The following is a 72089-nucleotide window of genomic DNA, read 5'->3' on the forward strand; positions in this document are numbered from 1 at the left end:
TGACAGAACAAGGGGTAATGGTTTTAAACTAAAGGAGGGGAGATTGAGGCTGGACATGAGGAAGAAATGTTTTACACTGAGGGTGATGAAACACTGGCACAAGTTGCCCAGAGTGGTGGCAGATGCCCATCCCTGGAGACATTCAAGGCCAGGCTGGACAGGGCTCTGAGCAACCTGATCTAATTGAAGATGTCCCTGCTCATAGCAGGGGGCTTGGACTAGATGAGCTTTGAAGGTCCCTTTCAACCCACACTATTTATGATTCTATATGGTTTTTGAGGGTTTGGGTTATAAGTAATGGGAAATACCAGTAGCGTGCATTGCTCTGACTCCATTGAAGTCACTATCACACTTGATAAGTCCCATCCCCCAGGGAACCATATTACCAAACAACCTGCAGATCCCGCTCCAACACCCCATGTGTGCCAACTGGTAAATGCTCCATTCGGTCCTTTTTCTTCGTTGGACACGTTGGTAAGCAGCCCTCTCACAGCAGCTGGCTGCTCCTTCCACTTTAGTTAATTAAAATGAGATATGAAACTGCAGCCAGAGGAAATCCTCGTGGATGACCCATCTCTGTAAGCACGGCCAAGCCCGGCAGCAGTGAGTTCAAGACCAGGTTGCTATTAGCATCCTGCACTGCTCCCAGGTGGTTTGGGATTTAATTTCAGTTATTTCTCTTCTTCCAGGACAGTGGGGCCAGACAGCACCACAGAGCTTAATGTATTTGCTTTGGGATCAAAACCAAATGATGCAACAGTGGAAGGTTCATGTCTCTTGCACAACCCCACTTGTCAAAAGGAGCCCCATAAACTTGTCTGAGGGATAAATTGTTTTGGAAATATAGTAAACCAGCTTCAGCCATGTTTTCCTGCACATGTCAGAGGTGCAGTCCCAGCCCCTCTGCATGGAGCATCTGCATTCGTTACAAGACTAAACTTAAAGCAATGCCAGGAAAGAAATCCTTCTGCTCAATTAAGTAGTTGTCTTGATAGATAAAAGTCCCACTGGGCTTTCTTGAAACGTGAAGGCTGGAGGTTTTGCGAAAGCTTATTCACATGAAGCAAGGGAAACAAACAGCCCATGGGACCCGGGAGGAGCAGGGGAATGGAATGGACTTGCAGAGCACTGATGGTGAAGTTATTAAAAGAAAAGAAAATTCACTACGGGAAGACGCCAGCACTCCAGAGCAGTTCTTGAGGCAGTATAAATCAGCATAACATTAGTGTGCCCAATTTAGGACAGCTACCAGCTGGGACACATGCTCTCAGTGCTGTGTGCTCTGGCGGAGGAGGAATTAGGTACAGCAGTGAGGCTCTGGTATAGACATTCTTATACTAGGCAGGTGTTGGAGGCAAACAGCCACATCACCATCACAACTCCAGTGTGCAGCGAGCTCAGAACTCAGAAAGGAAAAAATCATTTAATTTTTGTTTCCACCTCATAAACCGCTCATAGCACTGATGAAGAAGACAGAACCTGAATGCACATTTTTGGAAAGCACATCTGATTTTGTTCTGGAAAAAAGGGAGTCTCTGAAAGTAAGAGACCGTTTCATGCTAGAGTTAAGTCCATGGAAACCCACATATCTGACACTTCATTGCTCTGTAGCCAATTTTGTTGATTAGAATCATTAGGATATGAGAAGAAAATAGTTAATGTGCTGTAACCAATCTGCAAATGTTAGAAAATCTGCAATGATGTGAAACTAATTTTAAGTGAAATGGGATGGTCTACAAATTACAGGCAAATGATTGCTACAAAAGGCATGGAGAAAGGCAGGAAAGCAACACAGAGACCAACAGTTAGGAGAACACAGGCAGCTCACACACACACAGAAAATTACTTCTGAGAACTGATGCGAAACAACTGCTGACCAAACTTCAGCTTCTGAAGGCTCATTCAATACCAGCTTTGTAGGGTGCCAACATTACTGCCCTTGTAACAGACAGCAGGAGGATGGCCAGTAGCCACAGGGCTACCTGTACGTTGAACGGACATGAGGATGCAAGGTTGGTGCAAAACCCTGCAGTGAGCGGGACCTCATCAGCCAGGGAGGTCCTGGTGGCTTCCCTGAACACCCTGCTCTCATGTCTGTCACCTCTTCATAAAGTTCTTCTCATCTCAGCTCTGACACACGTGACATGTGATGTGCAGCAATATGGAGACTTTGGGGCACAGCTTGGATACCGACTTCAGCAAGCAGCCCATTTTGTCCTAAGAAAACAACTGCAGGAGTATTCATGTGCCACTTTTAAAATATCAAGGCAAAAATTATTAGCTGGCAAGACTATAACAGCAAAGCAAACGCAGACTTTGGGATTGCTGTTCTGCTTTCCCCCCCCCCTTTAAATCATAAACGTGCTTGAAAACAAAGCAAGACATAATGAAAATTAATATATGGAAGTAGCACTTGCCTGAAGGTCCAATGTTGTACAGCGGTGTTTCACTCATTTTTCAACCCTCCTGTTTCTTGTCTGATTTGTACAGCAATGTGTTTCTCCTCCTCTTTCTAGAACTCATATTGTTATCCTGCCTTGAGATGCTCATCTATCAGCCCATCACTCAGAAGGCAAGCCATTTATCCTACTGTTCAAACACCCATCCAGACCTTGAGAGAACAGTGGGCTCTGGGAAGGGAGAGGAGAAAAAAGCACTTTTCCTGTTGCTTTAACATTGGTTATGAACTACGGAGGATATTACCTTCTATAAGTGAAACATCTCATGCTCCTGCCCCTTTTTTTCTTCTCTTCCCCAAACCCCGTGCTTTTGACACAAAGCTGTTTTTCAAAGACAGCACCATTTAGGGCCTCCACCTAAAGGAGAAACATGCAGGATCAGGTCCTGTGTAGTCAGTGTGTTACCCAAGCAAGGAAGCCAGATTCTGATCTCAGGGAAAATGAATATAAATCCAGAATAAACTACTCCCCTGACCTGAGCAGCTCCGTCCAGCCCAACGTGACAGCACCCACCTACCTGCCTCCACTTCCTCCCACCAACACCCAGTAAAACCTGTACCAGAAAAGCTTCCCGCTGCCACCACCTGCCTGGTGCTGAGCAAAGCATGTACCTGTTAGCAGCTCTTACCAACAGATTATTCCGATCAAACACCAAAAAATCATTTTCTTGAGCAGATTTCTGCAAGTGCAATCTCTTCCCCATCAGCTCTTCCAAACCATTCCCTTCCTTTCCCACAGACCTGTACATAACTCACAAAATGAAAACAGATCTTAAAGCACAGTAAATTATTTTATCCACTCCATCCTTTCTATCTCCCATCTGCTACTCCAGCCTTTTGCTCTTGGGGTGCAGTAAAATCTGATTTTAAACATGAAGCTGATACTGTAGTCTCATTCTTGAGCCAAAATATGAAAAAATTAAAAGCTACCCATATACACACTTTATAACAGTAATATATAAATCTATCACAATAACCATTTTGACAGATAATAAAAAACAATAAAAATACTGAGGAGGTTTACAGCAGTTTAATGAAGGCTCTTGTACCAAATCTTGAACTCAAAGTTACAGTCAGAGTTATTGAAAAAAACAACGTACAATGAAAAAGCTGATGAGAACTGCCCACCTAGCCATGGAATTAACCGCGCTTTAACGCTGTGCTTAAATACTCACCACACAATAGAAACGAATTTAAATCACGACTAAGGTACACACAATTCACTTCCATTTTGTTTTCAATTACATGTATTCAGCATGTAATTTAACTTCTGGAAGTTACTCTGAAGAACACAGAGGTTTCTTTTTTTTCTATTTTTTTTAAAATCGCTCACTGGAAATAAATACCATTTGAAGAATACACACAGAGTGCAATAAAATGGACACTTAGGCACTGGTACAGTCTAGTCCTCTTCAGCCCTCTACAAACTACAGGACAAGAAGTTTTAAACCACAGATGGAGTGGAGAGCAGGGCAGAGCTGTACAGGCAGCGCAACAGGTTATGTACTACACAAGAGCACATCTGCAAAAGGTCCTAGGAGATTTTTGTTGAAGATGCAGCGTATCCACACCAGGTATATTGTGAAGGGCTTTATGTTTTCTGAGAAGGTGTGATTCTGATGGGACAAGATATAAGGCATGTAAGTGTTTTCCCCTTGCTCTTGTATCCACACCTCATATTTCACTTCTCTGACCTTGAGATACTTCAGGTTCCAGGGGATCTGCCAAGACACCGCAAGTTTAGCTTCACTCGTGCCCTGGACAGAGGCTTGACACTTGGCATCCCTCACTTTGCCAGGGTAGATGCTACCAGACCACTTCTGTTTCTTGGGTCCTGGCTTAGACTTCACAGTCTGTCTGATGACATGGATGAGTGAAGGGATGTTCACCTTCGTGTCCTGGTAGGCACGGAACAGCCACTCGGGGTTGCGGCAGCAGAGGTGCCGTGGCACCTCCGTGCTCTTAATTATGCGCTCTTGCTCAGCTTTGTCCAGGTGAGCAATCCCACCCTGATCCCAAGGTCTGTCTGGGTAGGTAACGGTGTCTTCCCGGTCGGTGTTCTGCCAGGCAATGTACTGCAGGTCCATGCCAGGAAGGGTTGCCAGGGTTTTGTAAGGGGTATAGTGTTCAGGGTTGATAGCATAAGGAAAGAGCTCCACCACCGTAGCACCTCTTGGCAGGAAGAGAGACATGACTAACTGGGCCCCATGCATGCTGACCAGCATGGATGCATTGCTGAGCAACCGGACGATGTCAGAAAACGAATGCTCCTCTAAAGAGACGGTAATGGTTTTCATCTGAAACTCCTGAGCGAGAGCCAGGATTAGTTCTGCCTCATTTAGGATAAGTCTGTTGATTGTTCGACTGAACACTACGATGTACTCCTCACTGGAGCTTTCCTCCAAGCTGACGTTCAGCTTTTCCATCATGAATTTGGTGAACTGCCTGATCTCGTTACCAGAAACCAAGATGTTAGCCTTCGGCCCTTGTGGCTGGACAAATCCGTACTGGTACCAGGTCGTGATTTTGGACAGCCCCACATAAGATTTGGTAAAGCAGAGGAGCCTGCCCAGGGTTTTAAGCTGCTCCCTGAGGAGTGGCTGCTTGTTACTCAGTAACTTGTAGAGATCAAAGTGAACACCTTCACTCCACCCTTCCATGAAGAAGAGCCGTGCCTCCAGATCTAAATCGGAGAACTGCTGCATGGTGTAATAAATGGGGAGGAGGTCATCGTGAAACACGTGCATCAGGTTGTCTGGGTTGAACCTGTTAGCGATCAGCGCCACATCAGGCACGAAGACTGGCTTTGGCATAAATTTCAGCGCAGTGGCTGGCAGCTCCACAAAGTTGAAGTACTGGGTGTTGTGATCTTCCACCGAGGAGAGGTCAAGCAGAGCTGGCTGGAACCTCCGGGAGCCCAGGTTGGGCAGCATGACCGAGGAGTTGCTGTGGAAGTAGACAAACTCCTCAGCCTCCGTAGAGTAGCAGAGGGATTCGAAGCGGCAGATGCGGTCGGTGTGCATCCTGCCAGTGCACACCATCCTGGTACCGTCCTCCACCAGCGCCTGGAGAGCTGCATGGTAGTCAATCTGAACCTGAGAGAGTTCCTGAGACTGACGCATGAGGACCAGCTCCTCTTCGACCATGAAGGCATGCTCTCGCAGTTTGAAGTATTTCCACAGCACAGCAGCGAGGACAGACACGAGCAGGGCATTAAACACAGCTGCTATGTTCATTCTGTAGTTAGATCCTAGCAAGATGACAGGTGGGGAATGCAATGGAGAGGGAACACATCATTAACACTCCTTGACATGGTGAGGGCAAAGACCTGTGGAAAATAAAACAAGAAAGGAACCATTTAAACATCAGGTTTACAGCTCCGCCATGAATCACATTTTATGGACTACTCAAGACAGTTCAGGCTTTTTTTTCCAGCAATTTTTCCCCCTTCCAGGGCATGAGGGAAAAGAAGAAAAGTGTCAAAGCACTACCAAAAACTGTAAAAAAAATAAAGCAAACAGAACTGGGAGCTGCACTACAGGAAGGCTTCCTCTCTCATTTTTGTGTCTATCCTTTTGGAGAAGAAAAAGGAAAAAGAGTTTGAGGACCAGCCCTATGAAGCTTTCTCAGAAAAAATGGTAGGTTTCCTGGGACATTGGATCACTCTGCTTTCTGCAGACCGCTCCAGCAGTGAGAGGAAAGACAACACTGCCAGCACCGGGCCACTCGCACAGGGCTTGGAAGATGTAGCACCTTCTCTTGATCTGCCATAGGCCTTTCACATGGCTGCGAGTACCCAGCTCTGCCTCTCGCTTTTACTGTGCGGATAATAATAGCACAAGGAGTATTGCCAAGTATAGATTTTGCTACACTCCATTCCAATATGAAATGTGAACTGGTGAATATAACATTCAATTTAATTTTTTGGGGGGGCAGGGGGAGGACTTGCAGGTCTATGGACTGCTGTGGGGAGACTCCCACGTCACTCAGTCATTTCTTCGGCTGCAATTCGGGATTAAAGCATAGGAGCTGACATCGCCTTCCATAAGAAATACTGGCATGGGAGAGAGGAGAGCTCTGTTCTTCATGCGAAGAACTGATGCTTCATTAAAGCAATCAAACCTACATTTAGTGAGAGTCTGACTTGCATCCTTATACAAATGGAAAGGTAATACATTTGAACTGTTTCCAGTGTTGGTGTTTTCCCATTCCAACCTGAGAATCTCTTCTGTGCTGCTCCAAGGCCCCGTGTTTCCTTTTGAGTTACAGGAGAGATGTCGCCACTGTTTTCTTTCTATGTAGAAACACTACTGGCTTCTGCCAGAGTATTGATTATATTTTCAGCTGTGAACTTCAATCGAGATATTGATTCACCTACAGTATTTATGGGCTCCAATATTCATTATGCATCAAGGTTTGCTGCTAGTCAGGCTGTAAATAATGATGTAGTCATGACTCACGTGGAACTTTAGGAAGGGAAATTTCTGATAGGTATGTGCCTGATCAGACTGTTTCTAACTGCAGTTTTTAAAGGCAGCAATTTAAAATCCCTTTGATGCAAGTTTGCAGGTAGGGGAAAAAAAACAATGTCTCAAGCATATGCTCTGTCATCCCAAGCAATAGTCCCTTAACATTTTAACCCAGAGATGTTGTTCTTATTTGGCAGAGTGGAGAAAGGCAGCAAGGCATATTTAGGACCAGTGCAAACACCTTTTCTACTACCAAGGGAGTTCTTCTGAAAAGAGATATTGCAGCCTAAAAGCCTGATCCTGCAATATGGGTCATGCAGCTTGGAATTGAATGGAGAATCAGTCGTGGAATTCAATGAAGTTACAAGGGATCCCTACAGCTTGTGAGATACCAACAGGGATCCGTGTCTTAGGAAGAACTGAAGGTGCGTGGGAGACTGAATAATACCAAAGAAACGACTGCTAGCTGCAAGCCACACAGATTCAAGAGATGGTCTCTGGGGATCTAAGCAACAAATTATTTTCAATTACAGAGCAGCTATAGCTACTAAAACGGAACAGAAACGAAGTCTACCTCCTTCAGCAAGTGGTCTGAAAAACTGCCTCATTTAGCAACTCCTTGAAAGCAGGCAGCAAATTAAAAAGGGGTTGTTTTGATTTCAACCATGTAAAAGGAAATGGGAAGGGACCCAGAGTGGTCATCTAATTACCAGGGCAGGATCAGCTCTCCCTAAACCACGCACCAAAAATCTCATTCTTAATACTTATTCCCATCTTAAGCCAGTCTCTAGCAATAAAGGCATGAAGGACTATGATAAGCTCTTTCTTAACACTTAGCCTTTGTTTCCATCGCAGCAATTTAAACCTGATCTTGTCCCAGGTGCCACAGATATCCTGCACAGATGAACGATGGCTGTCACATCACCTCTCAATCTTTCCTTCTCTGTAACAGTGGACGACTGCTGCTATTCAGAGCTTTGCGACTCTGAGCTATGGCTGTTCCATGGACGACCTTGAATGGAAACCCACTGGGGACACTGGCATATCACTCAGCTAGGTTCTGCTAATGCCATCAAACTAGTTTTCAGGAAAATAAAACCACTGACAGGGATAGATCTTAAGCTATTTTGTTGGCACCATCTAACTCCCCACATAACCTCTCCACTACAGGCCTTTGATCTTGTGAGCACAGCTTTAGATGACTTCAGCAGCATCAGCAAGGAAAGGACAGAGCCCAAGCAGCCACATGCAAAGCCACTAGTGAGTATGTGAAGGAAACCTTTAACAATCAAGTCCTCTGCCACAGCACACATTTCAAACAAAGGCCAGGCTGCAGGCACTGTGAAACTTAACTACTGCAGGTCAGAAGAACAAAGCAACTACAAGTTCAAAGGAGTCAATGCTGAGTTGCAAGAACTTGGCAGAGGGGGGAAAACCACATGGCCTCTTTATTATTCTGGTAGGGTGAGGAGAGTGTGCATGTGTGGGTGTTTCAAAGGAATCAGAAGCCAGCAGTCCATAAAAACACCACTGATACCACCTGCATTTCACGGGCATGTCAGTGGTGGAGAGCTCCACCAACCATTACAAACCCCTTGAGCCTCACAGGCCTCAGTGAAAACAGCCAGCCTCTGCTAATGTTTCAGCCCTGAGTGATTTGTTCTTTCCCTTCCTGCCCCAAGGGAAGGGTGTAGGAGGCACTTCAGAGATGCAGGCTGATGGATGTGGCCAATGTTTGGAGGTTAGCAGTTTTCAGCTCAGGCTCCACTACAGCAATACCCACTAAATGGCTACAAATGAACAGCTCAGCTTTTTAATAAAAATCACCTGCAAGGTCCTCCTCCATCTCTTCCCTCACTGCAGCTCTTTCACTTCCCTGCACTTAGCTGAAGTGAACATATGCACTTTAGCCAACCAGGTGTCAGGACTGAATGTTAAAAGCCAGCAGTGCTAAAGGAATCCATCCCATTCCTATTCCTCATTGCCAATTCATAATTCCCAGTCCATGCTGCTTGGCTGAAAGCTGCTTTTGATGGAAAGCAGGGGACGTGGACAGGAAAGAGTGTCACAGGCAGAACTGAAAGGAGAGTTTCTCAGGTAGGCAGGGAACAGTCTTGATTCTTTGCCTGTTTTCCCCACATTGTATCTTCTGCCTTTTTTTTTCTTTAATCCTATGCTTTCAGTGAACATAGACCCTAGAGAACTAAAATCTTTGGTCTTTCAGGGAGTGACAGAAGATAAATAGTAGCAAACCATCCCGCTGCTTGCTTTTACAGACCCAGGAGAGGCTGCACCAAGGGGTAATGGCAAGCAATCGCTCTCCAGGTCCCCTGGTGCCTCAGTCCCCCAAGCTGAGGTCAGTCATTAAGTCCTGCCAGCAGCAGTAGTCCTGGAATGGGAAACTTTTCTAGGAGGTAGCAGCTAACTCCAAATTAGGTAAAAGCATTAAGTTTTCTACCTGAAGAGAGATGCTTCACAAGAAAATAAACTTTCATTACTAAATCTCCCTCACAAAATGGAGGGACAGTCCCATCCCACAGCACCATCGGAGAACACCTTATGAACTCAAAAGCACTTGCAGAAGTGGCAGGCCAGGCACACAGCTACTTGCCTCAGGAGCAGAGTCCTCTGTGCTATTTCTTTCAACATGTAGGTCAGCATCTAGGTCATTCACACCCCCAGTTACACAGAGGCTATTCACCCCCATTCGTACCACACTCATCCACCCTCTCACCTCCCAGTGACACTGGGATAACCACAGCGTTGCTCCATGTGAGCAATGTGCCCCAGTTACCACAGGAATAGCATGGACTGACATTTTTTTTTACTCTCTGCTTTGAAATGCTAAAGCACCATCCTTCAGCAAGAGAAGACGTGACAGCTGATACGCCAGAGACTAGCCAGAAGAGACATGCACGTAAAATCAGCACAGAGCTTCTCGCTACCAAGCTGGCAGAGGGTAATGATGCCCCATGGGAGGGGACAAGATGTGACCTTGGGGACTCCACACAGGGGTGGGCAGCAGGGCAGGAGCGACACGGGGAGATAGAAGTGGCAGATTTCCCTGGCATCAGTGCAGACAGGGCAGCTGACTTGCAGGGTCGCATGGTCAAAGATGGGGAGCTCAACAAACACACCGGTACAGGGCCTGCTCAAGACTTTGCAAAGGAAATAAGAGCGTGTCCTGAAGCTTGCAGCTCAGCCACTGTGGATACTCCTCTGCAGGGTAAGAGGCTGTGGGAGGGACTCCATTCTTGGCCAGCTCATCTTTGCTATTTCCAAAAGACATCACAGGCATGAAGAGCTTACCCCATTCTCTTCTTCCACCCTGGCTCACTTGGCAAAAGGGTCACAGCTTCATCCTCTAAGCCCAGCTACTGCTACTTTGACTGGCACTGACTACTGGTGAACAGGTCAAGCCTTCAGGAGCATGTCTGGTGTGTTCAGCAGGCACCTCTGGCAGAGACCTCGAGTATCCTGCAGGTCCATAGTACTCTATTGGAAGTTTGGACACAGTGGAACCTTCTCCCTGTCAGCTGCTGGTCATCTGATGGTATAAACACCCTCAGGAAGGGGGAAAGCAACAGGAAACATAGATGAGGAATCACAGAATCACAGAATGTTAGTGACTGGAAGGGACCTCAAAAGATCATCTGGTCCAATCCCCCTGCCAGAGCAGGAACACCTAGATGAGGTTACACAGGAAGGCATCCAGGCAGGTTTTGAATGTCTCCAGAGTAGGAGACTCCACAATCCCCCTGGGCAGCCTGTTTCAGTGCTCTGCTACCCTCACTGTGAAGAAGTTTCTTCTCATATTCAAGCGGAACCTCTTGTGTTCCAGTTTGAACCCCTTACCCCTTGTCCTATCACTGGTTGTCACCGAGAAGAGCCTGGCTCCATCCTCGTGACACTCACCCTTCATATATTTGTAAACATTAATAAGGTCACCCCTCAGTCTCCTCCAAACTAAAGAGACCCAGCTCCCTCAGCCTTTCCTCATAAGGGAGATGCTCCACTCCCTCCATCATTTTTGTTGCTCTGTGCTGGACTTTCTCAAGCAGTTCCCATTAATGTGTAGAGGAGACCAGAGTGGGTGGGATGGGAGAGATGAATTTCTACTAATAGGCAGCTGGCATAAAGAGCTGTTTGGATTCATTTAAGAGACGAGTTCTGTTGTTCTTTTTTTAATTATGAAGCTAGGGTAGGATGAATCACTACTTTAAAGCTATTAATATGATGGACAATGTTTTAAACCTCTTCTCCATTTTAAAAATCACAACCTAGGTAAGAGATTGGGAGAAATGCTATAAAGCCCACACAATAAAAGACAACAACAACAAGACACAAACATACACTACCAACACCCCCAGATGAACAAAACAAGAGCTTGATGAGAGAGAACAAGGGTCATTGGGACAAACAGCATGTCTGAAGGGGAATCATCCAGTCTTGCAGGTATTAAACAGAATGAGAAGTGCTGGTTTTGCCTACTTAGGCCTTGCCAAGCTTTTTTTATCAACTGACCAAGCACTTTCCAAGCCAATGCTCAGTTTCCCAGACCCACAGCAGGTTAAAAAAAACTCACTAAATGGGAAAAAAAGGCATGAAATATACACATTTCCAGAGAGCGTCACCACTCTGTGCACAGAGAGAAATGCCTCTATACAGAGGCCAACTTGGTTTTGGCCCAGCTGACCCACTCGCCGCAGGGCCTGCCAGCTGTGGCAGCAGTGTCCAAGCAGAACCGTCTCCACAGTTCCCAGAAATGTGGCACAACTGCAAGCGGACTGGGGCTTCTCCTGCCACAGAATGGGAAGGAACTGGTGCTGAGCGCCATGGGCAGGAAACAGGCAGGGGACCCTGACCCTTCTTCTTGTGATGGTAACGTGGTAGGAGGGGTGGGAGCAGATATTCCCTCCTTGAGGACATCTTCCCCATGAGCATTCCCTGCCCCCAGATCCACCTCTCCCTAGGCTGGCTTTCCAGGAGCAGTCCAGGAGAAGTGAAGCATGCAAACATGGCATTTCACACTGCTCCAGCAAAATGTCTTCTGTTCTTTCTCCCATCCCTGATGCAAGAGGCTTAGCTAAGGATGCAGTATATGTAATACATGCAGTTTTAAATACCTACTTCATTCATTCTCAAAGCAGAAGTTGCTAGAAGGCAACTTTCCCCATTGGAAGGAGGGGGAGTTAGGATTTGGCAGCCAAGAACTGGCTTTTGTTCTCATCTCTGTCACAGATTTCCACAGAACTACAAGCAAGTCAATCCCCACAGCCCAAAAGGCTGTTATCATCTTATTCACTGTGTTTGTTTAATGGGATACACATATCTTTCACAGTACATACCACGTTAAAGAAAGCATGGCACACTGAATGATTGATATACTGGAACATTTTCTTTGTAAAAAGCAGCCAAGTGTAGAAGTGCTGACTTTTTAAACAGGAAAAGAGTAAATTCTCAAAGGGAGCAAAACCCAGCAGCCAAAAATACAAATATCATTAATGAAGCCTGATACAAAAGGGGGATATGAAAAATAGGAATACCTTAGCTCTGCAGTCTCAAGTGGAATTTTAAATATAGAACTTTATTCAGAAAAAAATAAAATGAAAATGTAACAGTATTTTTTTTAAACCCAACTGTCTCACAAAAAGTTTAAGTATCTGTAGATAGTTGTAATCAAAATGAGGCTTCTCTTCAGTTTTTAGGATTTAGCATAAATCAGGAATAGAAAGCAAAACTTAAGTCCTTTTATACAAGACTGCAACCAAGGAGACTGAGGTTCTGTGCAGTGGTCCCCTACTGCAAACATACCTTCAAAATTAACAGGAGAATATTGGTGACTACTAGACACCTTCCAGTTGTGCTCATGGATGAAAAATGTAAGTTTTCTCCCATTTAATTTCAGAGGCTGTGAGGGCTGGGATAGGACGAGATTCAACCTCACTTTCAGGTTGACTAGCAGCCATTGATTTAATATTTGTTGATACTGTTGTCTTGATCTACAAAAGAACAGGTAAAATGCAACACTAAGCAGTCAAAGCATATGAGAAAACCACAAAACTGAGCTAAAAGTATGAAACTAAAGGGAATACTTCTTGAGCTTTTAAGGTCCACATTTCTAAGATCTCTATCCAGAATGACATGAAGTCTGAAATCCTTTTTTCCTAAGTATTTCTCTCAGCCCTCAAGTCTTCACCTTCTGACAATACCAACTCTAAAGATCAAGGTACTCAAAATGACCACAGCTATGCAGAGGGGAAAGCCTGACCAAAAGAGTCCACTCCAGCCACTTTGCTCACCACAGTATCTCACTGAAACCTATCAGGCTATATAGGCATTAACAGCACTGCCATACGAGTGAAAAGCCTCTCCTTTTGCCTGGTACCTTGCTGTTAATCTGTAAGCAAGATACCTTTGTCAGAAACAAAAACGTGTCAGAGAGCAGCAGGTTTATCTTACTTCAGTGGTCTACCTAAAGCAAAGACAGCATGGGGGTGGCTGAAGGGAAAATTTACTAATGCTGCAAAAGTGAATTTAACAGAATATGATGTGGAATCCCAAAGCACTTGAGCAAGATGAGCTTCAGCTACTCCAACTATGCCTTTGGGCTTTAGCTGCCATTTGTTATTCTCTGTATTTTATCTATCCTTTCTTTCTCCTCCGATGGGAAGAGTACCTGTGTTATTTGGATACTGGGACTGCTGCTTAGCAGCATTTACAGCCTGAGCTCTCCCCGCTTCCCAGCAGCATGGTGCCTAAGACCGCTCCTATGTGCTGCAAATTCTAAGCAGGAGCCGAAATTGTTCGGAGCACAGCCCAGCCAATAAGAACAGCAAAAATCCCTCCTTGGTTACCACAAGCTCTACATTAGTATGTTTTTAGGGGCGGGTAAAAAAAAAAAGTAATCCCAAAGCAGCACCTTTCCAGTAAGAAATACATTTCTGAAAACCTACAGAATTTAGTCTACATAAAAGATGTTTTTCCCTGTGAGACTTTTGTTTAAAAATGATAAAACAAACCACCAGTCAAACAAAGAGGGACTACAAAGACCTGGGATCACAAATGAACTACTGACCTCCTTCCCACACATGCACAGCCATAGAGGAGAGGTTCAGTGCAAATTGCAGGGGGGAAGCAAATAGACAGCATCAAAAAACAAGCTAACCAACCGCTCGCCCCCCCCCCCCCCCCCCCCGCAAAGTACACTGCAGCCAGGAGTGCCAACAAACTGAATTCAGAGCCGTATGTGATCAGCACAGCAAACAGAGCACAGTTACAATAACACCCAGCAAAGAAACACAGTAATTCAGAGCATCTGCAGCCTTTTTAATCTTGGAAGTACTGTCACTCGTAGATTAGTGTTTCAGCACATGCACGCATACCTGGTGTTGCTAAATAAAAGGAAATGCTATCCAGTGCCCCTCTTTCATTGAAGAAAGAAAAAAGAAGACACCTTAAAGCTACGCTTTGCAGGGGAACAAACACTCTCCGGTCCTCTTCTTTCCCCACCACCATAAAGAAAAAAATCGTATCCAAGAGCCCTGAGCACCGTAACCCGTGCACCATCTGCAGACTGAACTACCTTTCTCCCCCAGGTCTGAGCATGCTCTGTCTGTCAGTACTGTCCTGTCGCTCCAGCTGGCTCACCTCAATTTGTTAGCCTCCCAGAGGTCAGCCTTGCATGCAGGATGATTTGCTGCAGTGTTCCTGCAAATCCCCAAAGGGCGGCCACGCTGGAACAAACACCATCGCTCCCTTTCACAAAGGTGAGTATGTCTTGGGAGACAGAGGGCAAACCGGTTTGAGGAGGGGGATAACATTCAGAAATGCTGGGTTTGAATACCATTAATACCACTACTACTCCAAACACTTCACACAAAAGAACAAAACAATAGGAGAGAAAGTCAAAAATGCCCCTTGTTAGAGGATGTGAAAGACATTCAGCATGCTTTCTAGCAATTCCCTTGGCACCAGGGAAGTGATTTCCCAGCTGTGATGGTCAGCAAATGGCTTAGTGTTGAACAAAGCTGTGAGTGCCCTCCTTCAGAGATCCAGGGAACTGTATTTTCAAAATGAAGTTATTTTTTACGGTGGAAGCAAGTAATTCCTAAATATAAAGGCACAAAAATGAGGCAGTACCTTATAAGAGAGTCTCTCATGACATACAAGCTGAAGGTCACGGAGGCAAAAGTGTTTTACATCAATCTTCCCAGCAGAGCTTGAACTTGTGGGGACTGAGCAGCTTCTTAAAGACAGCAAACTAAGCAGTGCTGGCTGGGAACACTTCACATCCTAATCCCACCACTGGATCTACATGCAGGATCAGAAGAGCAGCCTGGTTTTGCCCACAGCACTCACCAAAAAGCTCATGGCAGGAAGCCATGGCACTGAACAGTTACTAGGAGTGAGACCCCAGCCCCATAGGGACATATAGATCACAAGGAAACATATGAGGCTTGCTGCAAATGTGCTGTCTGTATATTTGCAGAATACATCTTGTTGATTATTTGGGAGGCTTTTTCCCTTTGAGTGAGACCTAACAGGTGAAATAAGAATGATGAAAAAGAGGAAAAGTTCTTTAACACCCACGTGTACACACATGTCTATACAGATACTGTCAGATAAGAGGAACCATTTCACATAAGGAAAAAGACAAAATCATCCCTAGGTTTTTGCTCATGACAGGAATTATCCTCACTGCCAAAATGAAGAAGCTCAAATGGCTCTGCATCTTCTGTTTCCATGCAAGAAGGCAAAGCAGCCCTGCCAAATTAACCTGCGGTATGTGACAGGCTGAAGTATTTGCAGGACAGCAAGGGGTGATACACTTCAAATGACAGTAGCAATAGAGCATGATAATAAGTACTGCAAAACTCTGCAACTTGTGGGTTGAGGATCCAAGAGTTGTTACAGGTGATAGGTCTCACTCACCATCAAGTACCCCGACATTACTGAAGCCAGGACTGTTCCCTGGGGAAGGCCAACGCATGGACAACTTGCAATCTAGCATGGCACTTGGGTATCTCCTCCTCCCTCCCAGGACACTGATCCTCCACCTCAAAACAAGCATGTCCCTCATCCAGTTTCTCCTGCCAGCTGCATCAAAGGCAGTGCTTTCTCCAATAGAAGATGAAAACAGAGTGGTCCTGAGGCAGAGATCTGGCAGAAATGGGAGGCAAAAAGCAGCCCCAGGAAGATCACAGCTTGTCTTGGGCAGGACTCAAGATCTTAGCCTGAATACAGCCACCATCAGAGCTGAGAAATGCAGGTGTCATTCAGCATCACACATGCTTAGAAACACAGTAATATCACAGAATTTATAACCTTAGGTTTCTGACTGCCAGTTGAAAGTCAAATATAGAAGAAAAATAAGCTCAAAGAATAAACCCAAATAACGTTCCACAAAATCAACAAACCGTTCTTGACAGAGCTAGACCTTCAAAAATAAGCCTACCAACATGACAAATAAATACAACTGCTCTACCTACTAAACTACAGAATCACAGAAGTAAAACACTGGAGTCCCACTTTTACACCTTTGCCTTCTTAGTACAGAACAAATAACTTGGTTCTGGCCCACCTGGAAACATTAAAAACCATCAGGACTGACAGGACAAGGTGCCAACTATCCCAGTACCCATTGTCCACACGATGTCCCGTCGGGGCTAAGGACATCCAGGGCCACCCTTCTCTTTTCAGCTCATCTCATTGCCCTCTGGTCCCTCTGAGTACAAAGGTGCTGCCTCATGTGGAACAAGTCAGATGGTTCTCCTCTGGATTTTGAAAGTTGAGAAGTGGAGTTGGATTTGTATCTGACTTCACTTGGGAAAACCCATCTTGACTTTGCGTTTTCTGCACTTTGAAAAGCTCCACTGCGTGACCTAGTTGCCACTGGTGCTAACAGCAGCCTTTCCACTGACTCCACAGACTCTCAGTTCCAGTTAGGGACTTTACCACTGGGACCCCTGATAACCCAGAGACACCATGCTGGGCTCCTTATCTTGGTCAAGCTTTGATTACAATGGGAAAGAAAGCAGAGCATCTACAGACTGGTCTTCTCTTTACGAACAAGCTTCTTCTCTACCCCTGGAATGACATATAGACAGATTTCACAGGTACAACTTATCGCGTCACATGGAGGTGGCAGTTTAATCCCAGTCCTGAAGAGGGCCCTACTGTCAATCTGCCACATCACAAAGTAACTGAATAAAACTACATCATTAAAGAGGGGAAAAAACATAATCAAATCCAACAACTCTGAAATAATAACTGTCTATTTCTACTGCACCATAAAGCACCAAGTGTGGCAGCTCCAAGCTCTTCTCAAATAGTCAGCACCACCACCCTACTGCAAGTCGGTGAGGTGTGAATAAGTTGTCTTGGTGCAGAGTAAGAGTTTGAAAAATATTTAATACTCTCCATAAAGCTGCAGCCCCCAAAAACAGTGCCACAAGAGAAAAACAGTTAATGTTTTTGGAACTCCTAAAAAGCAGTACAGCACAAAACTCATCAGGCTAGCAAAGAAGTCTGAATAGACCCCTCTTGGTTTAGGACTGATGAAGAGCAGGTAAATCATGATGTACTGAATCTTTGCCTTGCACGTGTGTGTTGCAGGTGTGCCTGCATCATTCCAAGTAACAGCCTTTATTATTTATAGTCCCAGAAATAGACTCTATAAGAAATTGTTCTTCCTGCAGTGCTTTTCAACCAAAAGGCATCTCAGTTTGAGAGCACAATAAAACTTCATGCTTGAACTGACCAAAAAAAAAAAAGTCCTTTTAATGACAAATACACAAGGAGACAAAGGAAGCGTTTGGTTTCTGGACACCAAGATTGTGACCACACACACAGAGGATGGCATTTTGATTCTGTGGAAGCTAAAATTAAAACTGATATCAAAAGGACCAGGACTTCAGCCAAATATTGAAAATTCCCAAGCAAGAATATACTTCATTCGGGAAAAAGGTATTTTTTGAAGAGGATTGCAATGGCCAAACCCCACTTTGCTCAACTGCTTCAAGCATCAAGGAGATGTAGGATGCAAGTTTTACATAAATATTAGGTTTACTAATGTGTAAGTATGATCAAACACATTTTACACACACATACACTTAGGTTAGATGTCTCTACATCAACCTGACAAATTCACAGGTATTTATTATCCTCCACAGATATGTGCATATTTAAAACATATAAAATATATATTTGTTATGGAAAAGGCAGATTAGCTATCTGAATTTGTCATATTCCAAACTATTCACTCTAACGATTCCTCCATCCCCATTAGGAACCACCCTAGCAGTACTGCAGGGACATACTGTCCTGCTCCTGCAGGTATACGCAATGTGTGTTCAGATGAATGGCATGGGAGAGTTGCCTGCTAGCTCCTAAGGCAGGAGATGGCTTTGGTAGCCATTCTGATCCAAGCTAGATGTCACTTGTGCTCTTTCAGGTCCCCATTTTGTTATCAGTAATGACAGCTCAGCAGGGTGACACAGATAAACCAATACCCTCTCCTACAGCTATGCCACTGCGTACCTGCAAATGTCATTAGTACCAATATGTCTGTAAAGGAAGCAGAGATAATTCATGCCTGTAAGAGCAGCTTGGTAAGTAAATGATGTTCACCTAGACTGACATGAGAAACCAAGGGTAAAACATTTTCTGAGACACCCCTGGGTATTGATCATGGCCTCCCCACGGTACTTCCCACAGCCCACTACTTGGTAAGTGTTTTTGCCGAGGCAGCAGCAGGATCATCTGCCCTCTCTCAGATGACACTTTAATATTAGGCCTTTATCACCACAAGATCACCTGAAGAAATGTATCTCCCATTTTACAGGTGACAAGATTGAAACTGTCAAAGGGATCTGGGTAGGGCACACACCACCAGCCACACGTATGGCAGCAGCTTCCTGCGAAAAACACATCAGCAATCAAACCCTCTTGCGAACTCCAAGGTTATATTCATCTCCACAGGTTCCAGGGCTGAAGATAGGAAACAGGGCCTCCAAGATCGCAGGTGACAGTTTAAACATTATAAAGGACAGGGAGGGTAAAGTTATCAGCTCTGTCACTGTTGCTTTGAAAGAGCTGTTGTCAGAGCCATGATAAGCCTGACATGCTCTGCTCCCAGCATGTGTTCCTCCCATCTTCTATCCCCATCCACACTTGCTGTGCAGAGAGCTGTGGGACCACCTGCATGGCTGGGAGACCCCCTGCAGCCACAACTTAGCCCAAAGTTGGAGGCCCTGTCAGCATGGAATTGACCTGAGAATTATGGAGGAAAAGGAAGGGAGTCCTTTTTTGCTGTCTGTTGAGACAAACAAGGTGGTCGTAACCAGCAAGTCTCACAACATCTTAGGAAATTGAGATGCTAATACCACAATACCACAAGGAAGAACATCCTTGAATGTGAAGATCATAGGGGCATCCAGGTATGTAAAAGAAGAGAAGTAACAGAAATACAAAACTTGCATTTTAGGCTAAACTACATAACTATCAGGCACTGTGACAGATCCGTAGGGGTGAATGGCTAGCAAGTGTGCAGAAGTATCCTAAGGACAGGGCTGAAGATGTCCAACCATTTGACTGCCCTCACTGGATTATGCACCCATTTGCAAGTGGGCTAAAATTTTTCCAGAACTGATGAGAACATCTCAGTTCACAAGCAGGATTACAGCAGAACTGTTCCTTACAGCTGCCTTGGCCCTTAGCTTCCACTTTGTGCTTTCCTAAAAGGCCCAGAGAACCAAAATCTACAAACCAAAGTCCTAGTATTTCATGGAAAGAACTCCACAAGGAGGCAGCATCATCATCTACAGTCTCGATCAAAACAGCAGTTTCGATCCAAGCTGGAGTGTGTGCTTCAATTAGCTGGTCTCTGACAAACGCCCAGAGGTGCTCAGCACAGCAGCATGACAGAAACTTAGTTCAGAGCCAAGGTAAAGGAGAATCTAAATCAAATCAGGGGAAATAAAAAGGTTTACTGCCATTTTGAGTCCCAAAATCACAAACAGATTGTTTTACCTCCAATGCCCCCTTCAGCCACACCTGTACACCACAGTCTGGCATCTTACAGGGATGCAGCCAGCATATAACCCAACCCTATTCATATGATAGTATTGTAATATTAACAACTGACAGGAGCACAGTATTACGCATATAATATATGTGTATGTAGTATAGATACATCCCAGAGTCCTGAGGGAACTGGCTGCTGTAGTTGCCAAGCCACTCTTTATGATATGGTAACTAGAAAAAGGGAAATACTGCACCCATTTTTAAAATGGGTAGAAAGGAGGGCCCCAGGAACTACTGACCTGTCAGCCTCACCTCTGTTCCTGAGATCATGGAACAGAGCCTCCTAGAAGCTATGCTAAGGCACATGGAGGACAGGGAGGTGATTCGACACAGCCAGCACAGCTTCACCAAGGGCAAGTCCTACCTGACCAAACTACTGGTATTCTACGATGGAGTAACTACATCAGTGGACAAGAGAAGAGCTATACTGTCATCTGTCCGGACTTCTGTAAGGCCTTTGACACGGTCCCTCACAACATCCTTCACTCTAAATTGGAGAGACATGGATTTGATGAATAGACTGTTCGGTGGATGAGGAATTGGTTGGATGGTCACATCCAGAGGGTAATGGTCAGTGGCTCAACATCCAGATGGAGACCAGTGATGAGCGGTGTCCCTCAGGGGCCGGTACTGGGACTAGTACTGTTTAACATCTTCATCAATGACACAGACAGTGGAATCAAGTGCACTCTCAGCAAATTTGCAGGCAACACCAAGCTGAGTGATGCAGCTGAAACACCCAAAGGACAGGGTGCCATCCAGAGGGACCTGGACAAGCTCAAGAGTGGGCCCATGTGAACCTCATGAGGTTCAACAAGGCCAAGTGCAAGGTCCTGCAGCTGGGCTGGGGCAACCCTCAATATCAATACAGGCTGGGAGCTGAAGGGATTGAGAGCAGCCCTGCTGAGAAGGACTTGGGGGTACTGGTGGATGAAAAGCAGAGCATGAGCCATCAATGTGTGCTTGCAGCCCAGAAGACCATGGGCTGCATCAAAAGAAGCATGACAGGCCCCTCTACTCTGCCCTGGTGAGACCCCACCTGGAATTCTCTGTCCAGCTCTGGGGTCCAGAGAGCACAGGAAAGACATGGACCTGTTGGAGAGGGTCCAGAGGAGGCCACAAAAATGATCAGAGAGACTTTAGAGCAGAGTCTGTTGCAACAGGACAAAGGGTACTGGCTTTAAATTAAAGCAGGGGAGACTGAGGCTAGACATGAGGAAGAAATTTTTTACGAGGATGGTGAAACACTGGCACAAGTTGCCCAAAGAGGTGGTAGATGCCCCGTGTCTACAGGCAGACATTCAAGGCCAGGCTGGATGGGACTCTGAGCAACCTGATCTAGTTGAAGATGTCCCTGCTCACTGCAGGGGCGTTGGACCAGATGAGCTTTGAAGGTCCCTTTCAACTCAAACCATTTATGATTCTATATGGTTTTTGAGGGTGAGTTTGGGATATAAATAATGGAAAATACCAGTAGCGTGCATTGCTCTGACTCCATTGAAGTCACTATCACACTTGATAAGTCCCATCCCCTAGGGAACCGTATTACCAAACAACCTGCAGTTCCCACTCCAACACCCCATGTGTGTCAACTGGTAAATGCTCCATTTGGTCCTTCTTCCTCCTTGGACATGTTGGTAAGCAGCCCTCCTGCTGCAGCTGGCTGCTCCTTGCACTTTAGCTAATTAAAACAAGATATGAAACTGCAGCCAGAGGAAATCCTTGTGGATGATCCATCTCTGTAAGCATGGCCAAGCCCGGCAGCAGCGAGTTCAAGACCATATGAGCTCTGAAGGTCCCTTCCAACCCAAACTACTTTGTGATTCTATGATCACTGGATACTCCTGCTTCTAGTGTAACCACTTAGACTGATGCTAAGGGAACACAAAACATCTATGTTCTGCGTTGGCAGCATATCCCAGGGGTGCTAATACTCACATGAAAATTCAGAACAGAGCATAACGTCTTACGAATCATCTAAAATAACTCATACTGGAGCAGTATTTCCTGACAGCATAGGCCTTAGGACTGAAAAATATCTGCTGGCCAATTTAAATACCTCCTTAAAATTGTTTTTCTATTAGTACTTAAATACCCTAGTCCGATTTTCCCTGTGGAAAAGAATAATTCTTACCTTGTCTCTCATCGGATTACAGTATCATCAGAGGACCCAGCAGAGCAGCAGTAACACATGGCTGTGGGCCAGGCACTTACTGCTTCAAATGTTGCTCTGAGGGCTACTGCTGCTGCTGACAAGGGGAAGAGAAGAAAGCAATATGAATCATCTTTCTCGGCTTCAACGTGAACCACCGCACACAACAGGGAAAGTGTGATGAATACACTGAGTTACTTGTACAAAACCATTCCAACTCCTCCAGGTGTTACATGCAACAATTCACAGTTCAATAGCTAGGAAGAACTTCTTCACGCCCTTGGCAGCTTGAAAATTCATAGAGGACTATTGAAACTAGGCATATTTATCAAGGGCACAGAAGCTAGAGGAAGAGGTTCAAGCCTGATGTGAGGTGGGTTTTTTTTTTTTTGTTTGGTTTGGGGGTTTTTTTGTTGTTTTGGGGGTTTTTTTGATTGTTGGTTTGGGTTGTTTTTTTTTTTTTTTTATAAGACTTACTGTTATATTTATTTGAATAGTAATAAAAATACGGTGGTTAATTTTTGTCCCATAAATCTCACAAATAAATCGATTCATTATTTCCCTACAGCCCTTCTTCTCACCCCACCTCCATGGAGGTTACGACAGCCTCATAAATAGTTGATTAAGACATTTAACACACACCAGAGCGTGAAAGTTTCAGAGAAAAAGCAGAAAGTATTTGTTGGGAAGGGAGCATCTGCAAACCTACTGACAAAGTTGCTATTCACTGGTGGCCCTTCAGTGATAGGAAATTCCTTACCCAGCCCTGCCACAGCAGCTCATTTCTGTTGCTTTCCACTCGCAAAAGCTGCTGCCTCTATTGAGTCAAATGCTGAGTCAAGTATTTGGCAGTAAGAGTCTCTCCAAATAACTGAAGTGTAACCTGACTGTCACTGAGAGAAGAGCAACATCAGCCTGATAAAACGACTGCTGTTCAAAACAGCTGCTACTAAAAACATCTGCCCCTGCTCATTATGTACAGCTCTGGATCCATGAACATGTATTTGCAAAGCCAAGAAGAGAGTGGTCTTTCAGCCACTTCACACAGTATTTCAAGACATCAAGGGCACTGCAGGCAGCATCCTACATCAGGATGTGTTTCATCACCTCTAGCCTTCTGCTAGCATTGCTGCTGATGCAGCTGTTCCTCACAGAAGCCATCTAGCCAGTCTGAAAGCTCTGCAGCATTACCCAAGCACAGGGAGGGCTGGAGCAGGTCTGAACCCTCTCACTTGCAAAGAATCTTCAAGAAGACCCATAGTAAGAAGATAAGTACTGTCCTTGTGACCTTGGAGAAAAGACAAGACTAAAATATGTGTATATATATATACATATATATATATACTGGCCATAGGCTGTGAGAGCCATCCTAAGTCTAGAGGGGCAAGAGGGAAAAGACACACACCACCTCAGGCAGAGCTTTCCTGCCTTGGCTTACCCAGCTTCACCCTCTCCATGGCAGAATGAGGTGCTTATGTGTCCTGGAGGCTGACAGGAACAGACTGCTGAGGTAGCCAACCTTTCTTCCTAGGCCAAGGGATTACAGCTGAAGCGAGAAAAAGTATCTCTTGCAACTACAAAGAACCAAATCTGCACCTGTATCAACGCAAAAAGTATCTGAACAGAGAAAGCACCTGACTCAGGGTCTGAGGAATGATTAGAAAACAATCATCTCACCAAGGAACTAAAGTTACACAAAATAGCCACCATTTTTTTACCATCAAGGTGATGAAATATACTAAAATAAAAACTAAAATATGAGAAAATAAACCCCCTCTTCTCTAATTTGCTTGAATACATTCAACGCTTAAAGACAAGCACATACCTAAGAGCCCTGTGTTCCAACAGGACAAAGACATGCACATAAATTAAGCAAGGACTAGAGAACTTGACTTTGTGACCTCTGTGCTAAATACCTATCTAGGTAAATAATATGTATATATGACTACTAAACAATTCATATTAATGATTACAATTAATATATAGCCTATATATTGCTCTTAAGTTCATACCTGGATTAAAATATGATTAATCAGTGGCTTTATAAATCTAAATAAATTAATTTCAATAAGCTGCTAGCTTCCCAGCTTTCATTTTGTACCTTTGACACAATCATAACACAGTCAGAAGCCAAGAAGCTGCAAAGCCATTTATAAATGCATGTGAAGCTGTCCCAAATAACCTTACAGGAGAAGGGGAGAGCAACTCCAATCTTCATTTTCTATTAACTCTCAGGTCTCTGCATGAAAATGAGTAATAACCTAAGTGGTAAAGAACAAATAAACAGAAGCAAGGAGCAGGGGTAAGAACAAATCATTAAAAAGTGATAAGCACGACGGGCCCTAACTTAGCTAAAGGCAGTAAAAATGCACACGCACAGGAAACTACCTCCTGTCTCCTCAAAATTAATCTGGTCATATAGTTTTAGTGCTAAGGAAGTGATTGCCTCAGCACGACACCCGAGTGTCTGTTAGAAAGGACAGTATTTCATCTATGTGCTTAGAGGTCTGATAACTGATTTTCCCAGGTGTGTCTCTCCCTCCTTCTAAAAGAAGAAATTACACAGCAAATTAATCTTTGTGCAGCTTTTTATTTTCCATCCCTCCTCCTCTTCCCTCCCCCCACTCCTCCCCTACACTCTGAAAGATAAGCAGGAAAATGTGGATGGTTCACAACAAAATTGAAATAAATTCACATAGCAGGAACAGCCTAAGTCTGGTTTGGCTCATGCAAGTGAGCTTAGGATATGGTGATTCAGTGCGAAAAAAGAGGTAATGAAACTGGTGCCATACACCTTTCTGGAGAGGGCTTTTTGTCCACATATGTATGGGTGAAAGGCTCATCTGCCCAGGGAGCAAACACTGGAAACCAATCTTGCCAGTAAAAAGGAATTTCAATTCACAAACCATCAACATTCCACTCAATTTATATTACAGGTGGACAGCTGGGAGATGAGAAACCAGCAGCAATCTAAGACAAGCCCCTACACCCAAAATAAGGAAGGCTTTTTCTGGGATGAAAGAAGGGACAGAAGCCAGATGGCCTCAGATTCCTTCAAGGCATTTACAATTCCCAAGATATTTTACACAGACTGTGCTTAGATGTGTCATTGGTCACCAGTGATCACAAATTCACACACAGCTTAAAGCTACTCATGGGTTTCTGAGCTCAAAGGAATAAGGGTCTAAACTCTCAGAGGGGTACCACTCTTAGAAAAACACACATTCACACTAGCACACCACTGAAGGGAACCAAATTGTCACAAACACCTGTTATTCAGAGAACAGTATGCAGAAGTGGGCCCTAAAACATAATGGGTGAAATTTTAGCTCCAAAAGCCATGAAAAACTGATAGCATGGCTTTGAGAAGGATGTAGCAGAAACACTCCAAACAGGCTGGTTTTGGAGATGAGAAGCTCTAAGAAGGGAAAGTAAAGCTTATTTTTTCAAGCCACAAGACTTCAAAATTGGGAAAAAATTCTTCCCAGAAAGAGCTGTCAGGGATTGGAGCAGGCTGTCCAGGGCAGTGGTGGAGTCACCATCCCTGAAGGGGTTTAAAAGATGTGGAGATGAGGTTTTCAGGGACATGGGTTAGTTATGGGTGGACTCAATGATCTTAAGGGTCTCTTCCAACCAAATTATTCTATGATTCTATAAAGGAATATTTTAATGACTACATGCTTCACTGATTACTGTATCAGAGAGCATAACTAGATGAATAAGAAAGATCTGTGTGTAAGCCCACTTCACACAAGAGGTGCACAGACCACAACTGGGGAACCCATTAAAATTTCTTGGCTTCATGCAAGCATCAACCTAGCATTTACACAGCTCTAAGCTGAAAAGAGAGATGGTTCTCTGAAACAGAAGTAGCCTATGCCAAATTTGCACAACAAGGGCCTGCAATCAAGGACCCAAATCCAGAATTCAGCTCCGCTTTGCTCCTTGAGAAACAAAGCAGCAGGCAGATTAGACTTTAGAGACATCTTTGCCTGCTAATTACATGTTAAAAGTTTAAAACAGAGACTGTATCACACCGAGTCTTTCAAGAGCAAAAATACATGTGTAATCCTTTTGTTAAGGTAAACCAGTAAAAAGATGGAAAGGAAATTAATACCATATACAAAGAAATCTTTGCAACCAAAAAAGAAACAATTTTTATTGAGAATTACATTTTTCTCAGTTGAATTTTTAGGAAGTAAGCTGGATGTTACAAAAACCACTTTTTCACAAATACAAAAAAAAAAAAAACCTTCTTAGCAAATAAAATCTTATTCCTCTCATCTTTAATCCCAATCTCCTTGCTTTAACATCAAAATGTCCCTTACCCCTTTTTACACACATGTGGTCTTCAGAACAACTAGCAGCTGAAGAAGGAGCTCCTGGATCCAACTGTGCAGAGGGGTCTGGCTGTCAATAATTACCTACATCTCTGCTTCAGTTTTATAAGGCAGAGTTAATGGCCAGGAGAGAGGACACTTGCATGTGTGTTTTGAAAGGAAAAGGCAAAATATTTTACAATGGAAGAGGGAAATATAATTTGGTCCAGATGCAAGAATTCTGCAGCACAGCCTCTTGTAGGTATGACAAAGCAAGCTGTCTGGTACAGGAGACAGTCAAACGGCAATGAAAGCTGCAGGCAGGAAGGGAAATGTCAGTGCAACTTTTCAGCTGTCAGTGGATAAAGCTTTAAAAGCTGATGGGGCAAACTATTAAACCTTTCACTTACAAAACATTTCTAAGGAAAACTTCCAAGGCAAGCCCAAATAGCCAACTATACCTAAACTTGGACCTGTCTCTTACCAAACATAAACAAAGCAAACCCAAAGAATATAGAAGACATAGGATTGAAATAAAAGAAAGGAAGAAAAGAAAAAAGTAGGAAGGGAAGAGAGAACAAAAAGAAGACGCACTTGGACAAAGGATATACATCACAAGAATGAGAAACCTTCAAAGACAGCTCCAGAGAAAAAAAGGCCAGACTGGGAGATTATCTTTTTGATCTGCGTTTATCAGTAAAGCACCAAGGAATTTCCAATCATGAGTCCGACACCTCATTGCACTGTATGAATTAAGCAAAATCACTTAAAACACGGGAGACGGATGTGAGAATCACAGTGCCAGCTCAACACTGTGGGACCAGTTGGAGGTAATTCAGTGGAAACAAGTGATGCTATAAAAATCAGTGCATCAGGAAAACTCACCCCCCATCTCTCTTTTAGAGTCTCAAGGATGCAAGAGGGATATCTAATTCAGTGCTAAAAAAAAAAAAAAAAAAAAAAAAAACACAAAAACCACAACAATAAAAACATTTCCATCTGCACACAAAAATGACGTCTCCCCTCCAGTTAGAATGCAAACTCAAATCCAGCAAGAAGGGGATAATGACCAGGAGCATGCAGACAGCACCCAGAGCAGAGAGTGCGCTGCATCCTCAGAAAGCACATGTGCTGTCACATTTAAAGGAACAAGAAAACATGGCATTAGAATTAACTAAAGTGAAGAAAAGAAAACAGAGCCAAGAAGAGTGCTTCTATTAAAGGACAACCAGAATAAGAACCAGATGAATAAAGGATCTAGACCACTCTGCCATCAGCAGCCAGAAGAAAAACAACCCTCCTTTAACCACTTTTCCAAAAGGTTTCTTTCTCAGGCTGGCAGAGAATAAGCCAGTGTACAGAGCTTAGATCCAAAGCCTTTATGCTAGGCAGGAGGGAAAAAGGTTGAATTGTAAATTATCAAAAACGTCTGAATATTTCCCTGTTTACAAGGGAGGAAAACTTGTGCATTTCTCCCCTAAGTCTCTTCTAACGTTTCAGCCCTTGTAGGCAGAGGCACCACAGTACAGTACTGCCTACTACAGACAAGGTGTTCTTCTGCTCATGGTTAGCAGACACGGGCAGAGCATGAAAACTGAGGAGAGGAACTGGATGCATGCATGGTAAGGTAGTAAACGCCAAATGATTAGGGTTTCCATCTACATCCATTCACACTGTAGAGTCAAGGACAGTAACACAGAACACTAACACCTGCACTACTTACAGACGGCTCTTCCAGGTGACTGGAAAAGGCTCATTTCCTTTTCCTTCTTCATGCCACTAAGCCAAATCAATCCTCCTTTCATAGCAGGAGCTTTGCTTACCCCACAAAGTGTGGTGCCAGGTAGATACACCCAATGGAAACAACGCTTATGCTTGGATTTAAGCACATGCTTAACTCTTGGCTGGATCAGCACTTCCAACCACACACTTCCACCTGGTCCTGTGGGCCAGGGATTCGCATTCTTACACATCTTTAAACTTTCCAGCATGTGTAATTTATCATCCTGTCTGTGACAAAGGATGGCAACACCCTGCTCGTTTCTCTTGCTCTCAGTACGCTGCAGAAAATAAAAAATAGATTTCTCAACAGTGAGGTGGAGGACACCGATATCCCATTTCCCCCTCTGATAATCTAGCTATAGCATATCATCACCAGGCTTGAATCAGAAAAAGGGAAAAAAGACTCCAAGGGAGGAATAAAAAAAGTGGGGGAAAAGATACTTACTGCAATAGAAACAAAAAAATCCATTTGCAGATCACATATGAAAAGAACACCTATATTAAAAGTGATCTCAGAAGAACTGACCAGGATAAATCCATGTGCAGTTCCAGTTATTTCAGCATGAATATGGAAAATACACATTACTCTGAGTTTATGAAGGACTTAGTTTTATCAATTCTATTTATACACACTTTCTTGGTTCATTTTAGCCATATCACTCATACCGTACACACAATATAAATACAAAATGCATAGCAGTGCATTTATGTGCCACAGAAATAAGATTTTAAACCAAGAGACTTGAGTGCTCACTGATTCTAAAAGACAACAGCTCCCTATTTTTTAACACGTTTCTAAATTATATATGGGCTGTGTATCCCTTCAGACAAATGAACACTGATAAATTACGTTCTGTCACTAGCCAGGCACTTCAAGTAATCTCCACCCTCCCACCTCCTCGTCACATGAAATAAAGATGAAGCACCGCACAACGTCAGTCACGTTGCAGATGCATTCAGCAGCTGCCTCTATCTGAAACAACAGAATAGATGTGTTAAGATCTTCATCAGTTTCCACTATCAGGAGTTGAAATTTTTGCTGCAATGGACTCGGGCAACCCCAGAGGGGGCACTGCCTAGTACATGCCCTACACAGCCAGCATTATGCTAGATGGCATCGAGCGCCTCTCAGAAGTTTCTCCTGATGGGATTGCTCTCCTTCCTAACCGATCTCATCTTTTATGCCTGGCCAAATGATTTTGGCTGCATCTGTGGACTGGGATACGTTTAACGAACAGCACAGTGTGCTCCATGACCTGGCTGCTCCCCAGCCACATGCCTGTGGGAACACTGCCAGAAGTATTGAGCCTTCTGCATGTGCTTGAGCCCACACATCCCATTTCCGACCTGCTTCATTACCCTTTTCCCAGCAAGCTGGCCTAGAGTTAATTTAATGTGTTAAGGACCGAAGACCAGCCTCGCCTCCCTGCAGTGCTATCAAATATGTTACAGGCAGAGAATACGGCCATACTCCATCTATGGGGTTTCCTCCAAAGTTCACTTCTTCTGACAATAGCAGGGCTGATGTTTGATCAGTACAAGAACAGTGCTCCATGCAACACAACCCACCACCATCACAGAGAGCTGCTGTACCCTCACACTGACCCTTGCAAACCCCAAGCCCTCCCCTACAACAGCACAGGAGCTGGATCAGTTCCAGGTCTCCTTATCTGATTATCACAAAGTATGGAATTGCAGAAGATCAGAGTACAAACAGTGGTTACTTTTTCCTGTATCTACCACAGAAGGGCACTCGCAGCCCCCAGGTCAGGATGTAGCACCAAGGAGACACAGGACTAAGTAGAGACAAGTAAAAGCTTTTGAGCTTCTTCCTTAGTAAACTGTAACAAGAGTCCCCTGAACTTGAGTACTGTCATCTTCAGATTCAAACCCCCAGGGAAAGGAGTTTTTTTCCTTTCCGAGGGTGAATTTTGCACCAGTACAGGTTGGGGGATGACCTGTTGGAAAGCAGCATTGTGCAGAAGGACCTGGGAGTTCTGGTTTACAACAGGTTGACCATTAGCCAGCAATGTGCCCTCGTGGCCAAGAAGGCAAACGGTATCCTGGGGGGCATTAGGAAGAGTACGACCAGCAGGCCGAGGGAGGTTGTCCCCCTCCTCTACTCTGCCCTGGTGAGGTCTCATTTAGACTGATGTTTCCAGTTCTGGGCTCCCTAGTTTAAGAAGCACAAGGAACTATTAGAGAGAGTCCAGCAGCAGGCAACAAAGATGATTAGGGGGCTGGAGCATCTTTCTTATGAGGAGCAACTGAGAGAGTTCAGTCTGTTTAGCCTGGAGAAGAGAAGGCCGAGAGGGGATCTCATCAACGTTTATAAATATCTCAAGGGTGGGTGTCAAGAAGATGGGACCAGACTCCTTTCAGTGGTGCCCAACGATAGGATGAGGGGCACCGGGCAAAGACTGAAGCATAGGAGGTTCCATCTATACATGAAGAGAAACTGGAACCGGCTGCCCAAAGAGACTGTGGAGACTCCTTCTCTGGAGACATTCAAAACCCGCCCGGACACATTCCTGTGCGATCTGGGTGAACTTGCTTTAGCAGATGCGTTGGACTAGATGATCTACAAAGGTCCCTTCCAACTCCAACCATTCTGTGATTCTGTGACTTCCCACTTAATCAACATTTCAGCAGGACCTAAAGAGCAGAAGGCCCAGTATAACCACCATGGCTTTGAGAGGGAGAGTGGGGAGAGCCTGCGTTCAGAACCACACCTGGACATGCCTTTGCAGTGCAATCCCACCTCTGCTTACAAACAGGCTTCCTTCCAACCATTTCATAAGTATCTGTACTACATGTTCTCCCAGTAATACACAAACTAAGAACCTTTAAAGTTCAAACACAAATCACTTCTTTACTGATCTAGCCAATTAAAAAATGAAGAATGATAACAAGTTGTGAAATTTTTCTTGTCACCAGCCTAATTGCTACTCAGGGCTTCAAACTGTGGCAGAAAAAATGAGGAAAAAAACTGAGCTGTTTATAGATTGTTTGGATTCTGCTTTACAAAGTACAGCATTATCTTTGTCAATGTGTGAGGAAATGCAATTGCACTGTGGACCTCTACATCAAAAAAACCCGCTTTACTTAATTACTTCAGTATTAAAACAGCAAGAAAATAATTACTGTAGTTATTTCAGAGTTGCTTATTGCTTTCATACATATGATCTGTCTGCAAAGGTTAATACTGATTAGCCAAAAATCTTAGTTCATTTTCCTACAGAATTATTAGGATTTAGGATTAGGATATTGAGATACTACGATTATTAGGATACCTCATGGTATCCTAATAAAAACAGAAGCACCTTGAGATCTTTTTAAGGAGAGACTGGGGAAGGAATACGGAGTAAAAGAAGAAAGAAAGGCCACAATCTAAATAAGTGAGAGAGTGTCTACAGATGGGCAGTTAAGAACAGAGAAAGATTAGGTGAGGAACCCAGTGTCAAAGAGATAAAAAAAATCAACAATAAAATTTAGAGTGGACTATAAACCTTCCAAGTTTAATTACAGTACCTCAGGTGCACTTAGATGCACTTGGTTTAAAGTTCACTTATTTACCTTTCTTTACTAAAGAATGGAACCACAGGTAGCAGAAATGAAATCCCACCAATCAAGAACAATCAAGGTTACATTTTTAAAGCTAACTCTGCCCCTCTCTTCCTTCTCCCAGGCTTCCAACTTCCCATTTCAGGGCTGTCAGCAGTTGTCAGCACATCATATGAGAAACTCATCTGAACATACAATATAACTTGACAGGCAATACATCAGAAAACCTAGATGTGACAACAGCAAATTCCACCAGATGGTCCTGGATCATATCCATCCATTAAAACACACACACCCCCCAAAAAAAAAAAAAAAAAAAAAAAGAAGAAAAAAATTTAAAGAAGAAAAAAAAAATACACAGAGAAAAGCGGAACTTCTGAAGAAGTGGAAAAAATATGGTATATGCACCATTTCACCCTTTGCCCTATCCATGCAGGAAAAGGAGACACACAGTAGCTCTGCCTCTTGTACTCACCTGCTGGTCGTGTCATTAATATCAATATGTGTATTTCATCCTCATACCCTAAGCAAAGGCTTCTAAATAAAGATGCCACTTCCATAAAAGGCAGTATATACTAGTGATAATGGTGCTTTCCAGTTGCGAAAACTTTCTCAATGACTCTGGAGCCTGGTCCTGCTACAGCATCAACAAGGTCTCCAGGTACGCCAAACCCAAGAGGTCATCCCTGGGAGTAGCTGCAAACTTGGAGCACTTCCAAGGCTCCCTGTCTGCCACCCTTCCCATCTCCCTGTTGCTCTTGTAGGCTGTACAGATTCTGTTTGGGTTCAGGCTGCCTACAAACTTCATCGGCCTTTGCAATGGCCCTTTTGGGACAGACCTTGGTTTGCCGTGTCCACTGCCAGCCACACAATCCTGTGAAGGCAGCTGAGACCTGCGGTTAAACGCTGACTGTCCAGGCCTTACCTCAATGCAAGTAAAATGCCTTTGATACACACAAAGCTCAAACCACATTCCAATAGGTAGAGAGCACAACCTGCTCCTGATTCTGGTTTCAAGCCCACACAAAACATGGTGCTGAGGCAGGCACAGGGTCAGGACTCTGCACCACCCTCTGGGAGCTCAGCACAGTCCCATGGCACAAAGCACCAGGTTGAGAGGCAGCTCTGGGGTTAATTCACTGCCAAGGAAACACTGATGCTGTCACTGGTCTTCAGGTAACCGGCACCAGCCTGGCTACAGCAGCAGCTTGGCTGGGACAAAAGTGACAGGCCTATGAAACATAAATCAAATCTGCACAGGCTGTCGCTGCTCAAGTGAGACCCTCAGGGACACCCACCATTCCTTGCTCCTGTTCTGCTCCTACCTTCAACAGCTGTGTGCAGATGTCCAAGTTTTGCTCTGTGTAAAGTAATTGTAACTGTAAAAAAATACTGCCTATCCTTGTCCTCCCAATTACACGTGCTCTGAAGTAAAAGGTGTTTTAGCTAAATATAATTGAAATTCTTAAAGCAAGTAGATATGAATCTGAATGCACAGAGGGAACAAAGACAGTGAAAAACATGGTGTTATTTTACCAGACATTTAACAGGACAGGATAGTGCTTCAAAGTTCTTTGGAAATCTGAGAGTTTCCTTGAATACAAAGTTGTGACCGTGGTATTAGAGAGAGCAGATCTATTCCCTGTCAGTGCCCAAGCTGCACTCCACAGCAAAATCAGTTTCCACCAAGAAACTAGACTAAGCCCTTAACAAAGGAGTATTCCTGTACATTATAAATACATTCTTCCCCTAAGGAAAGTTCCTTCCATTACAAGTTCTTCTTTGCTGTTAAACAAAGTGCACCCGTTTTCTGAGTGAGAAACGTCTGCAAGTGGGAATACTCCAATGCACCGGTGTGGAACTGGGCTGCAGTCACACTTCAGAAACTGCGAGTGGACTGGGTGACACAGATTGCTAATGAAAAGTGTTTTTAGCAATGGCTGATGGCTACTTGCTGACTTCTGAAGAAGCAATTTATTGTCTCCATCCAATCCATTTCACAATTATCACCTTTAGCAGGGAGAGGAAGTTACTTTTACATCATGAAGCTGAGAACACGAGGCTTACAAAAAGTCAATTCTCCCCTCCTCCTCAAACTTCAACAAGGAATATCTGATTTTTTTACTCTACCTTTGTCATTTTAGCATAATAGTCAGTGACATTTTCGAGTTTTGCTATTATGCTCTGGTGGGGTTTCAAACACTGCAGAGGAACATAATTACATTTACAGACACTTATGACTGGAACTTAAATGTTGTGACGGCATATAATAGTCTCTTACAGAAAAGTATGCATTTAGCTCAAAATGTATGTTCTGATTAAACTTAAAATGGACACCATGTTTTTAGTGGAGTGCCTTTTGGCATCTAAATGTTTTTTCCATAAATCCTAGACTAAGATTTTTCAAAACATTAACTTTCTAAGAGAGAAAGAACAAACTTATTATTTAATTGTTTTCAGCAGAAATACTGTAAAACAGAAGGCATAAGAATAATACACATTTAATAAAACTGGTAAAATATAACCTCCTCCCATTTTGATATTTAATTATATCTCATTAGTACTGCAAATTGAAGCCAAAGAGTCAGCTATTTACTTTATTTATTTATAGGCATTTATATAGCACTCATTACCATAGCAACCAGGAACCTTTTTTCCTTCTTGTTCAAAGCAAAAGTTGTAATTTTGAAATGTGATCCTTTGATGATGCAAATAGGTACTTACATCCTATGCTGCAAACATTTAGGCAAGCACTTAAAGTACACTAATAGACCTGAGTCAAAGGCATAGTGAAAGAGACAGAAACAGAGAAAGGAAAAAGGAACTGAGAAGCAAATAACAAAGAGGGAAAGGGGGAAAGAACAAAGGGCTTTCCTATGAAAATCCACAGTGCACTGGGTCCTACATCCATGACATGCCCAGTGCAAGAACAAAGGGCTTTCCTATGATAATCCACAGTGCACTGGGTCCTACATCCATGACATCCCCAGTGCTTTTTTCCTGTAATAGTATGTAGCTCGTTCATGAAGCACAGCTCAATTAATCAAGAGCGATCAACAAGCTCCCAAGTTATGCTGAGGACACCAGTGAATATTCTGGAGCAAGGATTTCTAAGATTGTAGCTTACAAAAGATGCTGCAGAGGGCTGCCTCTCTTTTGCAAGCAGAGATGCCAGGAGCTTCAACTGCTACTCTCTTCCAATCCCCCAGCAATTAGTCATTACCAAATTCCCACAGAATTAACAGACCTTTTTAAAAATGCCATCCCCTCACAAAACATCAAAGAAATTGCTAAATTCAAACATTGCTCCTGCATACACCATTGTAGAATGAATTACTAGGTAAGTCACACAACTGCAGCTTGCATATGACACTCCTTGTGTGCACAAGCACAAACTACTTTTCAGATCCTCAAAAGAGATTGAAATTGCTTTTTAAACTATTTAATCTGGTTGCTTTCCAATGCCCTATAGATTATGGACATACATGCACAATGTAGTACTTCAGATCCCTTTTAAAAGCTAATGAATTTCTCATTGAGACTGAAAGAAAAAAGGAAATCTCTTGCCTGTTGTCATTTTGTTATATAAGAGATCTTATGATAAAGATATCCTGAAGAAGCCTTCAACTCTGCATTTATGTTAATCCTATATTCTTCATAAACCAATACTGTCCAGAGTAGTTAAATAAGGAGTGTTCCGTTGTTCCTAAACCAAACACATAAATCTTTACATAAGACTGATGGTTACTTTGTAGTCTTTTTTTAAGCTTTATTCTAAATAGGGCAGAAGCTGCATGTATGACAGGAGGAAAAGTGACAAGTTCCTTATCTGGAAAAGCACCAGCAGGCAATGTTATCAGAGCAGACCAGCTCTTTTAAAGTGGACTGATGACGCTATTTTTAAAAATACCTAATAACATCACAGAGGAGAATCTGATCTCTGCAAAGGTGAGCTGTGCAGCTCGATACTGCTGGGAGGCAGCTAATGAAACTGAAGCTTGTCAGACACAGATTGCATCCAGTAATTGGCTTTGAAAACTTGCAGTTTAAATTTCGCCGTGCTGAGTTCAATGCCCCGCTCACAGCTTGCTCCAAGCACAGGCAGAGCTGAGGGCTGTCTAGTGTGACCGAATGTGAGCAGCCGCCTTTCCACGGCCTGTGCCGCCAGGCCCAGTCTGCATGCTCGGAGGGCAAAGAAAGAAAACTTCTTCCAGCACCTACCAGTTGACTGCCAGGACAGGGAGAGACAGTTGTGGGGGGAGGAAGGCAGAATGGTGTTGGAGCAGGTGGTGTGCTGATGGAGGAGGAGGGAACACGTCCTACCACAGAAGGAGAAGGAAAGGGGTGAAGACCTAAAAGGAGAAGGACGAGGGTCCCATGTCATGCATTCATCCAGCACAGCAGAACCACTGACCAACACCAACCCTCAGCGTTCTGTGCCAACTGTGCAAGGTCTGTCAGGAACAGTCACTGGTTTTCCCAGGGAGGCAACCAGCAAAACAAGGAAAGTGTCCCTCTGTTTTGCCCATTTTGCCCAAAACTCCACTTACCCTTCCTAGCCCACTTCTCCCTGAGCTTTGTGGACCCATAGACCCATCCTGCCCCTCAATCTGAACCACAAAACTGAATTTTGTGACCATCATGGATAACAACCGAATAAATTGCTGTCCCACAGTGTGAGAAGGCAAAATTTTGTCTGTACAGCTGAGAACCTCTGATATGGTTCTAGCTCTGCAGTTTAATGCTCTCCTTTGTGCCACTTCCATTTTCGTGATTCCTCCTGCCTCCCACCACCTCCTAGAAAAATCTGCTCCTTCACAGCCGAGACACGCTCTCGTTGGAAAAGCCATTTTAAATAAAAAGCAGGTTATTTTGCTGGGACGAATCATCTATGTATCTGTTTATTTGAATAAAATTATAGCTTTACTAGTGGAAGATCTCTAAGTCTCTATGTTTTAAAACACCTCCTAAAGACCTTGCTGTGTTAGAACACAGGCCAGATACAAATCTCTTAAAAACTCTGGGGAACAGTAACTGAGTGTGACCTGCTCTCATAGGGAACACAAAATTGAGACTCCAAGTAAAACTGTCACCTTGCAATCATAAACCGATCAAAATGCACTCTTGCAGAAAAGCAGACTGGAAAGCTGGTTTTCTGTATCTAGTTCATGCATTTGGTATCCACCACATTTTTGAAAATGATACTGCAAAATAAACACCCTGTCTTACAGTTGATGAGTTTAGCATATGTCAGACTTGTTTGGGGGAGAAGATTCTCCCAGAGAATAAGAGCTCTTCTGGTTCTCAGCTAAGTCAAGACTTGAGCTAACAAGCCAATCTATCAGTTCAAGTGTTTTGAGATCGCTATTAAAAGAGCCATTACTGTTTTATTACCAAAGTCAACATATTCTCCTGAATCAGCAGTCATCGTTTAAAAGTCAGCATTTGTCAATAGTTATCCAACTATGGTACTGGTGTGAAAACACCAATATGTTCCCTTCCCTTTACCAGTTGTTCAGATACAGTCATTATTCTTATTACTTGAGAAGAGCATGCCTCTTCCCTTTTTTTTTTTTTTTTTCTTTTTCTTCAAAGCAGCAGCCATTATCTTAATAACCCATTAAAACATTGGGTTAATTGAGAGGGGCTGTAAGGAAGCTGAAGGACACAAGCAGAGTGGGTAAGCCTGACCTCAGGGCATGCATGTGCAACGCACCCTGAGCTGACATATGCAAGAGAAACTTTTCCACCATGCTTAGTCAGCACACAATAATTGAAAGGGGCAGGATGCAATAAATTCAGCACCCGTATCCACTGGGGCCAAATTCACAAGGACTGCTAAGCTTTCAAAGCTGAAGACAGGTGTCTGGGGGGGTTCCCAAGGCGCTCAACCATCAAGGAAAACTGTCAGGAGAACATAATTACATCTTTACTTGCCCTGGTAGGCTTTAAACCTGCAGCGTCTTTGACCTCTAGGGAGGTTATTTGAGTTTTAATTGAACCGCGTTTCAGCGGTGCAGGCAAGAACTAACCCTCACAGCCCCGCCTGCCCCTGCTGCCGGATCGCTACCACTCCCCGGCTCTGGAGCAGAAAGCTTTCCGCGTCCAAGGGGTCAGCTCCGCTCTGGGCACCCCTGAGGGGAGCTCTGGGGGAAAACCCCGGCTTGTTCCCACCACCGCCCCGTGCCTCCCCACTGTGGAGTCGCCGCCGATCACCAGAGACACCGCCGCGGCCCCACTTTCCCCTCAGGAAAGAGGCGGCAACCGCCGCCGGCCCCCGCGAACCGCCCTTCGCTGGTGCCCGGCCCGGGCCGCCGCCGCCCCACGGCCGCCCCGCGCCGCCTCACCTGCCGCCCGCGGCGCCAACGGCAGCAACCGCCCCCTCGGCTCGGCCCGGCCCCTACCGCCTCCTCACGGCCTCCCCGCCCGCGGCGGGCGGCGCCGCCACCTCCTCGCAGGCGGGAGCTGTCCGCGGAGAGGGGCCGGAGCGGCACCGCCTCCCCAGCGCTCTCGGCGGCGGTGGGGAGGGGGGCGGGCGGCCCCTCGCCCGCCGCACTCGGGAGAGCGGCGGCTGCCGCGCATGCTCAGTGCCGGGCGCTGCGAAAGGCATTATGGGGGGTGTAGTTCGGGGCTGCCTGTGCCATGTCCCCTCAGGATGGGCTCCCTGGCGCGGTTTTTGGTACAGACCCTCTAGCTCGTCCCAATCATCCCTCAGCCCGGTGATGGTTCCCCTCACGCCTTTCTCCCCAGGCTGCCCAGTCAGTTTCCTCAACCCCTTTGCTTCTCCCAGTCACCAGCATCACTCACTCACTGCTCCTCATCTCCTCCCCAAATCTCCTTCAGCATCTACCTCACCCTCCTGCAGTCCTCCCAACGCCTTCCCACACTGACCTTCCGCCGTCCCTCAGGGTGCCTCCCTGACCCTCAGCCTTCCTCTGCCCAAGAGCCTCCCCACTTGCTGCCCGCACTCCCTGGCCTCTTGGCTCCTTCCACTCAGAATGTACGTGCTAAAGCAGAGGGCAATCATTCTTATTATGAGTACATGGCTTCAAATCCAGCAGAAAAACCTGACAGATAGCAGACACCTGCACCTTTCCCAGAGGAAGGTTCCTTCCCACCCATTGATCCCATCTGTGTTTATAAATATCTCAAGGGTGGCTGTCAAGAGGACTCTTTTCAGTGGTGCTCAGCAATAGGATGTGGGGCAATGGGCACAGACTGAAGTACAGGTGGTTCTGTCTGAATGTGAGAGGAAACTGCTTTGAGGGTGCCAGAGCACTGGAACAGGCTGCCCAGAGAGGTTGTGGAGTCTCCTTCTCTGGTGACATTCAAAACCCGCCTGGACACATTCCTGTGTGATCTGCTTTGGGTGAACCTGCTTTAGCAGGTGGGTTGGACTAGATGATCTCCAGAGGTCCCTTCTAACCCCAACCACTCTGTGATTCTGTGAAAGCGTGACAGCCATGTCAGGTCACATTTACATGGTAGGGTTTGGTAAGTTCAGACTTCACCAGAGCAACCCTGAAATTATTACGGCTTGAGCAGATCACCAAGAACATGCTGAGTCTCAACCAAGAGGTCAGATCGACTGAGCACTTGGATGTGTGTGCGTACAGCACCTCTGCTTGATCCAGTCTCTCCCAAAGCCAGTGGGGCTTTTTGTCATTGACTTCACCAAGGCTTTGGATTTCACAGGGGAGCTTTCCATTTCCACCCCCACGCGGTGCTTTCAGTCAATGAGAAGGACAGTTAGTGGTTTGGTAGCATCTTTCACGTTAGCTGGTGTTTGTATGCGTAATTAAATGCTCCCAGAGTGGTAGGATTGCTAAACATGCGTGCAGGAAATGAATGTAAAACTTTAACCGTTTAAATGTTTGCCTCTGAGAAGCTGATAGTCACTTGGGGGAAATAAAATTTAGTTACTTAGTACTCCTTCCTCCAGCCTCTTTTTCTGTCTTGCAGATTTTGTAGCTAATGGTCCAAAGCACTAACTTGTCTTATAAGAGATACACACAAGAACTGAGGGTTTTCAGAAATACTCATTGCTACTCTAAATTTAATTTTGTTATGGTCTCTGTGAATTTTAGTGCTGAGCTCACATACACTGATAAGGCAAATGCCAGGCTTCTGAGATTCGTTTTCCAAAGTTTGATCAAGAACTATGACGCTAATGAAATCCACTGCAAGAGATCCCATCTACTCTGTTTCTTGTTAGGTTTGTCAGTTATACTCCAGCCCTAGAGAAACTTTAGAATGCTTGATCCGCATCCTTATAACTGGAGCGATAGTGCAAAATAATCATAATTGTCATCATTTTCATTAAAATGTGTTGGAATAAAAGCTCACTATTTATTTCATTTCTATTCTATTTTATTTCATTTCTATATATCTATTTCATTTCAATTCTGTTTAATTTCATTTCATTTGCGAGTAGAAATCTTGACTAAGATTTCACAAATACCTGCTTGCATATTCACATAAATGTCATCTGCAGTGCCACTTTTCCTCCTTGTTATGAAATATTTAATGAACCAGTCAAAAAAACAGACATTACAGTAATTTGAATTAAGTGGCCAGTCACGTATCACAGACAATGGATGGCCAAAGACAAAGACATAATCATTTAAGAAAAAAAAGAACACCCATAAGCTGAAATGTGTTCCTATGAAATATTCATAGGATTGTGGTGATTTATTGTCATGTCTGCTTCAGAATAACCTGCAACAGGAAAATAGCATAATCTGATAAACTTTTTATGCAAAATAGTTCATTTGTTTTGCCTGGAGTATCAATTTTATAGACACATGTCTGTTTAAGCCTACCACCTCTAAGGGGTAGGGAAGTGTTTTCCTTAACACAAGGTTTGACAGGGGAGACCCAGTGAAAGCAATGTGAATATGCTGGTGGAGGAGAAAGTCACTTCAGGTGCCCAGATGTGGGTGCCTACTGCCATTTTAGACAGCTTGGGTTGCCCAAGACATCTGCACAGGCCTGGTAGATATGACATGGGACCTATAAGACATTCTCAACTGCTCTAATGGCCCCTAGAGACCTAGCCTCAACTTGAGTTTCAGCATGGTATCACACACTTACATTGCCTGAATCACGTCCGAAGTGACTGCTTAGGAAATAAATCAGCTTTCAGAGACACGGGCAGAGGATGGGCTCACAATTAGGACTTAGAACAGTTGAGCCACCTTTTATAGTCCAACAGACAGAGCTGTGTCTCCAGCCTAAAGCAGACATTGGAATGTTTCCACCTCACACATCCTCACCTCACCTTCTGCACTTGGCTTATAGCTCCCTTTGTATGTGCAACCTTTTTGAATGAGACAATATCCCTGGAAGCTGCCCCCATCCAGCAGAAGCGCTGATGTGCCTGCTCATGAGTTTCAACATGCTGGACTGCAGCACTCCAAGCCTTGATCAGCTGAAGTCAACTAGACCCACCAGCTTCTTTGTTGTGTGTTTGTGTGCGATGTCACCTCAGCTCTTTTGTCTGTTTACCTATCACCTCTGCCCTCCCTCAGTTTTCACTACGTCTGTGCTGCACAAATGAATATTTGGTGGGCAGTGGTGCTGTTAACCTTTCTACACCAGGACAGATGGAAGCGTCTACACAAGGTGTTGGCAGGATCTTGCTAGGATCGAGCTACCCAGATGTTTTTTTAAATGTCAGCTTTGTAAATTTGATTAGGTGGGGGCAGGGAAACACACAGCCCAAGAGATGGGGCATTCTGCCTATGGTGCAGTCACAGCTCAGCAGAGCTTGTGGGACAACCAGCCAGTGTGTAAAACTGGTTGAGCACCAGTGATTTGAGTCTTGTAAAAAGTAATAAGCGATGTCCATGGAGTGTGCTGCTATACGATCATCCTGCCAAAGAACACGGTTTCAGCCAAAAAGCATCAGTGAAGCCATCCGGGACTAAAGGCATCATGTAACTCTCTGCACATTGGCTCAGCATATTTCAAGTGCGGGCAGTAGAGAGAGCTGAATGAGAGATTTTGGAAGTGCTACATGCCTCAAACCTCTCTTACAAATTCATGTAATTCACTAAAGAAATTATACATATTCATATCATTCTACCTCAGGTGTATGAATTTGTTTGGAGAGGATAGACACTTCATTGCCTCCGAAGAGCAAGATTTCATTAAACTGTCTCTCATTTGGAAAATGCAAGCAGTGACCCCACTCTCTGGAGTACCTGACAGCCAGTAATAGCTGTATAATCATCAGTACCTACCCCCTGGTATCAATTTTTCACATACTGATGCAAGAGTAAAAAAAGAAATAAAAAAACCTGCCGCTGAGCAACGCTGCTGCTGAAGTGATTCGTGCCTACGTGCCAGTGAGAACACTTGGTGTTCTGAAGTTGCTGCTCTGATCCTAGTGTTTTACCCCTCCAGCCCAAGGTCTGGGTAATTGCTGGTGTTGCCAGGGAAGGTTAAGCTTTTGTTTCTCGTGTTGCAAGTAAAACGAGGTGAAATGAGCACATGTGCTATTAAACAGGTAGGCAAACCATAGAATCATAGAACAGTTCGGGCTGGAAGGGACCTTCAAAGGTCACCTAGTCCAGCCCCACTGCAGTGAGCAGGGACATCTTCAACTAGATCAGGTTGCTCAGAGCCCCGCCCAGCCTGGCCTTGAATGTCTCCAGGGATGGGGCATCTACCACCTCTCTGGGCAACTTGTGCCAGTGTTTTACCACCCTCAGTGTAAAAGATTTCTTCCTCACATCTAACCTGAATCCTTTAGTTTAAAACCATTACCCCTTGATCTGCTGTGACAGGCCTTTCTAGAATGTCTGTCACCATCTTTCTTACAGGCTCCTTTTAAGTACTGCAAGGCTGCAATAAGATCTTCCTGGAGCCTTCTCTTCTCCAGGCTGAACAACCCCAACTCTCAGCCTGTCCTCACAGCAGAGCTGTTCCAGCCCTCTGATCATATTTGTGGCCTCCCGTGGCCCCTCTCCAACAGGGCCATGTCTTTCAAACCATGACTATTCTATAGAAAGAGGTACTGAAAGCACTTCTAAGAATATCAATTAAAGCTATCTGGTAGTTTAATGGTGATGTTAAGAGAACAAAAAGAGTTATCAGTCCCACTACCAGGGCACCAACCCCTGCTTTCTGTCACTAGCAATCGGATCTCACTGACTGCAGAAGTGAGTGGCATGAGACAATCTGTGCTAGTGTGACAGCAAAGTGACAGAAAGTAGCTCTTTTCTAGCTCCTTGTGGAGTGGTGACAACTTCTGCTTGGTTTTGGAGTTGTCTGCTTAGTTTGGAATGCGGGACAGGTAAGCAAACACCTTAATTATTTAGCCATTCATTTATTTAACAACATCATACAGGCAAGCTATTGAGGCACTTGAGAAAAAAGGAGTTTCCTCTCGTAGCAGGGTTACGAAGAGATTCATATGTGGACTTCAAGTGGATGTTCTTAAATACAGAAAAAGGCTTGCACTAATCTAATACCACAGCTAAATACAAACCTCTACAATTCAAAGAAATAGGTAGTTACTAGTGACAATGAATAAAAAGACAGGAAAATGGAGAAATTCAGTGACAGTCAGCATCAACAGATGTGCCAAAAGCTTGTGAAAACTCCCTTGTATGATAAAGTGACTGTCTCATGAAATATTAGCAACTATCCAGAACTGGGAAAGTGTGAAAATCTTGTTGCTGTATAAATTATCTGAGACACTCCTGCCAATTATAGACTTGCTGTGAGGAAGAGAGACATTGGTAATCATGACAGCAACTGTGTTCAAGTGTCATGTGAATATTCTCGAGCAATTATTCAAATCAATCATTTCTTGTCCGGGTAGGAAAGATTCATCACTCTTAGTACCTCGTGTCATTCAGCGACTGAACTGATGATGCTCTGCTATTTCTGGTGTTCTGCAATCTGTCCATTTAAAATGACAACGCCGTGACACATTTAACTGCTGAGGTGGAGGAAAGCTGTCCAGCAGAAAATGGAAGAACTTTGGCCTAGATCCCACGAGAAGCATTATACAGGTCCTAAGAAATCAGTTCTCTTCTGCATTGAGCAACGTCCAACCCAGAGGTGGTTTTGGAAGCAGCAGGAATGATGCTGGACATTGCCACCGGTGGGGCGGGAGAGGGAGGATCCCTTGAGAGCATGGGGATGCACTTCATCACTCTTCCTCCATATGGGGTGGATATGAGACCCGCTAACCATGTCTTGTCGTTACAAGTCTTCCAGTGTCAATGCCTGGTGTCTCTGTCATTGAGAATGATGTTGCTGCCTCTCTGTTGCCTGACTCAGTTTCCCCACTTGTGTGCCTACACTCTGATATCTGCTGTTCTGCATAAAGATGTGCTTCTATCACAACAACTTCTTTCATCCTCACATTTTTCCTCTAACACGGGCCTGTGTCCTGCTTCTGAGGGAATTACTGTTGGTAACAGACATTACTAAAAACACCAGACTGTTGCAACCCAAGCTGTGACTACTTAAATTTGGACATTTGATTTAGCCTGATACAGCTGATCTGACCTTCTTAGTCACATATGGCAAAGTAAAATTTCACAATTCATGTAATTTTTAATATGCCCTATCCATTCCTTTTGACACAGCCTGTAAACTCTGCCTGATTCCAGTCTGTACACACAAGAGGATGAATTAAGATTGCAGATCTGACTTTAGCAAAACTTAAGCACCTGATTTTGCAAACTAAATGAAATACCACTTAGATGTTACTGCTTAAAGTACCAAGGTGATGTGTCACCTGGGTTTCAGTACCACAGGGCTTCATGCTACTGTTCAAGAAACAAAACATCAGCAAGTGGCAACTTGAAAGGGCTTTTGTTCTTTAATAAAACAACAAAACAAAGTCTTTACAAAGGAGTGGTTTCCTTTTTCCTACATGTAACGGTTTGTGACAAAATAAAAGAGCGGTTAATGCTTCAGGCTGGTGATAACAGATAAAGATGTGGTTCACTTCGGCTTTCACAGGCTCCCTCTCTCTTTCCAAAGAGCTTCTTTCCTTTATTCATGAGCTCTTCAGGGACAGGATTCTCAACAGTCTTTTCTGCCAACTTGTGGTTAGCAGAATGTTTGTTTTCCTTTTTTTGTTTGTTTTTAATAAAATATTTAGCCTGTGTTGTGGCTCTCAAGTGTCTATCTGCACCTCTCTGGAAAATATGCGGTAGCTTGTGGGTAGAATGTATTTTAGGATGCATAATTTGAGCAAGTGACCATGTCACTGGTTAGCTCAGATGCTGAAGTTTAACCTGCTGACATCCGAAATTCACTGAGTTGAGCATTTGTTTGGAGAGTCTTCAGCTGTCTCTTCCAGGCCACCCGTCTGAAATCCTGAGTGATTATTGACATTGATACTGTGCCGTCACACAGGAGAGAACTTTGATTTTTTTTAAGAGTATTTATCCTGTATATCATCCTCACTCTCTGAATCCCTTCTACATCTCTAATGAACTATGATACCCTTCATTCACGTATGGTTTTGGGAGTGCATACCCTATTTTTAGAAAGTGATTTTAGAGGTAAAGAAAGCAGTTTTATGTCTTAAACCTCCATAACACAGGTATAAGCTTTAAACACAGAAGATAACCATTCCTGATTCACTTCATGGTTGAGCTGGGACAGCAGTCCAGCCTGTTGCTCTTTGTACCTGCTTTTGGTATGATGTGAGCTTTGTCCCAGTGTACAAGGCATTGCCTAACTTTTGTCACCTTTCTTTAATGAAACACGGTTATGAAAGTGAGGAGGCAGTATACCCCCTTCCAAGACTACAGCTTTCCACTGGCTGCGGCTGAGAGCTGTGTCCATCCTGAAAAACAACAGGAAACATCAAACCTAATGCTAAGAAATCCTTGGGTTTCACCCTGGTCTCCCTTCTGACACATTAACTTAATTTTCAGTAATCTGTTAGCTGTTCTCACACAAGAACAAACATTGTGGGGGTGAGCTACGGCTGAGTCTTCTCCTCAGTGATCCCCGTTGCCCACTTCCTGGGGAAGTGCTGGTAGATCCATCCTTCTCCCACCTCTCCTCTGGCAGCTCATGTCCACTCCCTTTGTCCCTTCTTTCGGATCATGACTGAGAAGGGAAACCAGCTCTTCTGCTTCCTTAGGATGCCGGCCAGCCAGAAGGAAAGCATGCCCACTGCCAATCCTTGTGTAGTATTGCATTGAAATGGGAATATTTATCCCCTCTGAACTTGCATACAGTTTACTAGAACCATACCCTTCCCTGTAGCAGCCCTAGGTATTGCAGAAGTTGAAGAGAACAGGGAATTGGGAGGGCTCTGGCCAGCCCACGCCCGTTTTGTTATTAAACTTGGCTCCCCTTATTGGATTCTGCCTGTACCAGGAAGCATGTTGCTAGGAGCTCAACTTTTAAGTAATGCAGCAAAACAAATTAAAAGAAGACAAAGACTAAGGCTGTGTTCCAACGGGAATGCAGGACTTCAAGGTGGTAACATGAATTCAGCACCTGTCTGTTTAACAGAGAATTTAGCTGGAGGGTGGATGAAGAGTCTCCAGGGCGACAGCAACCTGCCCACTCTTTTTATTTTTTTTTTTTTCCTTTTTTTCCTTTTTCTTTTTCCTTTTTCTTTTTTCCTTTTTATTTTCCTTTTCTTTTTTCCCCTTTTCCTTTGTCCTTTTTTATTTTCCCTTTTCCTTTTTTTAATTTTTTCCTTTTTCCTTTTTAATTTTCCATTTTCTTTTTTTCCTTTTTTATTTTCCCCTTTCCTTTTTTATTTTCCCATTTCTTTTTCCTTTTTTCCTTTTTCTTTTTTTTTTCCTTTTTTCCTTTTTCCTTTTTTTCCTTTTTTTCCTTTTTCTTTTTCCTTTTTCCTTTTTTCTTTTTTATTCCTTCTTTTCTCTTCTTTCTTTTTTCTTTTCCCCCTCTTCCTTTTCTCTTTTCTTCTTTCTTTTTTCCTTCCCATTCTTCCTTTTTTCTTTTCCCCTTCTTCCTTTTTCTTTCTTCTTTTCCCTTTTCTTCTTTTTTTTTTTTTTTTTTTTTTTTACTTTTTTCTTTTCTCTTTTATATCTTTTTTTTTTCTTTTCCCTTGTGGAAAAAAACATATAACATTTACCTTTGTATTTTGGGCAGGGAATCTGGGTCCTTGCACATGTCTCACAGAAAGGCAGAGCACCTCTCAGAGAGCACCATTTTCCTTCTCTCTCAAAGCATGGCTGTCCGTGAGTGTGTCCCAGCTCTCCCTTCCTGCGCTTTGTGCTGACAGAAAAATCATCTCCGGCTGAAGCCGCTCCATCTCCCTGCAGCTACATCCCCCTGTGAACCGCAGCTGCCTTTCCCTTGCTCCCTCACTTACAGATGGCACATCCCATCTCATTTATATCATTAAAATGATTCCTGTGCGGTCAACTTCTGCTTCACACCTGAAATGATAAAGAAAATTAGACTCTTTCTTTTGTGCCATTTGGATTTAAATTGTAGATTTTAAACCCGTCCCTTCTCCTTGATGCTTTTGTTTTCCACAGACAGCACCACTGCAGTGGCAACTCCTAGTCACTGCATTAGATGTTTAAAAAAAAAAAAAGAAATCACAGGCACATCAACTCATAGGATGTTATGATGAGTGTGATGTATAATAACAAGCACGCAGTACTTCAGGCACCCACTGGGTCTCTTTCCATTTTCTTCACAGAAAACCTAAACAGCCTGCTGTGTAGGGTATTAAAAAGGTCACATCAAAAGAACATTTGCACATTAGCACTGTGATTAACTTGTAGAGGAGCACCCAGTGGTGAAAGTGCTTTAATCTTCTTTTTCACATGCAAAAGTGGTGTGTCATGTGGAGAGATGTTTACACTGAAGTCAAACCTGACAGCCGTTGTGACCTCCTAAACATGTCATCAAAAAGAGTTCCTTGCAGATGAGTTTGGCAAAAGGAGTTTGAGTTGTTTAAGGTAAAGTGTTGGACTTCTTTAAGAAGTGAAATTGCAATTGCTGTGCTTCACAGGCAAGAATGCTGCCAACTATTCTTGGTATAGGATGTGTACAATATAGTAAATATGCAAACTGATACTTTGGAAATTACTTTTCACTTGAGCTTGGTTGAAATCTGTGAATTGCTTGTAGCTTTCTAGTTTTCCCCAGTCTCTACCACTGGCTTTCTTTATTATTGGTCTGAAAGAAACCAGTGTCATATGGAGACCTGCAACAGCTGAGAGTTACATTCACCAGAAATGTGTTTAGAAGCTGTTGGTCCTCATTGTCCCAAACCAAATCTAACCTTTGTAGCAGCCCTATTGCGTTTTCTTGCTTCATTTTCAAAGTTGGGTGGAGTTGGTCTCTCTCTTGGGAAGAGCACCAGATGAGGTGGGGTTACTCCTGATGGCAATGCCTGTGCTGCCCTAGAAGAGGCTGGTGTCCACAACTAAGTTCCAGTTTAAGGGACAGAACAATCATTTGCACTTCTTCATTGTGTGCGGTGTTGATCTGATGGGTCTCACCAGAGTACTGGAGCAGGAATGGAGGAAAGGAGGAGTCTTTGCTCAGTGAATGACTGAGTTGTTCCATAGAGAAGGTTATGCAATAAAAATAATTCTAGCTCTTTCATATTGGCTAGTGGCTAAATACACAACAGTTAAAGAAACACCAGGCCCATCTGTTCAGCTGTCCTTGCAGCATATTCTTCTAACCAGAGCAGACCCCAGAGTATGGCTGGGGAATGAGATGAGAAAGAGACTCTAGAAAGATGAAAGCTATTGGATTAGCATTTTTCTCCTGGGGCTGGAAAAGAAATCTTTAGTATGTAAAGCCCAGGCATGAAAATCACATTTTAGCTCGAAGATGAAGTTCAATTTTGAGTCGAAATTCACCCCCTTTTAGTGGTCTCAAGGGCAAAGTATGCAAAGAGACTCTGTAAGTCCTATTTTCAGGGTGTTAGTGGCACATAGATCCCTCTGCTAGTTCCTCTGAACATGAATGAATTGGATCCAAGGCACAAGCTCATTCCAGAGCACTGCTGGAGGTCATGTTTGAAGACAGCTCTATTTGTTTCAAAGACAAAGATTGGTGAAAGAAGAAATTTTGAGGAAGAAATTTTTTACAATGAGGGTGGTAAAATACTAGAACAGGTTGCCCAGTGAGGTGGTAGATGCTCCATCACTGGAGACATTCAAGGCCAGGCTGGACAGGGCTCTGAGCAACCTGATCTAGTTGAAGATGACCCTGCTCATTGCAGGGGGTTGGACTAGATGAGCTTTGAAGGTCCCTTCCAACACAAACTGTTCTGTGATTCTATGATCCTATGAAAATCTGACCAGAGGAGAGACACTGAGTGCTGACACATTGTGAAAATTTGGAGGTGAATGGGATCTGGGCTCTTTGAAAAATGTAAGTGTTATAAGAGTAAAATTGCAAAATACCACTCTTCTGCATGGAAACCTCGAGATATGTTCCCATCTTTGAATGGGAAGAAATATAGTCTATATATTTGCGGAATATAGTCTACTTGCAGTAGACTGTATTCCTCTTCTCTTTCTTCTTAGGAGACAGTGATATTTAATGTAGCAAAGAAGGTGCCCACAAAATTCATCTGAGCTATAAACATCTGATTCCACTGATGAGAGTATTATAGAAAAATTTATGCTACAGATCATTTCTTCAAATAGATAGTGAGTATGATTGTTATGGTCGCAGCCTCTCAGATGTGGCTTTGTTACTAGCATCATTAACTTCTGGTAGGATTACCCACCAAAGTGAGCTTAGTTCTCTAGTTGCCACACAATCTTTTCATGGACAGACTTCCTTAGAATAAAATAAGGAATCACAGCGCTGCGAGACTAGGCAGCCACAGACAATAATGCCCCCTACTGATATTTGAACAATTCAAGGGGAAAGCGATATCTCATTTAGCCTGCAAAGCCTACGAGGCCGATATAAGCAGCAAGAATCTGCATGAGGAGCACAGACGGGCAATCTGATACTCCAGACAGTTAAATAACTGGGTAGCGCAGAGGAAAGTAAGTGCTCATAAAAATTCAGATTTTGAGAAAAGACTGGTTCCAAGACCTTGGTTTTTGAGGTGAAGGAGGCCCAGTAGCTGGAAGTTAAATTTTCAGCACCTGTTTCAGCTGCTGCAGAAGCCCACGGATTGTCTTGTCCAGGTCAAGGGACACCACACAGCACAGTTCACACCTAAACACTTTCAGATCCATGTCACAGTAGATATTACAGTCCCTGGTCACCTGCTTCCAGGGAAATTGAGCCGAGACAGCAGCGTGACATGACTAAGGTGTAATCATGTATGGGTAGGCAAATTACTCCCTTTCTAATCAGGGTTTATGTAATGCCTGAATAGTATTACCAGCCCAGCAGTTATAATCCTTTACAGCCAAATGCTGCCAGTAAATTTATTGCCTACAAACCAACATTTGTAACAGGTCTTCTGAAATTTGGTGTCTGAAACAAGTTGCTCTGTGTCATGATGCATTATTATCTATAGACCAGGTGTTTGCAGTGCTTCCAAGGAAAAGTGTTCTACCCTTTATGCTGAGTATCCGTAGCTTAGGAATCACAAACATATTTTGAAAACTAAAAGAAAGCTCAGATTTTTGAGGAAAAAAAGGCTGCTGTTTAGTTCCCTTCTCTTCCCAGAAACAAGGCCAGCTACCCAACGCATCTGCTGAGAGCCAGCCTCATCTCAGAAGAGCACTCCTGCAAACCGCCAGCGAGATGCAATCAACCCCATGGCCCAGTGGAAGCTGCTGTACCTCCATCCACGCACCTGCAGCAAGCCTTAAACTGTAGGTAGGAGCCACATCTGTGCAAGAAGTACAAGCACGAGGATGTAATTTGCTTGTCCCATTTGTATGCCTGCTCAAGGAGGGAGGAACACTGCCACAGAAAAGCTGCTTGCTCTCTGGTGACTAGGACAAGGAAGGTGGGTCAATACAGTCCTGTGGACTGGGAGCCTCAGGGCCAGAGATAGGACCTAGCTCTTGGTCCTATCATTAGGTGAGTTATTTCTTGCTGTAGACACAGCCTGTGTTTCCAAACAACTTCTTCCTGCCTGTAGACTTGCTTATAGAGTCAAGATATTGCCCACTAAGTTTGCTGCACCAATGCTTACGCATTAACTCAGGGCAGCCCTTCAGCACCAGATGAAGATATTGTTTGGAAAAATAGCAAGCCACCTTAAGAAATCTGGAAAGTCAGGCTGGATTTTACTACCGCTACTCTAAAACCATGTCTGTATATGTGTGCCCTTGGGAATGCATTCAGACAGTGAAATCCAGTTTCCTTATCATATGCAGTAAATATAGTGATGTTAAAACCCTCGGTGCTTTCTTATGCTTTTATTACTAGGATTTATGTCAGCAAAATAGAATTGAAAGTGTATTCGAGTGGTTATTATGCATCCATCATTTCCACTCTGATCAGGCTGCATGGGTTTGTTTCTGATACCTTGTGTGTGAAGGAAATCTGATTTTGATGGAAACTAATGTTTGGTTAATTTGCTACATTAGCATGTGATAATTAGTATGTAGGGTTTATGATGTATTATAACTCCATCTTAGTATACATGCACACAAATACACACATAATACATCAGTGTGTTAAATGCAGGCGTTTCTTGGACAGAAGGTGATACAAAGAAATCTAAGCAGAAGTTTTGGATGCTGAATGAGAGCTGCATAGTGAGTACCTCAGTTTACAGTCCAATAACGTAATATCTATTCTTCTTCACACCCTGTATAGCGTGCATATATTAAAATCTCTTATCTTATCAGACTACCTTTATATGCCTGAACATAACAGGACTTTCTGGGGTTCTTTCTTTTTAAATTGCATAATTCAGGGTCAATTAAATAGCTATAGCTCGAAGATGCATGCTGTGGTCGTGGCAGAGCAGGATGTCTCATTGCTCTCAGTTTTGTGCATCTGTAACCATGGTGACTTTGTGGCTGCAGCTTTCTCCAGACTTTGTATAACCTGGGGTGGGTAAAGGCATGTTTCTCTGTCTGGTGCGGATGTCACATACAGGATCTCTTAGGATACATTTTTAATTACTATGTTCTCTTAATTACTGCTTTTGATTTCCCTGGTGAATTGTCTTTCTTGAGTTTCAGTGACTCATTGTGAAACCAAGCAAAATCTTCAGCGTCTTCAGCCAGTGTTCAGGAAAATTCATCCCAGACCTCTGTGCCTTCTCAAGGGCAACACCCGCCTGAAAAGTGATGCATCCCAGTGCTTTGTGCTTGTGGCTCCAGACCAAATGTGGTGTTTTACAAGTGCAGATTTCCTTTTCTTGCCAGCCCCTGCTGGAGAGCATGGCCATGATGTCTGAAGTGGCCTCCAAGGGCAGACCTGCTGCAGCTGCAGGCAGGGTGCCCGCAAGGTGGGCTCTTCTGTAGTGCCTCATTGTGGGGATGTGAAAGGAACACGTTGGTGACCCAAGCAGGAGCACAAAGGTGACTCATGTTGGGGTACAAGTAGGGGCCATCTGATCCCCTCCATGGCTGTCGGGCACTTGTGGAGAGAGACTCACCTGCCCGTGGGACCCAGTGCTGGAGAATAGGTGTCCCAGATGTGCTCCAGGCACAGCTGTGGGATGCCCAGCACATGCATCCCACTTGCTGGGGGTTGCAGGCAGCAATCTGTAAGTCTGTAAATCTCACCAGTCCCTGTCGAGAGGTGAATTAGCCAGCCAGTGTCCCCTGTAATGGCACTCTTCTTTTGATTGCTCTTAAGAGACTATGGCACAGTGTGCTGGGACCAAACAGCTCTGGATTTAGCTATTTATTTGATAGCTATGTTGCTAAGGGCTGTAATTTATCCCTTTAAAGGCAATTGCTTCTCCTGGTGTGTTAAACCCACCCCTGGGCAGAGGTCCAGATGGCACAAGCCCTGTGCTCCAGGCATGTGGGATGGACACCACCACAACAAACATGTTTTACAGCCACACTGCATGGGACTGACCAGCACCAGCTGGTGGGTCTGTGCCAGACTGGGAGGGCCGTCTTTCTGCCAGGATACCTTGGGGGGCTTGCCACAACTTGGCCTTCATGAAATGGGAGTTATCCTGCATGCCAGGTTAATCAGCATTTAAAAGAGTGCCCGTGTATTCTTCCACTTAAACTGCACCAAACACACATGGTAACAGCACTATTTCTTTTATTTACCTGGGCAGCAATATGTCTGCTTTTCATTAAGTCATCCTTAGGTTAGCCATCACTGTAAATAGCTGAGCAGTTGAGGTGTGTTATTAATCACCCTCAGATGTTTAGCACATGCAATAGCGCAATGGAAAGCAATTGGATCACCTCCTCGCCTTTATGAGTGAGCTTGGATGTGATGAGTGGGATTTACGGTTAAAAGCAGCCCCACGGAAAGAAACTTCATACTTGTTAAATAAGGACAAGCAATTTAAGACCAGTACTGCTGCATTTCTGACAGAGGGCAGCATTGAGTTTTTTATCGTACCAAAAAAAAAAAAAAAAAAAAGGCAAACCAAAACAAAAACGATCAACCACTTCTTTGCCTTGGTGATTACGCAGTTCAGAAAGATGACGAAAAGAAAATGCAGTTTTCAGTCAGGACCAAAGCAATACATTGCTGTTTGTTCCCAGTGATGCTCAAAGTGTGCTAGGGGTAGATGACCCCAAAGCAGGGCTACCACTATAGTTAGAGGAGAAGTATTTACATACAAAGCACAAGTCAATGGACATTGCTTAGTTGCAAAAATGTGCTTTCTGCAAAAACTGGGCAACCCCTTGCTATTTGACGCTCAGACTTGCAGAGTTAATATGAGAACGGGTTTGCAAGAGAGCGAGCATTTCCTGCCCACACTGCCTGCGGTGCCCCAGCCCACTGATGTGCTCCTGCAGCCTCCTCCGCCTCTGCTTGGAGCCAGAAGAGTCAGTCGCGTTTACACTCACAGTTGGCCTTGCACTTAGAGCAGATGTGGCAGCAGCAGGTGTTTGGATGAGAGAAGTGGCACAACTGGCTGTTAGGAGCACCTGAGTGCACAGCCACCCTGGCACAGCCTCCTCTGTCCTCCCCCAGGGTCCCTTGCTGGCCCTCCCTCCCCCAGCAGCTCTTTTACCCCTCTTCTAACAGCACCCCAACCTCTTGCACCAATGGCTGGCAAGCTTCTGTGCTGTTCTTCACGGCTCCTAATATTTTCCCCCCTTGCAGCAGACCAGCTCATTGCTGCCTGCTTACCGGCCCCTTCGCGCAGCCACCTCCTGCCCATCACAACCTCAGACCCTACATGTGTGTGGTATCCGTGTCACTGCATGCTGCAGACATAGCATTGCCTGAATGGGGTGTGCTTTGCTACCACTTCCATCCCTTCTGTCCCACTGTGGCTGTCAGGACGTGGCTGTGCAGAGCTTTGTGCTGATGAGCCCTTGCAGAGCCCTCCTGGCAGCTACCCTGACCCTGTGCCTGACGAGGGGAGAGCAGACTGAGAAGAAATTAAACCAGAAGCCAAGTATGCTTATGCTTCTTGATCAGAAAGACCTGTTTTCACCATCAGAAATTACCACAGGAAATTTTTTTTTTCCATTGCTCGTGATGCTTGAAAAATGTTTACTCCACTGTGAGCCATTTCTTTGCAGCGAAAAGCCTAGTACTCATATTTTTCGAAAACTGTGTAATTAACTAGCTTCTATATAAAATTTCCTTTTAAATATGGGTATTTTTGTGACTATTTTGGCAGGGAGAGGACAAGGTTGGGTTTCTTCACTCACAGCTTCACAGAAAATACTGCTTTCTGGTCTGCCCCTCACTGGGTCCATGTCATTCTTCCTTTATTGAGGTTGTGAAAGCCCCCAGACCTGGGTAACTCCTGGTCAGCCTTGTAAGGAAAACATATCATGTAATTCCCAGCCATTTTTTCTCTACTTTGGGGGACTATGGAAAGGAGGAGGGCCAGGGTGGACATATCTAGGGAGTCACCAGCTTGTGCTATAGAAACTGGTCTTGTGCCCCAGCTTCAGGCTTGAGTCCTCATCTCACAAAAACACTCTGTTCCCTCCTGGTTTTTAATAAAACTGGAGAGCTGTGAGAGCACCCCTGTGACTGCAGAAGAGGGGACACTGCCAAAAGGGACCCTGGGCAGATGGCTGGGCTCAGATGGAGGGCAAGCGGAAAGCTATGAAAGGAGGATGTAGCTGGCCTGATGTTTATGGTGGGATAGACACTGTCTCACCCTCTGTCTCTGCCCTCCCTTAGAAACATCTCTTTCTTTTCCCTGCCAGCAAGGAATCAATTCCTGTAGTAGCTGAGTAATGCATTTTATAATTAGGAACGGTCCTTGATTTGGGAGTTCACAGCAAAGCCTGGGTCTAACTTGCTAGTGTTGCCAGCCTGTTGCACACCTGGGCTCCAGCTGCACCTCTGTAACAGAAAGGAGGCAATCACAACATAAAATTGCTAGAAGAGTGTGTGCACCGTGAACCTGAATGGACATTACCAAACTTGCCCACATAGGAGATATTTTTCAAAAATGGCATGTGTGGGTCTTATCAGCTGCAACGCCACCTCCCTGGAGGCATTTTCATTATAACTTTGGGAAAGAACTGCTGCATATTCCATCTTTGCCCTGTCTCATTGATATTCATTCATTCATTCTCTAGTGGGCTTAATGCTGCTGTCCACACAGGGGAAAAATTAAAATAACAAGACAAGGAAATAATAGAAAGAGATTATTATTTTTAAACCTTTCTTGGGAGGGAAGATGAAGATTCATTTGTCCTGAGCCTTTGTTCAGGGAGCCCTTGGCACAGCAGGCATTGGAGCAGGTAGCAGGAATGAGGTAGCTGGCTGGAAATATTCAAATACCTTGAAATACATCTATAAATCATGTCACCACTTTTCTCTGCAGGGGCTGAAGAAGAGGAGGAAAGTGGGATCAGAACAGCAAACAGATCAAACAAGCAACCTTCAGAGGAGGCCACACTGATCTTTGGCAAGATGTGAGCATCTTTCAGGGTCCCTGTAGGTACTTTTATTTGTCTAAAACAGGGCTGGCCATACCCAAATATTTATATGCCTCTTGAGTAGCTTTAAAAATATTTAAAGCCCTTCGCTCACGCAGAGTGAAAGCTTTCGAAGGAGCACAAGTCCTGTTGACTTGCAAGATGATAAGAGCACCTATGTCACCCATCTGTTTTTGGAAATACTCCCCGCAGCACGGCCAAGGCAGGCTGATGGATATTGTCCAGCTGTCCTGGCAGACAGGCGTTATGCAGCCCCTCCACAGCAAAGGATATTTGGACAATGGAAGGGAAATGAGGATATTCCTGCCTCACCCAGTCCCTCCTTGCCTTAGGAAGGATGCAAGTGTCTGTACAGCTTTACCTGGAAGTCAAATTAAACCTGACCAGGCTAGAGTCCACAAATGGAACTTCAGCTAAGCTGGCAGGTCTTGTACACTGAGGATGGGGCTCCTGGGGCTACTGTAGGCTGGATCCAAGCAGCGGGGTTACTCCTCAACCCTGGTACCCCTTGTTCTTTGGGCAGCTGGATGGACCGATGTGGGCACTGCCTACTGTCCATGGCTCTGGTGACCTGTCACCACGGGGGGAAGAAGCTGCTGTGCGTGACAGGTTTTATGGATCTGGAGATGGGCTTTTGACTGCCTCATTTGTGCCTTCACTTCCCCTGCCTGCACTCTTTTAAATGCAGATCTGACCCACGGAGTCAAAGCTGGTTGAAGATAATGCTGGCCACACCATCCAGGCTTTGGCTGACTTAAGACAGCTTAAATTTGAACCTGCTCACATTTGTCCCCAGAAGGGGAGCAGATCGGCCACTTTTACTCTTTGGATACCATGCAGGAACAGGGAGATCAGAGTTACCAACAGCTCAACCAAGCATGAAACTGTGTCAATGGTACTACTATGCTGCTGAGTATTGGGTTCACAAGGACTGAGTTTTTCTGAGACCAAAACTAATAACTCTGTTTATCTCCTGTGCAAGTCCACAACGCTACAGTATCATAAATCTTAAGCTTTGAATGGAAAGAATCCTTTTAAAGGTGGCAAGTGTTTGTAGTTTTGTTGCCAACATCCTTTAGTGACCTGTAGCATTCCAGCAGTCATTTCTACTGTGTCAAATGCTAGCAAACAGCAATGATCCCCTTTCACAGGGTAAAACACAGCTTTCAACAGCAGCAACCATACTGCCTGTTGAGATCCTGTCATAGATCAAGCATGCTGTAAGCCTCAAACCAAAAAACAGTGATGTGTTCATATTTCTTATATTTTATTTCACCTCGAGGTGGCTGAGGCATTTATAGAGTGCTAATGACATACTGTGTAGTTGTAGTAGCAAGCAAAGCAAAGCAGGCCACAGAAGAGCTATAACATCAGAGGAAAGCAAAACAACACCATCAAGCAGATGATTTCACGCCTGGAAGAACAACCCTCAAAATTCACACTTAGAGAATGCAGAGACTGAGCGCGGTCCAGACCAGTGCTGGGGCTAAGGGCGGCATACAAAACTTTAGCAGACAAAGAATCCCAGTTTTGTGGATGAGCTACCTTCAGAGGTGGAAAAAGCTTTGAAGATTCCTTGCCCAGCAAGCCTGGGCACATGGCTGTGTGTTTCAGCCTGCCTGGCATTCAGGTGACATGGAACCAGCAGGAACATGGATAAGGGTAGTAAGCCAACTTAGGGAGAACATGCTGCTGCTTCACCCTCCAGCTAACGACAGTGATCACCTTCAGCGCAATAAACCCAGCTTCAGTTCTGCAGATGCACCCCTCATGTGCTCCAGGGTGTGGATTCACACTGGGCTTTGCCTCTGTGACCTGCTGGAACAGGTGTGCCAGTATAACTGGGAAATATTCAGACACAGTATGGCTTAAAGCAGTGAAAATTATGGGAAATAAGAAGGAAAAAGCTTCCAAGAGGAAACATCTGTTCTCTTTACCATTAGCTACAAGTGATACCTTTTTAATTATTGAGATGCTGAAGCTGGCAGAGGTTGCAGAGTGGATTGACTTGGTAATTATTTAGAAGAGTCCCAATTGCTGGCGAGTATTCCCATGTAGTAATTTTCTAACTGGATAGAGGGAGAAATAAACTCTTCACGTATTTATTATTATTACGGCCTGTCAATTACAAAGATTTATTCATTTCTGCTGAGCTACCTTGAGACTTGGCTTTATCACTTCACTACTGCTCCCACAACACTATTATATACATGAAAATGTGAAGGCAAAGGCATGCTTTTTGAAGCTACATACAATTCATCTTCCTGAGTTTTGACAGCTCCCCCCATGTACAAGATAATACCATCTAACACACTGACCATGGCATTACGAGGTGCTTTTCTCAGGTTTGATTCAGCACAGCATCTTAGCACACACACCATTAACATCTTTCAGCAAGTTGAAAGTGCAATGAGACCCAGCCTTAGCGTTTTCCATGGCTTTTAGACTGCTGCATTAAACAGCCTGGTCCATCAGGCTGGTGTGTTGCTGAGCACATCTTTAAGGCCATTGAAACTGGGATTTCGGTGGGTGTAAATTCCCTGTCTTGCTGAGCCAGGCCCTGAACCTGAGGCAGGTCGACCACGATCCTTAGGAAATGTGGGGATGCTGGTGTCTTGCAGTTCAGTGTAGCTCCTTTAAGGCTGTGCATGGATGCAGCAGAGGCTTAGCACAGCGCTATTGTTTTCTGGTCCAAGAGGAAGTGGCTCAGGACGCCGTTTTCCTCAGGATTTGTGGCTATTCCAGAGGGAGGCTCTGGCATCTGTTATTGGCAGAAATAGAATTTCCTCCTCTCCTCTCCAATACTCTCCTCTCCTCATCAGAGGCCAAGTTCCTGGGCAGGGGCCTCGCCATAAAAATGCGCTTCACAGCCTCATCCTGAGCAACTGCAACAATTTGAGGCCATCTGCAGATTTGCCACCTCACTGCTCACCGCTTTTTCCAGATCATTAAGGCATGCATTAAACATCACTGGCCTTCTTAACAAATTTGCAAATCACTCCTACAGTTAGCCTGATGAAAATGGTCCCAGCTCCTTATTTTCTGCCTCCATCTTCATTTTGCAGTGCTTTACCTCATGTGACGGGGCAAACTCACAGCCGTGGTTAATGCAAGGTGCGTTAGAAATCATCCCTCACGTCCTTTGCCAAATCGGTGCTTAAATTTCTTCATGAGCCTTTGGGGAGGAGTGGATGCTGCTGCGCTCACTGGCTTCCCAGCCGTGCTGCAAGGTTGCTCTCTTTGCTGTGTGTGCCAAGGCCATGCCATGCAACTCTTCCAGAGGCATGGGAGAGGCATCTAGGGAAGTTTTCCTGCTGCTGCTCTGGTCTGCATTGTGGCTTTCTGCAGGAAGCTGTGCTGCACCTGCAACTGTGATGGGCACAACCTGGAAAGAAAAGATATAGATAGCAAAACTAGAGCCACCGCTGCACTGGGCCATTAGTTTTATTTATACAAACATCCCTTCCCCCTATAGCTTTTACTTCTCAGGTGCATATTCATTTTTCTTCCTTCACTCTTCCTTCGCTGTTGTGCAATAGCTGAGGCAGAAGTGCAATGGTGGGTCTGCACTGTGCACCCTGTGTTTCACACAGACACACACTTTTGGGGGGCCGGTCCTGACCTCGCTGTGAGGAATGGGTTATTAAACTGCTTGCTGTGCTATGCAGCTGTGCACCTGCAGCCCTCCTGCTCAGAGAGGCCATCACCGTCGTGCTGGTTTCGTCTGGCACCTTGAGCCATCCTCCTACCTGACGGTGGGGGAGAACCTGTTGGGAAACCTTCCCTAGCACAAAACCACGCTTTCCAAAAACACACCACAGGATACAGCCCTGAGGAGGCAGAAGAGCCCACAGCCAGCCTGAGATTACGGCTTTCCTTTCCACCAGACATTTTAAAGAGAGACACGTAACCCCAGTCGGGCAGTCCATACTTTAACACATCGGAGAGATGGCACCTGCATCCTCCACTGTCTTTCCCAGTTGCTGTTGTGGAGGCCTGGCAGCTCCAGGGCATTGCTTCATCCCAGCTCTCAGCTGTATGCCCAGAGATGGGCAGAGTGCAATCCCTCCTTCTAGCATACAGCCACAATGAGGAGCCAGCATCAGGGGGTCAGGAGGCAAAAAAGCCATCACCAGCTGTGGGAGCTGCTTCCCGTGGTGGTGGGGAGTGCAGAGCCCTGGCGGAAGGTCTTTGCTGGAGGGGTTATATTTGCAGCCTTGGGGCATCAGAGTATAGAGGACTCTCTGGCCCAGCTGGGCTGTATTTTTTTTGAATGGTCTGAATGGAAAATATTAGCCTGTAGACAAAACAGACGCTGTAAGGAGGAGAGCGGGGCGGCGTGCCTGCTGCAGGAGCCGGGGTTGGAGCAGCACGCTCCCTGCGGGGCTAAGCTATGCCAGCTATGGGCTGCTGGGGAGCCGTGCCGGCACTGTCCTCACCCGGCCCGTGCTGGGAATAGCTTTTACTGCTGCAAGTCACCTTGCCATGCTTCGTGGAAAAGTTTAAAGGTGAAAAGTCCTCTTTGCCATCCCACCAGCTGTGGTGTGCGGCTACCTGCCACTCCAGAGATAACCAGGAGACAGCCAGCAATAGGCCTCCTGCTCCAAAACTGGCTCTGTTTTATAACAAACATCCTGGTTGTCGTTGGCAGGTAGTAACCACAAAGCAGAAGGCGTAACGCACAAGCAGCACAGGGTTTATCTCCACATGTGGTAAATATAGAGCTGGAACCTGTGCTGCGCCTGAAATGACAACCTAGTGCAGCCCTGCAGAAACACACGGGGAAAAATCACGGCTACAGGCATGCACCTTGAGTCAATTTTCCATAGTGCTTTTTGCCCCCCACTTAAAATAAACCCAAAACTCACTAATTCAGAGCCTCTGTTTCTCCATGCCATCTGCTTGCAAGTTGTCGTGGCTGACAATACCTGGAGTTAGCTCTCCTGCCACCTGCTCCCGCTGGGCTTTCCTCCTCTGGCAATGCTATAATCTTCAGTTTGCAGCCTGCTCAAATGTGATTCATTATTAACTGGCTGTAAAAGCAGGGCTACCGCAACAGACTTTCAGAGCACCCCAATCCCACCCGTCTCCTTGCACACCCCAGGGCAGCCAAGCGGGACGGGGGAAGCACAGCTCTGAGCTCAGCTGAGGAGCAGCGCAGAGGGACATGCAACACAACATCCCATAGCTCCCATCTCCGATGTCCTCCTCAGATCCCCATCCACACGCCAAAGCTGACGGAGGGTCCTTGGGAGGAGATATAGCTTTAGGGACAGTCTTCTTTCCACCTTCCATGGTGTCACAGCCTCCCCCATGCCCTGGTTTTATGAAGCCGGGTTCCGTCCCACTCTCTGCAAGGCCTGGTTCTCTCCTGCTGCCTGACCCCTCCATATTCAGGCCAGAAGAGACCATTGACATAATCTAGTTTTATCTCCTCACAGCTCAGCTCTAAAGATTCACCTAGCAATTCCTGCACTGAGCTAATGAGTCCTGCTGGAGCTAGCGCCTGGCTTTTCAGGGGTCTGGCCCCGATTCAAATCTTTCAACATTTTTTACAAAATAAAAGGCTTTGGTGCTCCAGGGTGTCATCCCTGTGCCCCCTCCAAACCCTGGGGCCAGGAGCATTGCCATGCCCCACACCCATGCCATGGCCCTGCTGGGGGACCAGGGCTGGGACAAACCCTCCCCAGCTCTCTGGGAAGTGCTTGCCATCCAAAGCAAACCTAAAACATGAGCTTTCCAGCTGGCCTCCTGTTTGTAGTCCTGGAGAGCACTTTTGAGTACAAAAAACAATTCCAAATGCCTAAAAATAACCCTGAACTTCTTCAGCAAGGCAGTTGCATTTTGAGATATACAGAGTATTATCAAACACAGAGGCCTCCTGCTAAAGCCAGGGAGGCAATGAAAGCACCCTAACTACTTTTCTCTGCCCTCACCTGAGCTGCCCTTGAGACCTGGGATATGTTTTTATCTGAGTACATTTCAGGATGCAATGTTTTTTCCAGGGCTGAGGCGGTGGGATCATGCTTCATGTCCGGCTCAGCCAGGTCATGGGACGCACAGCTGCCATTGACGCTTTCTGCTCCTCCTGCGTCAGCAAGCCCTGCTTTGTTTCTCTTTCTAAGACCAGCCAGGGATATTTAAACAAGCAATAGACATTTTATTTTATTGAAATAATGAAAAAAAAAATTAAAGACCATTTTGTTTTATAAACCTGAAGGTTTTGGCTTAGGCTTTCTAACAGGGTCCCTTCAGTACAAAGCAAAACTAGAAGAAACATGACAATAAGATATATTAGCAGCTCAAATATCCTGCTCAATTTAATGCTTTGTATAACTGCAGATCTGAAATGTTATTTCTGTTGGATATACAAAACCTTGCTTTTTTAACAGATTTATTCCTTCACTCCTCTCACACTTGTCTCCAATGGCAGGTCTTTGTGTTTCGCCTCCAGAGTCCAGGGCTCGCTCATCTCACTGGGGCCAATGCTGCCTGGCTCTGCTCAGGATGCTCTGAGCCCTGGCTGCACCCAGTGTTTCCTCCAGTCACCCAGTGCTTCTCCAGCCCTAGTGCAAACACTAGTTTCGGAAAGAAAAAAAAAAACACAACATCCTAAATTGGGGAAAGAACACCCATCCCTTCTCTTGTGTTCCTAACTTTAAAAAGCATTAAAATAGAAGGCTTTCAGGGCAGAAAAATTCCTGACGTTAGGCTACCGATGCCACAGAAGGTAGTTTCATTATGAGCAACGTGTGTCAGGAAACAGATACTCCTTTTAACAAATACTCCAGTCACTGTCTTGAGACAATACAGGTCTCTCACCTGCTCTCTGAGTGGAGGTGCACTGCCTCCAAATCCAGTTTTTTGGATTATATAGTCTCCAGTGGGGTTACTGCCCGTGGAGAGCTGAGGCTACCTGACCCGTACACCCTATGTAAATATGCACACACACACTCATAGCAACGACTGTCTTTAGGCCCACAAAATCCCATGAAAGCAGATGGTGTATAGTAAAACTACAATAATCAGAGTGATTTACATACACAGGCAACCCCAACTCTCATTAAGAATAAATTAAGTAAAGAGATCCAAGATGCAAGCAGTTCTCCAGCTCCAGGCGCTCCCAGCTGTGCCCGGGATGCTGCCACAGACCTTGGAAATGATGGAGCCTGGAAACTCAGATTTGCATTTGCATGTAAAACTTTGGAGTTGTCCTATGCAGGGACAGGAGTTGGGCTTGATGATCCTTGTGGGTCCCTTGCAACTCAGAACATTCTGTGATTCTATGATTTCCAGCTTGATTTTGAAATGATGGCCTCAGCCAGACCTTGGCCAGACACAGCTGCTCTATCTGGAAAGATAAAGGGTAAAGTCCAGAGATTCACTTGCCTGCCTCTGCTCCACAGGGCCCCCAGAGGGCTTGCCAATGCCTTACAATGCCTCTCCTTGTGACCCCTCACTTATCCGAAGGGACTTGCTTTGTGAGAAAGAGGAGGCGGAAGGGAGAAAATCCAAGATGCAGCACAATTAAAGTCACCAGGAACCAGATGAGCCAGCCAGCCCCTGGCTGGCCCACAAGCATCCTCAGGGACTTCCCCAGAGACAGCCCCTGGGGCTCTTGCAGCGAGAGCTCCAAGGAGACTCTTCCCAGACACCACAGCCTGCTTTGCCTTCCCTTTTACACACTTTAATTTTTAGGACTTTCACCTACATGTTACAGGTTTTGTTCACAATTTGTTCCCATATGGTTTAATTTGCACCTCTAAAATTAAAACCAGCTTCCTTGCTGTTAGCAGACAGCAGGTCTGAGCACCAAGCTGGGAAGCTTTCTGTTTTTCTGTCCCTGTGAGCCTAGTCAGGCTCAGGGCTCCTTGTAGCCATGGTGTTTCTCAGCCCAGAGCTACAGGAATGAGGAGCTGCAGCAATGCCAGAAAGTTTTCATGAAAAATTGTTTTAAACTGTCATCATGCTGCACAATGAAATGGCATTGAAATGCATCAGATGAGAAACTCTGAAATTCATATTTAAGTTTTCTTTTTTTCCAAATTCTGCCATTAATCTTTGCTGCTCATGATACTCACAAGGAGCAAAATATTCCGTTGCAAAACAGAGGCCTCCTTGCTCCCAAAGTGGGAATGAAAAAGGGCCTGAGCAAGTTAGGAGCCCTGTGACAAATGCACGGAACGTATTCTAGAGTATGTTGCAATCTGCAAAGCAGCCGGTTCATGAGCAAGAAATTACTCCCCACAGCCTTCGAGTGTGGCAGAGATGCAAATACACTCAGGTGTCCCCGAAGCCTGGGACTCGTGCAGCTCAGGGGGGAACCTCCCCACTCAGCCGATGGGCTGGGCACGCTGGGTGCCTTTAGCTTTTGCCCTTGCAGTGTCTAATTCCGTAAGGCAAAGCTGGCCGGGGTGATTCACTCAGGAGGAATGTCAAAACAGCGCAGGAAGCTGCAGGAACAGAAACCAGGCGTCCTGGGCAGCCAGCCCCCACCAACCCCTACCCAGTGGCTGGAGCAGATGTCTAGGGAGGGTGAAAGTGCAGGCATGCAACGAGCCTGTCCCAGGGCAATACCATCCTGTGGTTCAAGGACTTCACCAGCTTGAGGTGACATCCATGTGTTTAGCAGCCCTTGAAGGATTTTACTTTATTGAATTTGTCCAGCTGCTTTCTGACCACTTACAAAGCTCCTGGCACCCACACCATCCTGTGCCAACAATCTCAAAGTGCAACTAAGTACTAAAATACCTTTTTTCCCCTGCGTTTTTTTAAACCTGCTGCCTAGTAAACTTACATTATGACTTCAAGTCTGGTGAGAAGTAATTAAAGTTCCTTCCCATTTCCCTTTCTTTCGCAGACCTCTCACATACTCACCCTTGTCCTGCAGCCATCTCTCTTCCAGGCCGATACATCCCAGCCTATCCAGCCCATCCGCCTGCAGCAGCTGTTACCTACCTCTGCCTGCCTTTTTTCTTCTTCCCAGCATGTTCCCATGTTGACCTACCTGAAGCATCTCACAATGAGTCAATGGAGGTACAACTAGAAGGGCCACATCAGCACGATGTTCTATCTGAGGTTATTGTGTTGTGGAGCACATTGCCCCCTGTGTATGGGAAGTCTCACTGTTGTCCTTTTGATGCATGCTCAGCCATAGGGTTGCTGCTGCTGCTGGACATGCCCATGAGTAGGCTGGCAGTTCCAGGGTGTCCAAGGCCAGCTCCCAGCATGACCAAATAACTATGGCACAAGTGAAGCAGGGATGCAGCTGAGCATCACTTGGCCCATCCTGGAAAACAGCACAAGTGAAGAAAGAGCAGGGTGACTGCCTCAGTTTCTTAGCCTGTGCCCAAAAGCACCCAGAAGGTAAACACAGAGCACATACATGAGAGATGCTCAGGAGCAACTACAGAGGAAGCCTTTGACTTTACATCCTGGGTGAAGGATGCTTCTCCCTGGGAGATAAAGCAGGTTAGAGGGTGGTGGGTGCAGCTCTTTCCTCACATGAGGAGTGCAGGGAGCACTGCACTGCTGGGCACCCACCTCTTTTGCCCTGCTGCCCCTGAGCTCATGAGCATATTTCAATTTACTTTAATTACTGCCTTTACCTCCTGCCTTTGAGAAGCTGACTACCCCCCACAGCTTGAGTGAGGAATGATACTTTACCATCATTAAAACAGGCAGGCGGGCAATATCCCATATGTTTTCATATCAGCCTTGCTTTAAACAGGGAGCAGCTGTGAGGTATGTTGAGGACCAAACCCATGCACAACTTATCCCATACTCCTCTGCATCTGCCAGTGTTGGGGATTGACCTTGATAAATTTTCTCTGCTGAACGTTGTGTCCCAGTTCCCATCACCTCCCACCTCTCATGATTTCATGTGCTCTCTGGCTGTTCACTTCATGGGGAGCTGAACAAAACCAGTACAAAAGGAGGCTACAGCAAAATTTGCACTGACATTTTCTAGCATTGTCCTTATTTTCTGGTAAGTTGAATGTGGAACCTGTATGCTATTTATCAGAGAAAAAAAAATGTCACCTCCTACCACTTCTTCCTGATACATTAAAAAAACAAACCAAACCAACCAGCCAATGAACCAACCAACCAATCAAACCAGCCCCACAAAAACCCAAACCCAAAGCAGTCTGGAAGCTTTCAGTGCCCTGTGTTCTTCCACCAAAGACACACAGAGCCACTTAAACACTTAAGCACAGATGCACAGTGTGGATCCCAAGGAGGAGATTACAGTATCTCCAGAAGCTCCTTCCTCACACTGGATTACTTTTAAAGGATGCCACGTGCTTCTCACGTTTGCAACCTCACACCTGACGTTCTGGGAATTGCCTGGCTGTGACATTTGCACCACCACGGACCTTTTACATCCCTACAGTCCCTCATGTGAAAGTGATAAGAGTGAAAGGCTGTGTGTTCTCCCCAGTCTTCAGCAATCCTGCCTCCTGACGCCCTCCTGTAATGAAAAATATCACATTAGTGACTCCTCCTTTGGATGGAAAAATCCTACCTGAACACTGGTCCCTCTTTTTCTTTTATGTGTCTTCTCTTCTTTCCAATTTGTGTCCCCTAGTATAATACTTCAGGGGAAAAGCCTATTGACATGAACAGTGTGAACCATAGCCATAGTTTCTGCGACTGCAGACGTATGGATGCACGGGTGTATTTAGTGTGTGCATACGTGCTTCTGTGTGTAAGTATGCGTGTATGAAAACATGCCAGTTGATCAGAGTATTGCACCCATGTATTTACCATTTATTATAATGCACGGCACTTAAAAAAATAGCACGGTAGATGTGATATGTAATGCAAATGTCATATGCAAATAATTTACTTAATGTCACAGCGAGAGTAATGGAAGACAAGGAATCCAACTCTCAGCCAATCTGTTGGGTTTACATTTTACATTATGTACTCACTCCATTTGCTGGGGATGGCAAAAGGAAAATAGCTGTCAGTAATACTTTGTGTGGAAGCAGATGCAACGTGCAGAACTGCGAGCAGGCTGATACAGTACCTTTTATTACCCAGATTAAGGATGGCAGGCAATTTATTTGCTAAAGGCCAACAGTAAATAATCTTTTCCCTGTGAAATGAATTTAGGCAGCTTGAGGTGGGGCTAGAAAGCAATTAAGTATATTATTGAAGCAGGGCAGGAGATTGTAATCATACATATGTATATTATGTACATGCATATATACCAAGGCAAATAAGTCTGCAGCCATCTTTGGAACCAATATAGAAATCTGAAATGCAATAAGGCTGGAAATTAAATGCTTATCTTCCTTTGTTAATGTGTAATCGCCGCCTTTAATCAGCTGCATTAATTATTCTATCGCGCTGAGTTCTTACATTTCTAAGAAGCAGAAAAGTTAATTTTGTTGTGGTTCACGGCTTTTCAGACTAACCTGGGGCCAAGCACGGTGGGCGTGAAGGCAGTTCGGCTGGGACTGTCCCCCTCCCTCCCTGTGCAGACACACTGCTCCTCACCTCCCAAGCCAGGCTGAGCCCTCCTGCCTGCCAGGGGCGGCAAGATTCCCACAGCATCTGGAGACAGTGGGATGCTCCACACTGGATGTTGTCTGTTGTCAAGGAGATGAAGTATCTAGACTATCAAGCCAAGCGATAATACGATAGACATTCAATGAAATGCATGCAGCTTTTAAGAAAAAATAATCAGAAATCTTCCGTAGTACACAGTGTGGTTTTTGCCTCTGTTACATAGAGGTCTGTTTTATGCAGTAAGAACAGAAAACAGTAGGTTTTGCATTTGGCTATAACAGAGACACAGATTGAGACAGGCTTCCTCCATAAAAAATGTTAATAAATGCATGACGGGATAATATTTTTCTCTGTCATAATAACAACAGCCACAAAAAAAGCCCAATTAAGTATTCTCCATTCATGACATCTGATTACAAAAGGTAATCCCTGCTTACAGTCATGGGCACAAACCACCAGCTAAGCAAAACAACATCAGGACTCGGGGCCAAGGGTACCACATCTGGGCCATGGGTACTACATCTGGGCCAGGCATGCACCTCAAAAATCTTCCAGCTCCCCATTCCCCACTTCACCAGCCCTCCATTACCTCCCCACTTCTACGGAGATAGCTTGAGCTATGGCAACAAAAATCGTTATCCTTTGACTAAGGAGAGTAAAACAGGGATTCTGAAGACATTTCTTTTTTCCTTGTGGAATGGCTGATATCTGAACAAAGGCATTGCTCTGTTGAGATCTTATCACCGCTCCAAGACGTCACCACCTCCACCAAGCCCATATTGCTGCTGCCATCGCAGGCAACGCAGGGGGCTGAGCCCCGACTGCCAGACTGAAACGTATGAACAGTGACAGCTCAAATTAAAAAGTTGATTCCTTTCTTCTGAGGCTGTAAAAACCAGTAGTATAAACCAAGGTCAACTCAGGAAAACTGAGCCACCCTCCTTCCTTCAGATGTTAGGAACACGAAGTGCACAGGCTTGTCTCTTTTCCTATTCATCTTTAATCCCCTCGAAAAGACCCTTCTCTTTCCTCACAGCACCAGGCGGGTGGGCAGACCTGCCACGGGATGCCAGCATTGCACAGCTCTGTCAGCACACAGGGCAGGTTGTGGTTTTAAACTAAAGGAGGGGAGATTCAGGCTGAACATGAGGAAGAAATTTTTTACAATGAAGGTTGTGAAACACTGGCCCAGATTGCCCAGAGAGGTGGTAGATGCCCCATTCCTGGAGACATTCAAGGCCAGGCCAGACAGGGCTCTGAGCAACCTGATCTAGTTGAAGATGTCCCTGCTCACTGCAGGGGGTTGGGCTAGATGACCTTTGAAGGTCCCTTCCAACCCAAACTATTCAATGATTCTATGATTCTCTTTTGGTGGGATTTAGTGCAAACGAACCAGGAAAAGAGCCAGTGAGCACCACATAAGGTTCGCACGGCATCAGACTTGGGTAGGCAATAATTTGAGAAGCATCATTGTGTATCTTCTCCTCACTTCATGATGAAAAATGTTCTGATCAAACATTTTTCTATTAGACATCACCTTTTTACACAAATGAAAATGCCCTGTGTGTGGATTTTGATAAAATTAAAATCTTCTTTGCTTAAGCCAAGTGTTCCAATCTTATTAAAACATCACAGATACATTGTTTTATTGAAAACCTTTTGATTAACCAAAATACTCTTGTAAAGTGAATTTTAATTCCAGGAGATATTTCAAAATTTGTCATTTGTTTTTGGATTAGGAGTGGAATAAAATGAGAAAACTACAAGAACAGAAATTATCCAGGTAATTTCTAAGATATATATAACCTGACACAGCTCTCACATTAACTGCTTCAGGGCTTTGTTTCAGGATAGCGTTAAGATTCAAACTAATGAAGTGAGATACAGTGCAGACCAAATAACGCAACAGCTGGCATGGTGCTCTAAGAACAAAAGGAGGTCGCTAAAAACTGTGCAAATCCACGCTGGCTTATATAAAATGTCCTTTCTCAAACTAACAGGAGGCCTTTGATGAGATGATAAATTTTGCTGAAAGAGAGAAAACCCCTTGGACTTGGTACTGTGAGACATTGGCTTAGAAACTAGAATGGCATGAAATCAATGTGTCAATATTAAATTAAATTAAGCAACTACAGGCTGCTTAATGTCTACACCTTAAAATAAATTGTGAATATGAATCATCTTTTCTTGTGTGCACTGCATGCGGGCCACTTCAGGGATCATTTATTTTGTCTCCATTAAAGCTAATATTTTGCATAACTTCTTAGAAGGAAACCTAATATCACCGCTGATAGTGCTTGTGAGTGACACAGACACTGGAGGATACATCGGTAACAAAGAAAGGATATCACAGATCAGCATCACCTGGTGACCCACGTCTGAGCAAAAAGTACTTGATTTAGCAGAGCCAAGCATAAACCCATACATCTGAGGACTAGAAGATGTTGACAAGGCAGGTGACCTGTGCCTGCATCCGGCCTGTAAGGTTATCTAGTCCCATAAGAGTCTTATTTGCAACTTAATACCCTAGGAGATCCTGGTAGAGCCCTACAGGCACTTGCATCAGCCAGCCAGACCTGCTCCACACTGGGATGCCTCCTGAGTTGTTCTTCCTCCTTTTTGTTGACCTGCCTATTGTTCTATTAAAGGCTCCTCATGGTTGCAGAGCTCTCTTTAATCCTGGTTTCGAGGCACTGCGCACGCTATGGAGGTAGGACTATAGTCATCTTCCATCTCAGCACGTGGCCTTCCAGCAGGCTTCCTGCACTCAGACAGCCCCTTGGGGACAAGGGACATAAGTGCTTGCCTAGCTTGTCCCTGGGGGCCAAGGGAAGAGTCCTGCCATCTTTGGGTTGCCGCTGATTCAGGATCTCTAGGGGACTTGCTTTCAGGCACAACACAACTTTGCGTCAAATGTTACAAATAAATCTTTGGTTTAATAGCCTCATATTTGTGTGCCATCTTTTATGTCCTCTCAGGATGTTATATGTCACATAAAATGCAAGAGGTCATTAAAGTTAAAGTGAGAAAGTAATTTGACCATATTTACACCGAGGGACGCAACTAAATTACATTACTCGAATATCAGGCATCCCTTTTAAAATATTGCCTAGTATTCTAGCAAAACCCTTGGGTTCTAGAGATCACAAGAGGCATTTTACTTAACACAAATTCACCCAAATATTTGACTACACCCAGGTAATGTCTTCAGTGGGTGAGAGGAGATCACCCTAACAGAATCTGCGAAGGTGCACTGATGACACCACTACAGTGACTTCTCTGGGTGCTGCATCTCATGAGGGGAACGAAGAGCCATGGTCCCTTCCCCATGAGCCCATCAGCTCTGGCCCCAGAGACCACAAGGTGCCCACATGTGAAGCAGCCAAAATATATTGCTAGGGCAATGTAGTTTCAGAAGGAACCCATTGCTGAAGCAGAGGAACAATATTTAATCTGTTGCCCAGCAAAGGCCGAGCGCCTGCCGCTTCCCTTTCTTTGCCAGCATTATTTGGATCTCTGCTTTGCCCAGTTCCTATTTTCATGAAGCTTGTAGGAACTTAATATCTTTGCACCTTCCGTTCCTCTGTCACATTTGGCTGAGGCCAGCCAATGATTCCAATGTAGTAGCAGGGAATGCAAACGGAGTGAGCTGTGGTGTGATTGCATAGCTGTATTTCCTTACGAAGTAAGGCTAAAAATACCAGTGACCTTTCCGAGCTCTATTTTTCCATGGTTTGGAGCAGAGTTGTGAAATTTGGCAGGTGTGAGAGGCCTTTGGGGTGTGCCTTCTGCTGTTCCTGTGAAAATCTTCCCAAATTTGAGCTAGGTATAAGCCTTTGGAAAACGAGACCATATGTTAAGATACATGTAAGAACTTCAGCAATTCGGTGGAATTCCCCAATAATTTTGTCCTTCAGGAGTCTTGTACTACTTTCCCACTCTGTGCCACTGCCTGGCTCTGGGGTCTCCATCCAGACCTCTACAGGTCCCAGTACAGATACTGGGACTGAGGGTCACAGTTTCTTCAGAGCTCCCTGTTTTCACCCTGCTAGCAACCACAGAGAAGAGGATGCTCAGAGTGACTACATGAAGGGATGAGGGCACAGAGCAGATGGTGATTCAAGGTAGTCCTGAGTCACCATGTCCTGCAAAAGGCAGTGCCAGTGGACAGTCCCCCAAACCCATTCCTGCTCGGAGACGGAGACGGAGGGCTTGACACTGTGTTTGCTCTTGGACAAGACCTGGGTATGAGCCGCATGCATCAGTCTCAGGCATGCGAGTATGTGAGCAAAATAATCCCAGTTACATGGTTTTGTCATGCACACAGTCACAGGAAGGGAAGGTCTTGTTCTGAAATCTGCCTGTGTGGCCATGATGAGGAAGTGATTGTTTTGCTTCACAATATATTAGTCATTTGCTTACAGTTTAATTAAGCCTCTGAGAAATTGTTGGCTGACACTGTTTTCTGGCTGGACAGGTAAGAATGGCTTTGAGCCATGCCCATGGGATACCTGCCTCACTAAACTGGAGGGACAAGCTGTGGCACAAGGTGGTTTGATGACTCCTGCCTGAGTGAAGGACACTTCCACAGATAGCAAACAAGTGCTTTTTGTTTGCTCCTAACTTAGAGGTGCTTGGCTTAAGGGTGGGTGATTTTGAGGCAGAGGTGTGAGGTCCTCCATACCTCCAGGCTGCAGCCTGCTTCTCCCTCAACACTGCGTGTCCTGCTGACCTGCCAGGGCCACCCTGAGAGCAGATGATACAGAC

General features: G+C 44.8%; 1 protein-coding gene across 6 annotated transcripts; it reads right to left on the minus strand.

Annotated features, from left to right (window-relative positions):
• Window positions 1-3469: 3469 nt before the first annotated feature.
• POMGNT2 (protein O-linked mannose N-acetylglucosaminyltransferase 2 (beta 1,4-)) lies at window positions 3470-38411 on the minus strand. 6 transcript variants are annotated; one of them, XM_082045881.1, is made up of 4 exons: window positions 38178-38411; window positions 36052-36149; window positions 22148-22262; window positions 3470-5786 (listed from the first exon to the last, which is right to left on the minus strand). In XM_082045881.1, the coding sequence occupies exon 4, from the start codon at window positions 5692-5694 to the stop codon at window positions 3958-3960; it is 1737 nt and encodes a 578-aa protein (XP_081902007.1). In that variant the 5' UTR covers window positions 5695-5786; window positions 22148-22262; window positions 36052-36149; window positions 38178-38411; the 3' UTR covers window positions 3470-3957. The 6 variants fall into 6 exon arrangements, with proteins under 6 accessions (XP_081902007.1, XP_081902004.1, XP_081902005.1 ...); XM_082045878.1 differs by lacking the exon at window positions 22148-22262 and adding an exon at window positions 12742-12929 and having other exon boundaries at window positions 36052-36182; XM_082045879.1 differs by having other exon boundaries at window positions 36052-36182.
• Between the last annotated feature and the right edge of the window lie 33678 nt (window positions 38412-72089).

Source organism: Streptopelia decaocto (genome assembly GCF_964273445.1).
Source record: "Streptopelia decaocto genome assembly, chromosome: 2".
NCBI classification, from domain to species: Eukaryota; Metazoa; Chordata; class Aves; order Columbiformes; family Columbidae; genus Streptopelia; species Streptopelia decaocto.

Bases quoted from the DNA above. Each gene is read 5' to 3' on its own strand.
- POMGNT2 (XM_082045877.1), bottom strand. From the start codon at position 5,694: ATGAACATAGCAGCTGTGTTTAATGCCCTGCTCGTGTCTGTCCTCGCT.